This window comes from Gossypium hirsutum, chromosome A02, assembly GCF_007990345.1.
Source record: "Gossypium hirsutum isolate 1008001.06 chromosome A02, Gossypium_hirsutum_v2.1, whole genome shotgun sequence".
In the NCBI taxonomy this organism is placed as follows: domain Eukaryota; kingdom Viridiplantae; phylum Streptophyta; class Magnoliopsida; order Malvales; family Malvaceae; genus Gossypium; species Gossypium hirsutum.
Window position 1 is genome coordinate 95,150,741 of NC_053425.1, and position 65,504 is coordinate 95,216,244.

The following is a 65,504-nucleotide window of genomic DNA, read 5'->3' on the forward strand; positions in this document are numbered from 1 at the left end:
GATTCATGTATTTTGGCTTAAGTCAAAGGCCCTTCATTTTGTAATCAAGCCTGGAATAATGGCTATTATCCATTTTGATAAATGCATATAATGTTCTTTCTATGGATGAATTAGTGCCCATTGTGATGGGATTTATATATTGAAATAATTTTGTATAGATTGTGCAAAATGGGTGACAAAAGGGCTTGGGAAATAGCCTAGATCGTCCACACGGGTAAGACACACGGGCGTGTGTTTAGGCCGTGTATGACGCACGGTTCATACCTATGGACTTGTGTTATGGCCGTGCGTCCCCTCAGTTAAATTTTTAATGTCATCTTAGCACACGAGTAGGCCACACGGGCTTGTACCCAGGCCGTGTCATAAAGTCAGTATGCATGCTTGTAGCACACGGACAAGAGACAGGACCGTATGTATCGACCATGTAAAGGAAACGGCTATAGGGCACGGGTGTGTTCGTGGGCCATGTGGTTTTGGTAGAATGCTTATGATTTTAGACACGGGTTCCGGACGCGGGCGTGTCTCTGGCACACGACCGTGCGATCTATACCCACACGGGCATGTGGAGTCTTGATGCACAAAAATTTTCTAAGTTTTCATGAGGTCTCGGTTGGATTGCAAATGACCCTGGATTTATGATTGGGCCTCGTAAGCCCATATACGAGATAGTTGCTTGTGAAAAGGGAAGTTTTTAAATTGTTTGAAATTTCACAGCCCAGTTTTATACAGTTGGTTGAGTCTGAGTCAGGTAGCACCACGAACCCTATCCTAGCGTCGGGTACGGGTGAAGGGTGTTACATTCGGTGGTATCAGAGTATGGTTTAGTCAATTCTAGGACTAAACTAGTCAGAGCACGAGTCTAGCTATACATGCCACGTATATGCATATTGATAGTGTGACGATTCCTGACGATTATAAATTGATTTTATTATAGTAATGGATCCTGATAGAATCACAGTAGATGATGTGGAAAGTAATGCACCGACTCCCGTAGAAGGGACCATGCCGATTGAAATTGAGCCCGTTAGTATGGGCCAATGTGGAAGTACTAGGGAAGCCTACCTTCGAATGATGGATGCTTGGTATATGGAGTTTGTTCGTGCGAACCCGAACACTCCACCTCCCCCACCTTCTCCGATTCCTCAATATACCCCGATGGCTCTACAAGGTGCGGATGTGTTCAGACGAGAGAAGCCTCCCGTAGACAAGATTCGGAAGCAAGGAGCTGAAGAATTTCGGGCTAGTGTAGATGATGACCTAGAGAGAGCGGAGTTTTGGCTAGAGAATACCATGAAGGTATTCGATGAACTGTCATGCACACCTAAAGAGTGCGTGAAATGTGCCGTGTCACTTCTACAAGACTCGACTTATCAGTGGTGGAACACTCTCGTGTCTGTAATACCAAAAGAAAGAGTAACTTGGGAATTCTTCCAAGGAGAGTTCCAAAAGAAGTACATTAGCCAAAGGTTTATAGACCAGAAAAGAAAGGAATTTCTAGAGTTGAAGCAATGTAATAAGACTGTGACAGAGTATGAGCGGGAGCTTGTGAAACTCAGCAAGTATGCGCGGGAGTGCGTATCCACTGAAGCTACCATGTGTAAGAGGTTTGAGGATGGCCTCAATGAAGACATTTGAGTATTTGTGGGCATCCTGGAGTTAAGAGAATTTGTAGTGCTCGTTGAGAGAGCGTGCAAAGAAGAAGAGCTGGTGAAAGAGAGGAGGAAAGTGGCCAGCAAGTCTCAAGATTTAAAGAAAAGGCAAATGGGGAGAGCATATCAGTCCTCCTCCAAGAGGTCAAAAGAAATTACTACCCGATCAAGTACTTCAGTGGGGTATTCGAAGAGAAATAAGAATCAACAAAACATGGTGTCTAAAGCCCAAACTACTTCAGTTGCAAGTGTTGGTAGTGCTCGGCCAAATAGGCTAGAGTATTCGCAATGTAGAAGACGTCACTTGGGCGAATACCGAGTAAACGAGAGGGGCTGTTTTAAGTGTGGGTCACTTAACCACTTTATCTGTGAGTGTCGTGAGATGGACGAGAGAGAGAGGAAACAAGATGTGAAAGCAAGCAGTGCTCCCTTTAGGGGTAGGCCTCAAAGGAACCCCGAGAGTGGGACTGGTAGTAGAGGTGCACTGAGAGATACTGTGATGAGGTCCGAAGGCAAAGCACCAGCGAGGACCTATGCTATACGAGCCCGGGAAGAGGCAGAGTCTCCAGACGTGATCACGGGTACCTTTTCTATTCACGACATAACTGTTGTCAATTTAGTTGACCCGGGATCTACCCACTCTTACATATGTATAGATTTGATACCTCGTATAGACTTGCTTATAGAGTCCACTAATTTTGTTATGAAAGTGTCTAACCCGTTAGGCAAGCAGGTATTAGTGGACCAAGTATGTAAAAATTAACCTTTGGCGATTAGAGGCTATTATTTTCCGGCCAACTTGATGTTGTTGTCGTTTAACGAATTCGATGTAATTCTTGGGATGGATTGGCTGACCTCCCATGGCGTTATAGTAGACTGTGGGAGAAAAGTAATTCAGTTAAGATGTGAGAATGGTAATATTCTTCGAGTTAGGCCGGATAAGTCAGATAACCTGCCTATGGTAATATCTTCTTTGATCGCTGAAAAATATTTGAAAAAGGGTTATGAAGCTTATTTAGCTTTTGTGCTGAATACCCAAGTGTCTGAATCGAAGATTGAGTCAGTACCAGTGGTTTGTGAGTTTATAGATGTCTTTCCGGAGGAGTTACCAGGGTTACCCCCAGAGAGAGAGGTTGAGTTTGGTATCGAGTTGGCTCCTGGTACGATGCCAATCTCAATTGCACCTTATAGGTTGGCTCCTACTGAATTACAAGAGTTGAAAGTACAGTTGCAAGACTTAACAGATAAAGGTTTTGCTAGACCGAGTTTTTCACCATGGGGTGCTCTAGTACTTTTTGTGAAAAAGAAAGACGGAACGATGAGGTTATGTATCGACTACAGACAGCTTAATAAGATGACAGTGAAGAGCAAGTATCCCTTGCCAAGGATCTATGATCTCTTCGATCAATTGAGAAGGGCCACTGTATTCTCCAAGATAGACCTGAGATCGGGTTACTACCAGTTAAGGGTCAAGGAGCAAGACGTGTCGAAGACTGATTTTTGGACGAGATATGGGCATTACGAGTTTCTTGTTATGCCTTTTGGATTAACAAATGCCCTGGCAGTTTTTATGGATTTGATGAACCGCATCTTCCTGTCGTACTTGGATAAGTTTGTTGTCATTTTTATCGATGACATTTTGATTTATTCGCGTGATGAGAATGAACATGCGGAACATTTGAGAACTGTGTTATGGACTTTAAGGGATAAACAACTCTATGCTAATTTTAGTAAAAGTGAGTTTTGGCTTAAGGAAGTTGGATTTCTAGGACACATTGTGTTAGGAGACGAGATCAGAGTTGATCCGAATAAGATCTCAGCTATTGTAGAATGGAAACCGCCAAGGAATGTGACAGAGGTCTGCAGTTTTCTGGGGCTAGCAGGATACTATAGACGATTTGTAAACGGATTCTCCATGATAGCTACACCAATAACGAGGCTACTACAGAAAGATCTCAAGTTCAAATGGACAGAAGAGTGCCAACAGAGCTTCGAGAGATTAAAGGCTTTGTTGATCGAAGCCCCAATTTTAGTACAACATGAGTCGGGCAAGGAATTTGTAGTTTTTAGTGACGCTTCCCTAAATGGTTTAGGGTGTGTGCTAATGCAGGAAGGCAAGGTTATAGCCTATGCCTCAAGGCAGCTAAAACTTCATGAGAAGAATTATCCGACCCATGATTTAGAGCTAGCAGCTGTGGTGTTCGCACTAAAGATTTGGCGACATCATTTATATGGTGAGAGATGCCGAGTATTTACTGATCACAAGAGTTTAAAGTATCTAATGACTCAGAAAGAATTGAATTTGAGACAGTGATGATGGTTAGAGCTAATAAAAGACTATGAGTTGATTATCAACTATCATCCGGGAAAGGCGAATGTAGTCGCCGACATTTTGAGCAGAAAGTCGTTGGTTGCTTTGAGAGCTTTGAACGCTCAGTTGATCGTATCTAATGATGGTTCGATCCTAGCAGAGTTGAGAGCCAGACTGACTTTTCTTCATGAAATCTGAGAAGCTCAGAAAAATTATGAGAAGTTACAAGCCCGAAAAAATCAGTGTGAGTCAGATGTTGAATCAGATTTTCAAATTGGTACCGACGGATGTTTAATGTTCAAAAATAGAATTTGTGTGCCTAAAGATGGTGAGCTCATTCAGAAGATTTTACGAGAAGCACATAGTGGTAGTTTGTCCGTCCACCTGGGTAGCGTAAAAATGTATAACGACCTGAAGAAAATGTATTGGTGGTCGAGAATGAAAAGGGATATTTTGGAGTTTGTTTCCAAGTGTGTTGTATGTCAGCAAGTAAAAACTGAACACCAAGTACCTTTTGGACTACTTCAGCCTATTATTGTTCCAGAGTGGAAATGGGATCGTATCACTATGGATTTCGTAACTAGTTTGCCTTTAACCCCAAAAAAGAAAAATATTGTTTGGATTATTGTCGATAGATTAACTAAGTCAGCCCACTTCATACCAGTGTGTACCGACTACTCTCTTGAGAAATTAGCTGACTTGTATGTTTTCGATATTGTGAGGCTGCATGGTGTACCATTGTCTATTGTTTCAGATCGCGACCCAAGATTCACCTCAAGATTTTGGAAAAAGTTTCAAGAGGCTCTAGGAACCAAGTTAAGTTTCAGTACGGCTTTTCATCCACAGACTGACGAACAATAGGAAAGGGTAATACAGATCTTAGAGGACATGCTAAGATCTTACATCCTTGAATTTCAAGGAAGTTGGGAAAAATACTTACCATTGGTTGAATTCGCCTACAACAACAGCTATCAGTCGAGTCTGAAAACGGCACCTTATGAGGCCTTGTACGGGCGAAAGTGCCGAACGCCCTTATATTGGACAGAGTTGAGAGAGAGTCAGATTCACGGGGTTGATTTGGTCAAAGAGGCCGAGGAAAAACTTAAAGTGATTTGGAAATGCCAAAGAGCCACTTCGGATAGGCAGAAATCCTACGCGAATTTGAAACGAAAGGAGATCAAGTTTGAGGTCGGTGATAAAGTATTCTTGAAAGTTTCCCCTTGGAGGAAAATCCTCAGATTTGGTAGAAAAGGCAAGTTAAGCCCTCGTTTCATAGGACCTTATGAAATTACCGAGAGAGTAGGGCATGTGGCCTACAGATTGAAATTGCCACCAGAGTTAGAAAAGATTCACAACGTGTTTCACGTGTCTATGTTACGCTGATACAGATCTGACCTTTCACATGTAATTGTGCCTACTGAAGTTGAAATTCTTCCAAATATGACTTATGGTGAAGAACCGATCAAGATCTTAGCTCGAGAGGTTAAACTGTTAAGAAATAAGGATATACCACTTGTGAAAGTTTTGTGGCATAGACATGGAGTCGAGGAAGCCACATGGGAACTCGAGAAGTCTCTGAGAGAACAGTATCCAAATTTATTCACTGGTAAGATTTTCGGGGACGAAAATCCCTAAGGGGGAGAAATGTAACAGCCCGATTTAGAGCCTAGTCAGAATAGTGGTCTCGGGACCACAAATCCGAAGTTAGAAAAAAATTATTTTATTATTTTTATGAGGTTATAGTATGATTTTTTTAGTGCATGAAAAATTTGGTGAGATAATTTTAAAGTTTTCTAGCCCAATTTTGAAAAATGACTAAATCGCATAAAAGGCAAAAGTTGCATTTTAGTATCCAAATGAGTTAAATAGCTAAAGAACTTAAATTGAGGGCTTTTAAAGGGCAATTACACCCTTTTTATTACTGTTGGCCAGCCATGTGATGGGTTTTAAGCAAATAGTCAAAGGGTTAGGTGGATGATGTCAGGATTTAGTGATAAAATAATGCCTAAAAGCCTAGCTATCATTTCTTTCTTCTCCATCTCTCTTCTCCACCAAAAATATCAGAAAAAATTGAGTTTTGAAGGCTGAAAATTTTAAGCAACTAAAAGCCCTCACAAGTAAGTGATTCCCACACCATTTGTTGATGATTTTTGCATTTTTGAGACCCTTGAAGCATGAGTTTTCAAATAAGGGTGATGTCTTGCAAAATGGTCAAGAGTTTAGAGTGTTATCATGAAAGGATTTGTGATGTTTATTGAGTTTTTATGGAGGAATATGAGTCCTAGTTGTGTTATAAACAACTTTTGTAAAAGGTGTTAGCATGAAAACACCTAAAGGGGCTATTTTGCATAAGTTGTAAAATAGTTAATAAGTATGTGAAATAGTGATTATTTGAATTTGATATAATAGCAAAAATAGTTTGTTTAGGCCTAAGATACAATGAAATTCGATGAAAATTGATTTTCAGGCATAGGGGTAAAATGGTTATTTTGCCAAAGTCTAAGGGCAAAATGGTCATTTTACCAAAGATATAAATTTATGATTGCTTAATCCTAATTAGCGACTAAATGAGTGCATATTGTCATTATAGATCAAGAATTACCAAATCCGAACCTAGATCGGGGGAAGACTAAGCAAACCGACTAAACTTAATAGTCGAGTACTTTTTGTAAACCGAGGTAAGTTGTATGTAAATGATACAACTACACTGTTAATACTTGTATTCATATCACCATTGAATTGATATTGTATGAGTTGTCAAGTTATGAATTGAGAATGCCTAGTAATAATTGAAATAATAGAAATATCTCGTTGAAACATTAGAATACAATCTGGATATTCGTGCCAAGGCATTGGGTGATTTGTGCGCCAGTGTAAGACATGTCTGGGACATGCTTCGGCCACATTACGAGAGCTAGTGTAAGACCATGTCCAGGACATGGCACCGGCATCCAGACGAGGGCTAGTGTAAGACATGTCTGGGACATGTATCAGCCGTACTTTGATAGCAAGTGTAAGACCATGTCTGTGACATGGCATCGGTACAGAGATGAGTGCCAGTATAAGACATGTCTGGGACATGCATTGGCCTCGACAGAGATAGCCAGTGTAAGACGTGTCTGGGACACGCATCGGCTAAGAGTTGTGCTAGTGTAAGACATGTCTGGGATATGCATCAGCATGCGTATATGAGAGCCAGCGTAAGACCATGTCTGGGACATGGCATCGGCAATATATCCCACGTTGAAGGTTCATAGATTATCCAGTAGTATTCCAAATGTTTCAATGATGAGAGTTATAGATCAATTTTGATAAAGAAAGAATAATCATGTTGTGAGTGGTACAGGTACCTATAAGCATGTGTAACAAGCTTAATTTATAGAATGTGACTCGAGTAGATGATAATGAGTAAGTTAAATTATGTTTACCTTTGAGCTATAAGTATGATGACTAATGGTGAGATTATTGTTGCACATTTATTTATATGCAACTTACTAAGCTTTATGCTTACCCTCTTTCCTTTCCCTCTTCTTTCAGTGTTATCAAGCTAACTTAAAGATTCCTTAAAGTCAGAGATATTGATCACACTATCGTCCGTAATAACCGGTATAGTTGGATTTATATTTTTTGATGGTGGCATGTATAGGGCTAGACTAGGATGTTGTAGTAAGAGAATGATTCATGTATTTTGGCTTAAGTCAAAGGCTCTTCATTTTGTAATCAAGCCTGGAATAATGGCTATTATCCATTTTGATGAATGCATATAATGTTCTTTCTATGGATGAATTAGTGCCCATTGTGATGGGATTTATATATTCAAATAATCTTGTGTAGGTTGTGCAAAATAGGTGACAAAAGGGCTTGGGAAATAGCCTAGATCGTCCACACGGGTAAGACACATGGGCGTGTGTCTAGGCCGTGTGTGACACACGGTTCATACCCATGGGCGTGTGTTATGGTCGTGCGTCCCCTACACTTAAATTTTTAAAGTCATTTTAGCACACGGGCGTGTGCCCAGGCCGTGTCATAAAGTCAGTATGCATGCTTGTAGCACGCAGACAAGAGACACGGCCGTGTGTATCGGTCGTGTAAAGGACACGGTTATAGGGCACGGGTGTGTTCGTGGGCCGTGTGGTTTTGGCAGAATGCTCATGATTTCAGACACGGGTTTCAGACACGGGCGTGTCCCTGGCACACGGCTGTGCTATCTATACCCACACGGGCATGTGGAGTTTTGATGCACAAAAATTTTCTAAGTTTTCATGAGGTCTCGGTTAGATTGCAAACGACCCTGGATTTTTGATTGGGCCTCGTAAGCCCATATACGAGATGGTTGCTTGTGAAAAGGGAAGTTTTTAAATTTTTTGAATTTTCACATCCCAGTTTTATACAGTTGGTTGAGTTTAAGTCAGGTAGCACCACGAACCCTATCCTAGCGTCGGGTACGGGTGAGGGGTGTTACATTCTTTTTAAAATACACCATACTTTGAAAGCAACAAACACAAGCTGAGATTTTACTCAAGGTTTTTATCTTAAAGAAGGGTTTTCAATGAAAACAAGGTTTTCGAAAAACACTTCAATGTGACACGTCGGATTCGGCCATAATGTCTATGCCTGGTTTGGGGTGTTACAGGGGACACACGGTCTAACCACACGCCTCTAGGGCAGACTGGGTGTCACATACAGCCTAGACACACACCCGTATGTCTACCCGTGTGGACAAATTTGAGGCTATTTTCTAGGCCATTTGTCACCCTTAAATGCTCATTTACTCATACATCTAAGATGGCATGCAACCTAGTACATTTAGTCACTTAAAGACTCACAAATGTGGTTATTCCATACCTTTGTAATAACAACATGTCGCTTATCCAAAACATCATACTTTCATATGGCATTCCACACCAGTTTCATATTCATTCATTATGTTAAACCTACTTTTAATTTACCTAATTATACCATAGATTGAGCATACTTATTAACCAGTATTTATTCACTTAGCACATGTGTCATTCATCACACATCTCATCCACAAACAAACACATCAAACATAAAAACATTGTATGCATGTATAATTTATTAGGTTACAACCCAAATGATCAACATGGACCATATCACATGTCCATATACAAAATAAATCAAATATTTCTATAAGCCAACACATTTGAGTAGATCAATATGACATATAACAAAAAGACCAAGTCCCTATACATGTCATACTCAAAATATTAAGACTAACTATACCCTGAATGTCCAGTTGGTAGTGTGATCGAGCCTCTGACTTTCTTCGATCCCCGAGTTGGCTTAGCGATACTATAAGAAAATAGGAAAATAGATGGGAGTAAGCATAAAGCTTAGTAAGTTCAAATGCAAATAAATAGCAATAATAATCATAGATATGTGTATATATATATAAACATTAGTGACATAGCATAGATTTACTTATGTGTTATTCTGAACTCATAGATATAACTCAAAATTGTAAACATAACTTACACATTTTCAATCTTACCAAAAATTCATCACATATTGAGCTCATACATATGAGTTTATCGTACATACCTGTACCAACTCAAATCACAATGTCATATTCCCTTTTCATTGGTTTACTTATCGATTGACTCACAAGTTTACCCGTTGAACACTCGGAATATTATTGGATACACGAAAGACTTGCACATAGTGCTTCAACCATAGCCACATGCTACCTCATATCACAATCACATATTGCTTGCTTACGAGCTAATCACTGGCCTGCTCATACAAGTTGACAGTTAAGACGTAACTACTCGGGCTGCTCATACAAACTGACAAGTACCCACAACACATGTTGGGCTACCCAGCCTCCGATAGGACATACAAGACCAGCACCCGGATTCACATATCACATTTATACATATGTTCATGAGCTCATATCCTCATAGCTCCTAGTGACATGTCACATTGTATCCTAAATTATTCCTAAGGTTCAAACGGGGTTTTATCGATATCCCATGTTCATCGAATTCATTCACAATCTCGTGCTCATAGATTACAACATCATCCACACTTGACATAATAAGTAATCATATAAACTCATACATTAACAAAATATTAAAAACATGATATATCATTGCAACATTTACACATGAACTTTACCTCGGTACAAAATGATGGTAATCGAGCCTAATCGTCATATACTTTATTCTTCCCTCGATCAAGACTCGTATCACATTTTTCTTGATCTATAATGCCAAATTTAATTTGTTTATTAATCTCATTATTCAAATCAATCCACAATTCATGCTTTGGTAAAATTACCTTTTTACCCCTAACTTTTCACTTATTTACAATTTATTCCCTAGTCTCGTAAAATGAAATGCATGTATTTTTTTTGTTACCCAAGCCTAGCCGAACCTATACCATGCTCATTTCATCCCACATTTTTCTTTATTTCACATTTTTACTACCCATTTTTCACTTCTACAAATAAGTCCCCTTTTTAGGTGTTTTCACTAAAAATCACCTAGTAAAAGATGTTTATCATGCATCAAACATTCATATTCCTCCATTAATCAACAAAATACATGCATGTTACACATGGGTCAAATTTCATACATGAACCCTAGCTCAAAATATAGCTAGAAATGGGTAGATCATGCTTCAAAGACTTTGAAAATACAAAGAACATTAAAAACGGGGCTAGGGAGCACTTATAATCAAGCTTGGAAATGTTGAACAAAACCCTAGATATGGCTATTGAGAAATTCGTCTAGCATTGGAGAAGATGGACACATTTTTGCTTTGATTTTTCCTTTATATTCTTTTAATTACCAAATGACCAAAATGCCCTTAGGGTCTTTTTTTTTAAATTTTTCCTATGCATGTCCATTTTTGTCCAAAATTATAGAAATTGGTCAAATTGATAACTAGGACCCTCTAATTCATAATCTAAAGTAATTTCATGCTTAAATATTTTAGAATGCAAGTTTTACATCTTATTCAATTTGGTCCCTAAAATTCAATTGGACATTTTATGCATAGAATTTCTTCATGAAACTTTCACACAAGCATGCAATCATATAATAGACCTCATAAGAATCATAAAATAATTATTTCTATTTCAGATTTTTCGTTTCGAAACCACTATTCTGACTAGGCACTAATTCGGGATGTTACAAAGTTATTTTGTACAAGTGGACACAAGTATGTACATCGAACTCATGAGAATGCCATGAGATATGATGAACTTGTGGTAAAAATGTATATGAGAAAGTTATGCTTATGGGATTTGATGACATTTATGAAACTTTACTTTATGTTAACTGTATGATTTATGTTGCCTATTATTTGCATTGAACTTACTAAGCTTTAAAGCTTACCCCCTTCCTTTCCTTTTCTTATAGTGTCGCCAAACTAGCTCGAGAATCGGAGGACGTTGGAGTTTTCAATCACACTATCAATTGAATATTTGGGTATAGTTAGTCTCAACATTTTGAGTATGGCATGTATAGGCACTTGGTCTTTTTGTTATGTGTCATATTGATTAGCCAAATGTGTTGGCTCATGAAGGTATTATGGTTATTTTGTATATGGCCATAAGAGGTGGCTCATATTGATTATTTGAGTTGTAACCTTAATTGTTTATGCATGCATGCAATGTGTTTATGCTTTGTGATGTGGTTGGTGGCTGCTTGTTGGTAGGGATGTGATAAATGGCATATATGCTTAATGAATGAATTGGAACTAATAAGTAGGACCATAACTATGGTAAAATTTAGTAAAATTGAACGTAGGTTTATAATAATGAATAAATATGAAATTGGTGTGGAATGTCACATGAAAGCATGATGGATTGAATATGTGCTATGTGACATTATAGACATAATTTAACCATGAATATCTATGCTTTGAGTAATCAAATGTGCCATGTTGCATGTCATGAAGTGGGTCTAAGTATGTGAGTGCTTAAGGGTGGCAAATGGATTGGAAAATAGCCTAGGATTTGTCCACACGGTTAGACACACGGGCATGTTTCTAGGTCGTGTGTGACACACGGTCTGCCCCATGGGCATGTGATCCAGCCGTGTGTCCCCTACACCCTAATTATGCAAAATAGAATGCCCAGCAATAAACACACGGGCAGAGACATGGCCGTGTGTCTCAGCCGTATGGAGGACACAGCCTCAAGACATGGGCGTGTGCCCTGGCCGTAAAATTCTGCACTTGATTTTTGGAATTTAATTCACCACGCGGCCTAAGCACACGAGCGAGTGACTTGGTCGTGTGACCTTATTTTGTTGATGACATCATAAATAGAGAATTACATGGGCTGAGGAAACAGGCGTGTCCCAAGTCACACAGGCGTGTGCGACCACACGGCCTACCCATATGGTCATGTGACTCTCCAAAACAAGAAAATTTTCTAAGTGTCAAAAAGGTCTAAAAATTCTCGATTTAGTCCTGAACCGTTCCTAATGTATCTTTAAGGCCTTGTAGGCCTATATAAAGGATGATATGCATGTGAATGAAAGTTTTAAATTTGGATTGAAATCCATGTCTCGGTTTTGTACGAATGCTTCTATTTATGTCCGATAATGCCTCGTACCTTGTCCTGGCGTCGGATAATGGTAAGGGGTGTTACACTGGAGGTCGTGTTCAACCCCGTGTAACTCTCTAACTTGTGCACATAGCCATGCCACAAGCCCGTGTGCTAGGCTGTGTGGTTAATTAATTTAATTCGAAATTAGATGCAGGTTTCACACGGCTAAGACACACACTCGTGTTCTAGGCCGTGTAGCACACACAGCTGAGACATAGGCCTGTGTCTCTGCCCGTCTGCTCAATTCTGAGCATTTTTTTCTCAAAATTAAGGCGCAGGGGACATACGGCCTAACCACATGCCCATGTTACCAGGCTGTGTGTCACACACAGTCTAGACACACACCCGTGTGTCTGCTTATGTGCACAAAATAAAGCCATTTCTAGCTTCATTTCTCACCAAAAATTTCACCCAAGACCTGCACTTGAAACATACATCCAATACCAACCAATCCAAGCATTCAAAGTAAACAATTTCAACATTCATCATGGCATACCATTACATGCATATGTGATTATAAACTTACCTTAGATAAACTTAGGCATTAACATCATTTGATCACATATACTTAACATATCGCATATGAATATATCATAATAACCCACTTAATCATACCAGCTTAAGCCATTACTAGCCATTCCAATGGCTAGGTTACAAAACATCATTTTCATGCCACTAATGGCCAATTTGTTCTATACACGCCATTATACCAAAATGATTTTACTAAGTATACCCAAAATAAGCTAGATGATAGTGTGACGATGCTCCAATTATCTCAAATCTTTGTGAGTTTCCGAGCACTATAAAATAGGGGAAAAATAAAACAGAGTAAGCATTACATGCTTAGTTAGTTCGTATAATGGAAACTAAATTTACCAATCTCGTTTATTAAATCTAAGCATACAATATCATGTTTTCCATCCATTTGGCTAAATTTCCTAAACACATACATTCAATCAAACATGTTAGTCACAAGGTTTACATATACATCAAGTAAGGATAGATGAGCTCATCATGCAATACACTTTCAAGACATTATCATTTCATCTCATAATTCCCATGCCATGTCAAGAGTTTTATGTCCGTTGAATCATTAAAATTTTGATGGATACTCAAGCAGTACACTTGAGGTGTAAGGTTCCATAATCCATCAATTCTTATCCGAGGGTACCCATTAAGGCACTTAATCAAGGAATACACTCACGAGCTACATATCGTATAACAGGATTACCAGTCCAGGCTAAATCCTTTATATAATGTATGCTTGAGAGGTATTATATCTCAATTACCCATTCAGGCTAAATCTTTTCTATAACAAGGTCAATAGGATTACTCGTCCGAGCTAAATCCCGTCCGCAACAAATGTAGGACCTTATTCGTTTCAGGAAAGCGCATGAATTTATCGGAATTCAATATTCAATCGGGACTTAACCCTTTTTCACCATATCAAGCATATATTAAATTTCTCATTATAGCATTCAAGTAATGTACATCAATATAAGTCACATTCCATACAACACAATATTCAATTAAACATATTTACATGCCTGATTAAGTTATACAAACTTACCTCGACACTTGTTTGCATATAAAATCTACTAATTCGAAACCTTTTTTTTCCTCAGTCTAACCTTGAATTTGTGTTGTCCAGATCTATATAAATAGCTTTAATCATCAAAATTATCATTTTGCCCCTAACTTTTCCACAAATTCAAATTTCGTCCCTAGGCCCAAAAAATGAAACTTGTGCAATTTACTCACTATTCCAAGCCTAACTAAAATCCCATTACAAAATTTACAGCATATGTATTCATAAAAATTCAAAATTTTTCTTCAATTTCACAAGTTTACATTTTAGTCCCTAAATCATGTTTTCATCAAAAATCACTTTGTAAAAGTTGTTTATCTATCAACAACCTTTCATTTTCTACCATAAATTTCTAATTTTCAGCGTATCCATCCATGACCCATTTTTCATACTTTGATAACTTTTCAAATTAATCCCCCAAATAGATAGTTTAAGCTATCTCGATTTCAAAAATATCAAAATTACTAAAAATGGGACAAGGAAACTTACCCAATTAAGCCTTGAAAGTTTCTTCTCTCTCTCCTAGGGTTTCCATATAATTTTGGGTTGAAGATGAAAAAATAAAATGATGTTTTCTTTTTATCATCTTTTAATTATTTATTTATTTCATTTTCCAGTTTAGTCCCTACTCTTTTCTGATTTTTCCATGGATGAGTCACCAAAAATCTACATATTTTTCTTTAATGGTCTAATTACCATATAGGGACCTCTAGTTTTGAATACCATAGCTATTTAATCCTTATAGCTACTAGAATTCAACTTTCGCATTTTATGCGATTTAGTCCTTCTCGTAATTAAACACTTAATCGATAAAATTTTCGTATTAAAATTTTTACACGACATGTCTATCATAATACGAACCGTTTAGTAAAATAAAAATAAATCTTATTTTTGGGTTGAATTTGTGGTCTGAAACCACTATTCTGATTTCACTAAAAAATAGGTTGTTCCAACTCTCCCCTTAAGGATTTTTGTCTTCGAAAATCTTACCAGTGATTGCTTCTTCATAGTATCCTTCGGTTCCCAGGTAGCCTCTTCTATACCGTGTCGTTGCCAAGGAACTTTTACTAATGCTACATTTTTATTTCTTAACTATTTTGTTTCCCGGCTAAGATTTTGATTGGTTCTTCACTGTATGTCATATCAGGCTAAATCTCTACCTCCGTCGAAGGGATAACATGTGAAGGATTGGATCGATACCGCTGTAGCATAGACACATGAAAAATATTATCTATCCGATCAAGTTCTGGTGGTAAAGCTAACTGATATGCAGCCGGTCCGATTCTTTCTGTAATCTCATATGGTCCAATAAATCGTGGACTCAATTTTCCTTTATGACCAAACCGGAGAAATTTCTTCCAAGGTGATTCTTTCAAGAGTACTTTTTAATCTACTTGAAATTCTATTTCTTTTCGTTTCAGATCAGCATAAGACTTTTGACGATCAGAGAATGCTTTCAAACTATCCCGAATTACTTTCACTTTTTCCTTAGTTTCACGGACTAAGTCAACTCCATGTAACTTTTTCTCACTGAGTTCTACCCAATACAATGGAGTTTTACATTTGCGACCATACGAAGCTTCATACGGTGCCATTTTAATACAAGACTGATAACTATTATTATAAGGAAATTCAACCAAAGGCAAATATCTTTCCCAGATAGCTTCAAACTCAAGTATACAACATCGAAGCATATCTTCCAAGATCTATACTACCTGTCCAGATTGATAATATGCCTGGGGATGAAATGTAGTTCTAAAATGTAAATGAGTACCCAGAGCTTCTTGCAATTTGCTCTAAAATCAAGATGTAAACTAAGGGTCTCTATCTGAAATAATGGAAATAGGTACTCCATGCAATCTGACAATCTCAGTAATATATAATTCAGCCAATCTATCCAAGGAAAAATCCATACATACTGGAATAAAGTGTGCAGACTTTGTCAATCAATCAACAATTACCCAAATGGCATCTTTCTTCTTTAGAGACGGGGGTAACCCCGATAAAAAGTCCATAGTAATTCTTTCCCATTTCCATTTTGGTATCGTAACTGGCTGTAATAATCCCGAAGGCAACTGATGTTCAGCTTTTACTTACTGACATATCAAACATTTGGATACAAACTCAGAAATATCTCGTTTCATTCCTGGCCACCAGTACATCTTTTTCAGATCATTATTCACTTTATTACTACCAGGATGAATAAATATGTTACCATTATGAGCTTCATTCAAAATCTTTTGTACTAGTTCTGAACTTTTCGGTATACTCTGCCTCTAAATAACAAACAACCATCGGTCTCGGTCTAAAATTCTAAGTCAGGAGCTGATTCACTTTGTATCCGTTTTTCTTGCAACTTACTATCATTTTTCTAAGCTTCAGATATCTGCTGCAAGAATGTTGGTCTAGCTTTTAACTCAACTACAATTGAACCATCATTAGATAATGACAATCGGGAATTCATTGCTCGCAAGATATACAGAGATTTTATGCTCAGAGCATCTTCCACTATATTAGCTTTTCCCGGATGATAGTCAATGACAAGGTCATAATCTTTCAGTAATTCAAGCCATCTGTTCTGTCTCAAGTTCAAAATCTTTCTGTGACGTCAAATATTTCAGACTTTTATGATCAGTGAATATGTGACATTTTTCACCAAATAAGTAATGTCGCTAGATTTCCAATGCGAACACAATGGCTACCACTTCAAGATCATGTGTCGGGTAGTTCTTTTCATGTGGCTTTAGCTGTCGTGAAGCATAGGCTACTACTTTATAATCTTACATCAAAACACAGACTAAACCATGCAATGACGCATTACTATAAACTATAAATTCCTTACCCGATTCTAGCTGAACTAACACTGGTGTTTCTGTCAATAAATCTTTTAATCTATCAAAACTCTACTGGCATTTATCATTCCACTCAAACTTTACATCTTTCTGTAGTAAACGAGTCATCAGAGAAGCTATCATTGAAATTTTTTTTACCCAAAAAACTTCAGACTTCTCACACATTCCTCGGTGGCTTCCAATTAACAATGGCTGAAATTTTATTTGGGTCCACCCTAATACCTTCAGCAGATAAAATATGCCTAAGAAAACTAAAGTCCCATAGCCAAAATTCACATTTACTGAATTTGGCGTACAATTGTTTCTCTCGCAGGGTTTGCAACACTATTCTCAAATGCTCAGCATGTTCATTTTCGTCTCGGGAGTAAACCAAAATATCATCTATAAATACCACCACAAACTTGTCTAAATATGGGCTGAAAATTCTGTTCATCAGATCCATAAACACTGCAGGTCCATTTGTTAAGCTGAATGGTATCACAAGAAACTCATAGTGTCCATACTTAGTTCTAAAAGTTGTCTTTGGCACATCTGAATCTTTTACCTGTAGTTGATAGTAACCAGAATGGATATCAATTTTTGAAAATATAGTGGCACATTTTAACTGGTCAAACAGGTTATCAATACGAGGCAATGGATACTTGTTCTTTATTGTAACTTTGTTGAGCTGTCTGTAATCAATGCACAGCCTCAACGATCCATCTTTCTTCTTTACAAATAAAACCAACGCACCCCAAGGTGAGAAACTAGGTCGAGCAAAACCTATGTCAATCAACTCTTGAAAATGTACTTTCAGCTCTTTCAATTCAATAGGAGTCATTCTGTAAGGTGCTATGGATATAGATGTTGTTCTCGGAACAAGATCTATAGAGAATTCCATTTCTCTATCCGGTGGTAAACTAGGTAATTCTCGTAGGAATAGGTCAGGAAATTCACATACAATCGGCACTATTTGAATCTTTGACTTGGATACTTTAGTCCCCAGTACATACGTAAGGTAAGCATCATAACCCTTTCAGACAAATTTCTATGTTGATATTGTTGAAATCACATTAGGTAATCCATCTAGTTTATCAGATTCAACACGAAGTAATTCACCACTCTCACATTTCAATACAATATATTTCTATTTACAATTCACCACTGCATCATATTAGGTTAACCTATCCTTTTCCAAGATCACATCAAATTCATCAAATGGCAATAACATTAAGTTAGCCAAAAAGCAATAACCTTTTACCATCAATGGATAGTTCTTACAAACTTTATCCACCATAACACACCAGCCCAGGGGGTTTGAAACTTTAACCACAAATTCAGTGAATTCGATAGGTAAATTTTTAACAGTCACTAAGTTCGTACATATGTATGAATATGTGGATCCAGGATCAATCAATGCAGTAATATCAGTATCAAGTAGAGAAAATGTACCAGTAATGACATCTAGTGCAAAGGCATCCTCTCTAGCATGAATAGCATATGTTCTCGCAAGTGCTCGTGCCTTAGATCTAACTGCTGTATCCCTAGTAGTACCTCGACTAGCACTAACATTGCCAGGATGATGGGGTAGTCTGCCTCTTGAAACAGGATTACTAGGCTTTGAAGCTGCTTCTATCTCTTTTTCAACTCTTTTAGGATAATCTCTGAGAAAATGGTCAAATGAACCACATCCAAAACAACCTCCACTTCTAGACCGACATTTCCCATGATGAAATTTGCTACAATGTTTACATTTCAGTTTGAGATTACCGACACTACCCACACTGGTCAGAGATGGAGATGAAGACCTCAGGTTAGATCGTTGAGAGCCCCGCTCTCTACCAGAATATCCCGTAGAGGTGGTCACACGATCATAATACTTCTTTAATTTCTTAGAAGCAAATGATTGTGACTTACTCATAGTTCTTTTTCCAGAGACCTAAGCCTCTCTTTCACCAGAGACCTAAGCCTCTCTTTCAACTTGTTTCTTTTCTTTACTTAATTCCTTAGCTTTGTGTGCCCGATCGACTAACACCGCAAATTCCCTTATTTTGAGAATCCTAATCAATAACTTGATATCTTCATTTAGACCCTCTTCAAAGTGTTTACACATCTCAGCCTCAGTTAGAACTCATTCTATGGCATATTTACTCAGCCGAACAAATTCTCGTTCATATTCGGATACAGTCATGTTTCCCTGCTTGAGTTCTAAAAATTCTTTCTTTTTCTAATCCATGAATCTCTGACTAACATATTTCTTTTTGAATTCAGCCTAGAATAATTCCCATGTAATGTTCTCTCTCGGTACAACTGAAGTTATGGTATTTCGCCAGTGATAAACTGTATCTTTCAGTAAGGATATTGCATATTTCAGACATTCAGTAGGTGTACAGGATAATTCATCAAAAACCCGGATAGTATTTTCTAGCCAAAATTCAACCTTTTTCAGATCATTATCTGCGGTAGCTCTAAATTCTTCAGCCCCATGCTTGCAAATCTTATCTACAATTTTAAAAGATTTAGCACCCTGTGGTACCTCAAGAACCAGTTGAGGAATAGGTAGGGGAGGTCGTTGTACAGTAGGGTTTGTTCTCAGATACTGTGTAAACCATTCATTCATCATTTGAAAGAAGGCTTGTTTTGCCTTCTCACTTCGACCCTCAGACACGGGCCTTTCACTACCAAATGCAGACGCAACTCTTTGAACTAAAGCTGAAGCATTGCTCTCAGCTTCCTCAGATTCAGCTCTAACTCGGTTGGATGATATTACTATATGAAATACACATCTAAAATTATCAGGAGTCATCACACTATCATAATTTATATAATGGCATTTATATCTAAACTCATGTTTGCTACGTCAAATTTGAGAATCTACTAAACTGTAGCTCTGATACCATTAAATGTAACACCTTTAACCCGTATCCGTCTTCAAAATAGGGTCTTAGAGCATTACCAAAACTTTCAAAACATTATACAAATAATTTATGCAAATTACTATTCATTAACCAAGATCATTCAAAAAATCCCTTAATTGGACCCTCGATGCCTAATATGAGCATTAGAATCGAGTCGAGACTTAATCGGGAACTCTAAGAATTTTTCGCAATTTTTCAAAAATTTGCCAATGTGCAGGGCTCACACGCCCGTATGGTCCAAGGGACATGCCCATGTGACCCTAGGACATGCCCATGCTGGAGGCTGTGTTCGACCTCGTGTAACTCTCTGACTTGTGCACACGGCCATGCCACACGCCCGTGTGCTAGGCCATGTGGTTAATTAATTTAATTCAAAATTAGGTGCAGGTTTCACACCGCCAAGACACATGCCCTTATTCTATGCCGTGTAGCACACACGACTGAGACACACGCCTATGTCCCTGCCTGTGTGCTCAATTTTGAGTATTCTGTTTCTCAAAATTAAGGTGCAGGGGACACATGGTCTAACCACATGCCCATATTACCAGGCCGTGTGTCACACACAGTCTAGACACACGCCCCTGTGTCTACCTGTATGGACAAAATGAAGCCATTTCTAGCTTCATTTCTCACCCAAAATTTAACCCAAGACCTGCATTTGAAACACACATTCAATACCAACCAATTCAAGCATTCAAATTAAACAATTCCATCATTCATCATGGCATACCATTACACGCATATGTGATTATAAAATTATCTTAGATTAACTTAGGCATTAACATCATTTGATCACATATACTAAACATATTACATATGAATATATCATAATAACCCACTTAATCATACCAACATAAGCCATTACTAGCCATTCCAATGGCTAGGTTACAAAACATCATTTTTATGCCACTAATGGCCAAGTTGTTCTATACATGTCATTATACCAAAATGATTTTACTCAGTATACCTAAAATAAGCTAGATGATAGTGTGATGATACTCAAATTATCTCCAACCTTCATGAGCTTCAGAGCACTATAAAACAGGGAAAAAATAAAATGGAGTAAGCATTACATGCTTAGTAAGTTGTATAACGGAAACTATAATTACCAATCTCGTTTATTAAATCTAAGCATACAATATCATGTTTTCCATCCATTTTGCTAAATTGCCTAAACACATACATTCAATTAAACATGTTAGTCACAAGGCTTACATATACATCAAGTAAGGAAAGATGAGCTCATCATGCAATACACTTTCAAGAGATTATCATTTCATCTCATAATTCTCATGCCATGTCAAGAGTTTTATGTCTGTTGAATCATTAAAATTTCGATGGATACTCAAGTAGTACTCTCGGGGTGTACAGTTCCATAATCTGTCAATTCTTATCCGACGGCACCCATTAGGGTACTTAATCAAAGAATACACTCACAAGCCACATATCGTATAACAATATTACCAGTCGAGGCTAAATCCTTTATATAACGTATGCTCGAGAGGTATTATATCCGGATTACCCATCCGGGATAAATCCTTTCTATAACAAGGTTAATAGGATTACTCGTCTGAGCTAAATCCTGTCCGTAACAAATGCAGGACCTTATTCGTTTCGGGAAAGCACATGTATTCATCGGAATTCAATATTCAATCGGGACTTAACCCTTTTTCACCATATCAAGCATATATTAAATTTCTCATTATAACATTCAAGTAATGTACATAAATATAATTCACATTCCATACAACACAACATTCAATTAAACATATTTACATGCCTGATTAAGTTATACAAACTTACCTCGACACTTGTTCGCGTATAAAACCTACTAATTCAAAACATTTTCTTTTCTTCAGTCTAACCTCGAATTTGTGTTGTCCAGATCTATATAAATAGCTTTAATCATCAATTTCACATATTTCATATTTATTTAGACTCAATTTACGTCCTAGGAAAAATTACAATTTTGGCCCTAACTTTTCCATAAATCCTAATTTCGTCCCTAGGCTCGAAAAATGAAACTTGTGCAATTTACTCCCTATTCCAAGCCTAACCAAAATCCCATTACAAAATTTACAGCATATGTATTCATAAAAATTCAAAATTTTTCTTTAATTTCACAAGTTTACATTTTAGTCCCTAAACCATGTTTTCATCAAAAATCACTTTGTAAAAGTTGTTTATCTATCAACAACCTTTCATTTTCTACTACAAATTTCTAATTTTCAGCATATACATCCATGACCCATTTTCCATACTTTGATAACTTTTCTAATTAATCCCCCAAATAGATAGTTTAAGCTATCCCGATTTCAAAAATATCAAAATTACTAAAAACGGGACAAGGAAACTTACCCAATTAAGCCTTGAAAGTTTTTTCTCTCTCTCCTAGAGTTTCCATATAATTTTGGGGTTGAAGATGGCAAAGTAAGATGATAATTCTTTTATCATCTTTTAAATATTTATTTATTTCAATTTCCAATTTAGTCCCTACTTTTTTCAAATTTTTCCATAGATGAGTCACCAAAAATCTCCATACTTTTCTTTAATGGTCTAATTACCATATAAGGACCTGTAGTTTTGAATTCCATAGCTATTTAATCCTTATAGCTACTAGAATTTAACTTTTGCATTTTATACGATTTAGTCCTCATAATTAAACACTTAATTGATAAAATTTTCGTAGCAAAATTTTCACAAGACATGTCTATCATAATACGGACCATCTAGTAAAATAAAAATAAATTTTATTTTTGGGTCAGATTTGTGATCCCGAAACCACTGTTCCGATTTCACTAAAAAATGGGTTGTTACAAGATGCGCATGGTTGAAATATGGTTTGTATACATGTTGATTGTTGGAACTATCTAGGTATGGTTAGATTTGTGTCATTTAGATGGCCTTGATGGTTGGAATTGATATGGTCATTTGAAGTGGTGTTCTGAATAATCAAACTAGTATGTTTGAATGTAATTTTGGCATGTGGCCAATTATGGTATAACTTGGTATGGAATTAAACTATATATATATGGATGAGTTATGGTTAATTATGTTTAAGTTAGATATGTATATTTGAGGTGCATAATAACTATATGATGGAAGTTTAAATGGTAAATAAAAATGCATATTATAAATTGTCTTTTGATATGTTTGAATGAGGTGAATTGGTATAATTGTTATAAATGACATGTATGGCTATTGGTGCTAGATGTAAAATGGCATGTTTGGTACTTTTAGTGTGAAATTTGATAGGTAAACAAAATGGTAAGTTATGACATAAGTTTAGTCATATGTTAGTTGAACTTTTGGTCAATTTGATTGAGGCTTTTTTTGGATACATTGGTTGTATGCTTATTTACCTTAATTGGATAGCTTATTATAGCATGGTTTGGTGCACTTCAGAATGTTTGATTATATATGGTAAATTGGTTATAGGTGTGTGCATGAATGGGTGAGAAAATGGCTTAGAAATGGCCTATTTTTTGTTCACACGGTCAGAGACATGAGCATGTGTCTTAGCCGTGACACACGATCGTGTGCCCCCTGTAGTTTTTTAAAGATTGCATTTCAAGAGTTACACGGCCTGACACATAGGTTTGTGGCTTGGCCGTGTGACCCAAGTCAAAGAGTTACACGGGCTGGGACACGGTCGTGTGTCCCTATTTCAAATGTCCACATGGCCTGAGAAATGGGCGTGTCTCTCAGCCGTGTGACCCCTGCATTTTGAAAATTCTAATATTTTCCTTAAAATTTCTATATGTTTCTGATTTAGTCTCGATTTGTTTCTAATGTGTTTTTAAGACCTCGAGGGCTTGTATAAGGGACAATATGTAAGTTATTGATTGACTTTGCTATGATTGATGTTACGTTATTCAATGATTAAAATTTTTGATAGTTTTGAAATGTAAACTCCAGCAACTCTCTATAACCCTATTCCGACGAAGGATACGGGTTAGGGGTGTTACAATTTTGCATCCTACGAATTCCTAAGGTTCGACCAGGACTTGATAACCGTCATGATATTGGTTTACTTATATATTGATCAATTCACATAATAAATAACATACTAACATACTATTTGAAATAGCATTAAAACGATAACTATTCATACGAACTTACCTCAACGACTAGAGCATAGAAACAAACTCGAACTAATTCGAGGCTTTAGCTTTTCCCTGATCTAAATCCGTACGTGGTCTATCTTGGTCTAAATAGTCAATTCAATCCATTTAATACCCCTAGTATTCAATTTAGTCCAAATTTCATATTTATGCAAAATTACTATTTTGCCCCTAACATTTTAATTTTTCACTATTTAGTCCTTAAGTTCACAAATTAAAATCTAAACATTTTAATCATCCTTTCAAGCTAACCAATTTCTCTAGGGACTTAAACCAGCCCAGAAAAATCATCATTTCATAAATTTAACATGAAATTTTACTATTTTTACAAACAAGTCCTTAAATGCAACTTTCATCAAAAATCACTTCAGAAAACTTATTTATTTATCAACAAGGACTCATAATCTATCCTTAAAAATCAAGAATCATAAAAAATTATTCATGGTATAGCCCTCAATCTTTGACATTTTTTCAAATTTATCCCCAAGATAGCTAATTAAGCTAAAATAACCTCAAAAACATAAAAATAATTAAAAAGGGCCGAAATTACATACAATGCAAGTGAGACTAAGCTTCGCCGAACCCTAGCTACCTCCAATGGCGATTTTTGATTGAGGAGAAAACAAATGGGAAGAAGATGATGATTTTTACTTATTTCATTTTATCTTTATTTACCATTTTACCATTTTGCCCTATAAAAACATTAAAATTTTCAATAAAACCTTGCCATAAATATTCACTAACTATAGAAATAGTCTAATTACCATCTAAGTCCACTCACTTCAAAATTCCATAGCCATTTGATCCTTTTAACTAATGGAACCCTACCTTTACACTTTTTATAATTCAGTCCTTTTCATTTAATAAATCATGCAAACATCAAAATTTCTTAATGAAATTTTGATACGATCTCACTGACATCCCATTGAAATTAAATTAATAATAAAATAATAATTTTCTTATCGAATTTGTGGTCCCAAATCCATTATTCTGCTTTCATTGAAAACGGGTTGTTACAACATTTGTGTTGGCAATCTAACCAACATTTTTTCATGTGAAAGCTCGATGAAGCAAACTGAAAATGGCAAGAGGGGGCGAATTGGCCTTTTAAAAAATTTGGTGAAAGCAAAGGCAAGAAAGAAATAAAGAACACAAAGAATTTAGAGAGGTTCGACCCCAATTGCCTAATTCACTACCTTAGCTTTCCACCACTAAGGATTTTTCCCAAATTCACTAATTTGTTCAACCTTTGAGGACAAGGTTTAACCTTACAACTCCTTAAGATTTCTACCCAAAATCATAAGTTTCAAAACCTCTCAAAGAGATACAAATGAGAAAATAAAGAAACAATCCTTACAAGATAAATTTGTTTGCAAATTGAAGTAAAAATACAATGAAATACACTTGAGCAAAAGGAATGAGATAAAGCTCACAAGTGTATGCAAGAAGAATATGAAAATTTAAGCTCTAAAATTGTTTGATTAATGATTTTTTCCTAAATTACTTTTTCTCAGATGTAGTAGGACTTTAAAAGATGGTATTTATACCCCCTAATAGACTTCCAGCCGTTGAGGAAGTTAGGGAAGTAAATATGGCCGTTAGGGATGTAAAACCAGAAAATTTATTTCACATGCAACTTCGAGTATCAATACCTTTAAAACAGGTATCGATAATTTTTTTCATAAATGCTGATTCAATGACCGTTGGAATGAAAAAATTGATACTTCAAAAACATTTTATCGAAACTTCCTTCAGAAGGTATCGATACTGAAACGATACCTTTTAGGGTTTTTTAGAAACAGAATACAAGTTTGGTATCATTTTTAAATAAGGTACCGATTCTTTTTGAAAAATATCGATACTAGAATCATGGTATTGATAATTTTTAAGTTTTTGATAGAATACCTTTTTGGTCTTGATTTTGCTAAGGGTATTGATTATTTTCAAAAAATTATCAATACCGGGCCGAATGGTATCGATGCCTTTTTGCCTGGAGCAATTCTCACTTGTTAAAAAATCATTTTGATGTGTTAAAATGATTTTAACTTAATTGGGATCATTTTGACTAGGTTAAAAATAATTTCACTTTATTTTAAAATTGTTTCAAAATTTTTCTAAGATTTTATCGTAAGTATTAACAATTTTATTTCTTAGAATTCAAATTTAAAAATTTTGTCAAATTCAGCTTATATTCAAAAACACTTTTAATTTGTTATATAAAAATCTTTTATCAAATAAAGCTTAATTTAACAATCTCCCCCTTTTTGATATAACAAAACATTTGGTAAATTTGTTTTTGAATAATTGTTCCCCCTTAATAAAAGACGTTTTAAATTTGAGGCCAAAATAAGATTTGTCAAACAAGTTGGCATTCATTTGTACTTAAATAAAATTTTGGCCACAAAATTTGCATTTAGTTATCAACAAAGAGTAATCTCGATCATCAATTTACATTTTTCTTCTCCCCATTTTTGTTATATCGAAAGAAAAATAAAGCTTAAAGAGAGAAGTTAGCTCATCAAAATATAAAAGAAGTGAAATAAGCATAAAAATAGATAAGGATAAAAATAAAGCAATAATATGCAAGAACAAGTTTTAGGCATAAAAAGAACAAATGTGCAAATGTTATGAAATGAAAATGAAATGTATGGTCTAGAGTTAATCTAATCGTCATGATGAGGAAAGAAAGGAGGCATCGAAGGGAAAAGGCTAATAGAGATGCCATTTGTGTCTCCAAGGTCGAGAGACGAGAGTTGACATCTTCCCAAAGACCTCGAATTTCATTGCTTAAAGAATGTATAGCATCGAGGATAACACTATTAACCTCAGAGGAGGGTTGAACAGCGTGGAGGAATGTGGTATGGAGTCGGAATATCATAAATGGCAGTGTCGACATCATCATCTCGATTTTCCCTCGGTTGATCATATTTCATCCAAATGTTGGAGGCAGCACCGAAATGGTATCCTGCATGATGTAGACCCCCATAACTAATAGGTTGATTAGAAGAAACGGGGGTGTCTCCATGAGTGCTTATACCTAATCGCCTAAAAACATATGACAAATACGTACCATGAGGAAGAGCGATATTTATGTTCATCCCTCTTCCAATAGCTTTTGTAATGTCATTAAACAAAATGAGTGCAAGATTAGGGCGCCTATTGGATTTAAAATAATCGAGCCACCAACAATTGGTGTTTCAAAGCTTGGCATGCTTTTTGATAGGTCTTAGATTCCAAGTAAGAATTAAATGGAGGATACGATCATGGATATTTAGTTCGGATGGCGATCCAGACTGGATAAAAAGAGAGGGATCAAAATACCTTTTTTCATCAGAGGAACCTCTAGAAGGTAAGTGAAGATAATCACCAAACTCTTCGAGAGTGAGGTGAATATGAGTTCCCATTAAAAACGAGGTGATGACAGTAACAAAGTCACCGGGCTCATCGTGTTTGAGTTTGGCATTAGAAAAGAAAGCTCGAACAAGATTTAAATAAGTTGGCGAGGAAATATTTAAGAAATCCATCCACCCCTAATTTTGCAAAATAAGGAGATAAGCAAAGCTAATGGCTTCTAACATGGCTATATCAATTTTCCTAGCCTCTCATACACATTTTGATGCAAAATATGAGTTAAAAATATACCGAGAGTGTGTGTCTTGAAAAAAAGTGCTAAACAACAACTCCAACTCACTAGATGAATTAGAAGATGATGCACTAGTCCTAGAACGCTTCTTTGGTGCCATAATAGATAGAAACAACTTAGAGAAACACTAAAACCAAAAAAAGAAAAATCTTTAAGGAATTTTATCAAACACTTGGTGGGTTAGGGTTTCAAAAAGATTTTAGCAAATATCTTTAAGAATAAGAGACCTCCTACAAAGAAACATGATATACATATGTTCAAAAACATCCTAATAACCAGCAATAAACAAGATTTCAACCTACATATGCCAAAATCAACAAGTTGAAATTTTTAGAAATTGATGAAAGAGGAGAAACCTTTAAGCAAGAAGGATAAAATCTTGTGATAAAGAGGTTTGAAGAAGGAAAAGAACCAAGATTTGTGAAAAAGATGAAGAAATTTGAAAAACTTTTGAGAGGAGAAGAGAGGATTTTTTGGTGGAGGGAAAAACAACTTAGGGTTGTTTATGTTTAAAAAAAAATAGCTGCAGCATCTTTAAAAGCCACGTAGTATCGATATATTTACACAAGTGTCGATATTTTTACAAAAGTATCGATATTTTTTAGTTGGTATCGATACCAAATTAACATTTTGTTTTCTAAGTGTAGTAAAACTGCAAAAGCAAGATTATTAGGTTGTGTTGTTTCTCAAGTGTCCTAAAATGACTTCAAAATAGTTCCTAAACATTTCATATGCATAAAGATATGTAATGTGAGTGAAATGCATGAAATGCATGAGGCAAGAATATATAAAAAATGACTAAGTTAATACCATTACTTTAAAATGTAGAACAAAGGAAACTCCCCTTACCTTTTCGCATATAAAAGCCATGAAATCCATGCTTAACAAGCTTGTAGCAATAAAATAATCAAATATGCTACAATAAGATTGTAACACAAAGTTAAGGCAAGGTTGTTAAACCCAGTTCTCCCCTAAGTGTCTAAAATCTTTCTTTGTCTAATGGTTTTATGAAAATGTCAGCTAATTGGTTTAAGGTGTCAATATACTCTAGAACTATTTCACCCTTTTGGATATGATCTATAATGAAATGATGTCTAATTTCAATGTGTGTAGTTCTAGAATGTTGGATGAGATTTTTAGTGAGACAAATAGCACTAGTATTGTCACACTTGATAGGAATGGTATCTATATCAATTCCATATTCCTTAAGTTGTTGTTTCATCCATAAAATTTGAGCACAACAACTACCGGCAGAAATATATTCCGCTTCAGTAGTGGACAATGCAACACTATTTTGTTTCTTTGAAAACCATAAATTTAGCATGTTTCCTAGAAATTGGTAAGTAATGAAGGTGCTTTTCCTATCTGACTTGTAACCTCCAAAATTCGAATCCGAGTAAGCATGCAAGCTAAAGGATGAGCCTCTAGAGTACCAAAGACGTAAATTTTGAGTATCTTTAAGGCATCTAAAGATTATCTTAATGGCTTTTAAATTTGATTCCTTAGGACAAGATTGATATCTAGCACACAAGCATACACTAAACATAATATTGGGTCTACTTGCGGTAAGATAAAGCAAAAAACCAATCATTGACCTATATAATTTTAAATCAACACATTTACCTTCATCATCTTTATCAAACTTTGTAGATGAGCTCATTAGAGTAGCTTGTGGTTTGAGAGTGTCTATCCCAAAGTTATTGAGCATATCCCTTGTGTATTTAGTTTGATTGATGAAGATGCCATCCTTTCTTTGCTTGATTTGGAGACCCAAGAAGAAATTTAGTTCTCCCATCATGCTCATCTCAAACTCACCCTGCAATAGCTTAGAAAATTCTTGACAAAGAATATCATTAGAACCAAAAATAATATCATCAACATAGATTTGAACTACTAATAAATCTTTGTTTTTTCTTTTAATAAAAAGTGTTGTATCAACCTTCCCTTTACAAAAATATTTTTCAATAACAAAATTGATAATCTTTCATACCAAGCTCTAGGAGCTTGTTTCAAACCATACAAAGCTTTTGAAAGTTTGAAAACATGGTTTGGAAATTTTGGATCTTCAAAACTGGGTGGTTGTTAAACATACACTTCTTCATTTATAAAACCATTTAGAAAAGTGCTTTTTACATCCATTTGATATAATATAAAATTGTTAAAGTATGCAAAAGTTAAAAGCATTCTAGTGGCTTTCGTCCTAGCTACGGGAGCATATGCTTCATCATAATCTATTCCTTCCTCTTTAGTGTAACCTTGAGCAACAAGTCTAGCCTTGTTTCTCACTATTTTACCATTCTCATCTAGTTTATTCCTAAAAACCCATTTAGTACCTATAGTAGATTTATTACTAGGTCTATCAACTAGGGCCCAAACTTCACTTCTCTTAAATTGATTTAACTCTTCTTGCATAGCCAATATCCAATATTCATCATTTAATGTTTCTTTGATATTTTTAGGCTCATTGCATGAAATAAATGAAACATACTTACAAGTATTTCTAAGAGAAGATCTAGTGATTACCCCTTAGGAAGGATCTCCCAAAGTCATACCATCCTTCACATAGTTGAACTCTCTTGGATGAATGATTTCTCTTTCCTCAATTGAAAGTTCTTCTAGAATATATTGTATTTTTTTAAAATTTTTTCATTTGATGATTGATCATATTTATTAAAAAAATTCTACATCATCATCATCAACACAAAAATCCTTTCATTTGATGATGATTTGGGCATAGGGCTTTAAGGGTCTTTAACCGACGATTTCTTTTGGTGATTAGTGTCTTCTAGAGGTTTGATCGAAGGCTTGGATCTTTGGAACAACTAGACCTACATCTAGACATTGGTTTTGGGCAAAAAGGTAAGATTCTAAAGGCTTTAGGGGCATGGTTCGAATATGGGTTGATGAATATTGGGATTGGTTGTTGTGGGTTGAAATCTAAGAATTATGGTAATCAATTGTACGACATCCTAAGGGATCTCAGTAGCAGTCGTCGCGAAACAGGTGTGTATCGAACACCCTCTCATAGTTCATTTCGGCAAAAGCCGAAATACCAAAATTCTGGCATTTCGTGGGCTTGTGAGTGTGCGAGTGCTCACAAGACGTTTAGAAATCATTAGTTCTGAAATCGAAAAGTGGTAAGTTAGTCGTGTGTGAAATTTCGTGCGCTTCAGTAATTGGGCCTCGATAGGCTAAAACTGAGCCCAATGGGTTTACGGGCCCATACGGGTAATAATAATAATAATAATATTTATAATATAAAAAAATAGGCAATAAGTATGTTCTGTTAGACTGTAGAATCGAAACTGCTTAAACCGGTAAACTGGTCATAAAACTTGAATTAAATGGGCTTAAATTGCTAATGGACATGTAAGGCCCATTTGGGGTTTTAGGGTCCAATGGCTAAAATTGTGAAATTGAGATAAATAAATTATTGCGATGAAAAATGGGCTAGTAAGGACCATATCATTCATGAGAACCCTTGAAACTGATAAAACTATTGAAATACCTTTATAGGTGGAAAATTTATAGATTTACCCCTAGGAGCAAAATTACTGATATACCCCTAGGGTTAAGGTTGACCTGAATGCATGTTTGACTGTTACTATTTACTGCATGCCATGTTATTATCATCTGATGCATGGGACTGGGTTATTGATGGAGGAAGTACTGAAAGTGGCTTGTACACGTACTGGAGGCTTTGCCTCAACTTACTGATATCTGAGCAGCAATGCTGCAACTGTGGAGTGTAGGGCTGAGTGGGTTGAGCTATTCCCCACATGGAGTGTAGGGCTGGTACGAGTGGAGTGTAGCAGTTGGTTATAGGCTGGGTTGGGCTTGCATACACGAATATGTATGTTCTATTCTGGAATGGGCCTATGGGCCATACTATTATCTGAAAATGGGCTAAGGCCCAGTTTACTGTATTCTGAAAAGGGCTTCGGACCAGTACCCGTTGTTATCTGAATAGGGCTTAGGCCCAATGGGCTTAAGCTGACTTAGGCTTTGGATGGGTTTTCCATACACACTGAGTTTTCCAAACTCACCCCCTTTCTCTTCCATCCTTGCAGGTGAGCCCTAGTTGGTGGACTTAGAGCTGGGCGGGATTTAGAGTGGCCACGAAGATTAAATTTCTGGTTTTTAAATAAGTTTCAATTAGCTTCCTTTTAAATTTCGCATTTATTTTTGATCTTTTCTATTTTGGTTAAAGTTGTAATAAGGCCGCTCTATTATTTTTATTTTGGGTTACTTAAATCGTTTTCAACTTGAGATTCATATCACCTAAATTGATTCCTTAAAATTGGTTAGCTCTAGGGCGCATTTTATAAAAGTGACTTATTTTCAAAATATCACGATAACCGAGAAAAGCTTTCGCAACGTAAATGTTTTCAAAGGAAATAAATATTTTAAATAGACTTAAACTTAATTTGTTGTTCATGGACAAGTAATAAGCTTAAAGTGTGGCAATGGATGTGTGCATGTCTAGGATTGGATCATGGAAGAGCTAGGTACTTAAGCAGTCTAATTGACTCACCTCCTCTTTTCTTGAATCCTACCTGGTGCGCAGCTTCCATTCACTTTAATTTAAAACGAAAATATTCTTTAAACACTAAGAAAGATTTTAGATAAAACATGACTTCTCTAATAATGCTTCAATGTGACACGTCAGATTCCGTCGTAACGTCTAGGTCGGGTTTGGGGTGTTACATTTAGTGGTATCAGAGCCAAGTTGCAACAACTCGGCTGTGGATCGGGTCCAAAAAGGTTTTCAAAACTTTAAGCCCAAAGAGGGTATCTCTGGAAAAATCTGACTTTTGAAAACAAATTTTCTGGTTAAAGGAGATAAATTTTCAAACTTGGTTTCTTTAATTCAAATGTTTGAGAAATGGATTTTAAAAAGGCCTAAATCTTTTGTGTTTGTCTGAAATCTAATAAGGTGGCACACTGAATCCCTGAGACCAAGTCTGTAAGTATCTTTCTGCTCTATATATATACTGTACTGTACTAAAAATAATACTACAGATAGAACTGAGACCATATCATGACATTATAGCTAGGGTAATACTAAAAACCCAAAAAGATTGAGACTGTAGCTAGGCTATGATTCTGTAAAGAACAAAAACTCTAAAATACTATCTCTGCATAAGACATACGAATAAATAGTAAAATTTTTTGAGATCTTTGTAGTTATTTGATATGTGTACTAGTAATGTAGAGTATTGATATGGATTCTAAGGGTAAGCAAAGTCTGCCAACTTCGGGTAGCGGTAACTCAGAGCTTGGTACTGAGGCACTGGCCGAGTTAGTAAGGAAAGTGGTAGAGGAAGTATTGGATACCAAAATTAAGGAAATTAGGGAAACGCTTCAAGTAGGGTGCTTGGAGTGTAAGAAAAGGAAGGATCCTAGTTCTCTGAGAACAGAGCCTCGTTTTGTGAAACATGTTAAGACACGACCAAACTTTCCAACCTGCAAGAACTGCAACGGGCATCATCTGGGTGAATGCCATAGGAAGTCAAGAGCATGCTTTAGATGTGGGTCCAATGAGCATCGAGCTCAGGATTGCCAAGCTTATTTTATTTAAGTGTGTGTTACGAGTTGTATGCGTACTTAATAGATGTTTCTTTACTTTGGTAATTAGACGTTCTGGGCCGCACTAAGAATTATTTTTAATAAGAGTGCGCAGCAGAAGCATAGTGGTTTGACTTGAGTAATACAGTTAGTTGATAGTTTGAAAATTTCGAGGACAAAATTTCTTTAAGGGGAGTAGAGTTGTAACGCCCTGATTTTTGGGCCTGGTAATATTGGGCCTTGAGTCTGGGTTTGGGTAGAAAATGGCCCGAATAATTTGGATGTTATTATTATTTCGTATGTTTAGTTTAGTAATTAAATAAATTACGAAGGGTTTATGGTGTGGGAAAAAAGGCCCAAAAGTAAATTTAATTCGAGTCAATTCCTGAATTTTAATTTTGGGAGAGAGGGTTCTGGCGATATAGGCTTTTAAAATTGAGGTGGTAAAATAGGACACAAAAAGATCTGTGGTAAAGTGGCATGTGGTGCCATCTAGGTGTTTGGGGAGTGACGTGTGGAAGTTTAGGGGGAGCTAGAGTTCAAGTCACAAGGTAAGCATATTGTTACTTTTTTTTTGTGCATGTGCCGGGCATGTGATAGAGCTTAAGTGGAAATTTGGCTAGGGCTTTAGGGAGGTTGGGCTGTGGGTCTAAATGGACATTAGGGCAACCTTTATTTTCTTTTTGTTTTTCCAAATTAGGGCTAGCCACCTAGAGCCTTCCCTTTCATTCTATTCTCTCCTTAGTATCTCAAAAAATAGAAAAACGCAAAGTTAGATCTCCTGAGTGTCGAATTCTTTCTTCTCTTCTCCTCTCTTCTTCTATTTTCTTTTTCTCCTACTTTTCTTCTCTAGCCAAAACATTCCTACCATTCTACTCACCTCCTCTATCTATCCCATCCTCCACAAAACCTCCATAGCCGATTGCCATAAAAGCCGAAATCCTGAAAACTCACTTCTTGTGCTAATTTCTCCAAGCCAAAATCCTTCAGTTATTTTTGTTCTTTTTGATCAAATTTCATCTTCTCTAAACCCTTAGTATCTGTCGGCAACATTACTTCAAAGTTATAGCCTCAAATTGTCATCTTCTTCATCACTTAAAAAGCCGAAATACCATAGATTTAGGGACTTATAGTCGAAACTTCAAATCTCCTGGATTCGAGTTCTACTATCGTTTAGAGGATAGATCTGCATCAGATTTGCATAGAAATCAAAGAGGAATAAGTGGTAAGTGCTCATCACATCAGATCTAGTCTTATTTTACAATTTAGAAAAGCCGAAGTCCCTAAAATCTAGGGAGGCTGTCGATTTGGGCATAGGTCTTTAAGGGTCTTTAACCGACGATTTCTTTTGGTGATTAGTGTCTTCTAGAGGTTTGATTGAAGGCTTGGATCTTTGGAACAACTAGACCTAGATCTAGTCATCGGTTTTCCGCAAAAAGGTAAGATTCTAAAGGCTTTAGGGGCATGGTTCGAATATGGGTTGCTGAATATTGGGATTGGTTGTTGTGGGTTGAAATATAAGAATTTTGGTAATCAATTGTACGACATCGTAAGGGATCTCAGTAGTAGTCGTCGCGAAACAGGTGTGTATCGAACACCCTCTTATAATTCATTTCAGTAAAAGCCGAAATGCTGAAATTTCGGCATTTCGTGGGCTTGTGAGTGTGCGAGTGCTCACAAGACGTTTAGAAATCATTAGATCTGAAATCGCAAAGTGGTAAGTTAGTCGTGTGTGAAATTTCGTGCACTTCAGTAATTGGGCCTCGATAGGCTAAAACTGGGCCCAATGGGCTTACGGGCCGATACGGGTAATAATAATAACAAAAATATTTATAATATAAAAAAATAGGTAATAAGTATGTTCTATTAGACTGTAGAATCGAAACTGCTTAAAACGGTAAACTGGTCATAAAACTTGAATTAAATGGGCTTAAATTGCTAATGGACACTGTAGGGCCCATTAGGGGTTTTAGGGCCCAATGGCTAAAATTGTGAAATTGAGATAAATAAATTATTGCGATGAAAAATGGGCTGGTAAAGATCGTAACATTCATGAGAACCCTTGAAACTGATAAAACTACTGAAATACCTTTATAGGTGGAAAATTTACAAATTTACCCCTAGGAGCAAAATTACTGATATACCCCTAGGGTTAAGGTTGACCTGAATGCATGTTTGACTGTTACTATTTACTGCATGCCATGTTATTATCATCTGATGCATGGGACTAGGTTATTGATGGAGGAAGTACTGAAAGTGGCTTGTCCACGTACTGGAGGCTTTGCCTCAACTTACTGATATCTGAGCAGCAATGCTGCAACTGTGGAGCGGAGGGCTGGGTGGGTTGAGCTATTCCCCACATGGAGTGTGGGGCTGGTACCGGTGGAGTGTAGCGGTTGGTTATAGGCTGGGTTGGGCTTGCATACACGAATATGTCTGTTCTATTCTGGAATGGGCCTATAGGCCATACTGTTATCTGAAAAGGGGCTAAGGCCCAGTTTACTGTATTCTGAAAAGGGCTTCGGACCAGTACCCGCTGTTATCTGAATAGGGCTTAGGCCCAATGGGCTTGAGCTGACTTGGGCTTTGGATGGGTTTTCCATACACACTGAGTTTTCCAAACTCACCCTCTTTCTCTTCCATCCTTGCAGGTGAGCCCTAGTTGGTGGACTTAGAGCTGGGCGGGATTTAGAGTGGCCACGAAGATTAAATTTCTGGTTTTTAAATAAGTTTCAATTAGCTTCCTTTTAAATTTCGCATTTATTTTTCATCTTTTCTATTTTGGTTAAAGTTGTAATAAGGCCGCTCTATTATTTTTATTTTGGGTTACTTAAATCATTTTCAACTTGAGATTCACATCACTTAAATTGATTCCTTAAAATTGATTAGCTCTAGGGCGCGTTTTATAAAAGTTACTTATTTTCAAAATATCACGATAACCGAGAAAAGCTTCCGCAACGTAAATGTTTTCAAAGGAAATAAATATTTTAAATAGACTTAAACTTAATTTGTTGTTCGTGGACAAGTAATAAGCTTAAAGTGTGGCAATGGATGTGTGCATGTCTAGGATTGGATCATGGAAGAGCTAGGTACTTAAGCAGTCTAATTGACTCACCTCCTCTTTTCTTGAATCCTACCTGGTGCGCAGCTTCCATTCACTTTAATTTAAAACGAAAATATTCTTTAAACACTAAGAAAGATTTTAGATAAAACATGACTTCTCTAATAACGTTTCAATATGACACGCCAGATTCCGTCGTAACGTCTAGGCCGGGTTTGGGGTGTTACATTTACCCTTAATACAAGCATTACAAACATTATTCACATCAAAGTCAATTTTGGGTAATCTTCTTACTAAGTCATTTTTAACTAATTTATACAATATGTTCATGCTAGCATGTCCTAGTTTTTTATTCCTTAACAAAGAGCTATTTTTATTTTTAGTAATAAGACATAAGCTAGAGTTATGCATATCATCTAGATGCACCATATATATATATTCTATCCTATGTCCTACAAGCATAATCTTATTAGAAGCAATGTTAATAACTTTACAACCTTTAGATTCAAATATGACATTGAAACATTTATCTCATCATTGACTAATACTTAAAAGATTATGCTTAAAACCACAGACATACAAGATATTTTCAATAATAATAGAAGAGTTTTTACCAATAGAGCCTATTCCTTCAATTTGTTTTGTAGAGTTGTCACCAAATGTAACTTCTCTTCCACTTTTTGGCTTCAAATTGATAAAATGACTCTTGTCACTAGTCATGTGTCTTGAGCATAGACTGTCGAGGTACCATAAGTTTTTCTTTGAGTAACCTACCTCAAGGCAATGCTCCTTTTCCTACAAACATGGAATTAAGATTTGATTTTTGGTACCCAAATTCTTTTGGGTCCATAAGCATTAGTTCCTATAATTTTAATCCCTTTGGGTATCCATTTTGAAATCAAGCTCCTATCTTGAGAAGTTATGAGTCCTTTAGCGACCCATACACTTTTAATGACTTTTCTTTTGTAAAAATTTTGGGAACCTCTATGTTTATAGAAATTAAAGTTATTTTTAACAAAATTTTGTTTTGAATTTTCTCCTTTTTCTAAAACTTTGATAGAGTGGGTTTTTTTCACTCTTAAGCAACTCAAATAGCTTTTAACGATCCTCATGAGCTTTCGAAAGTAAATTATGCAAGTCTAAATTTTTCTTTTCAAAGTCATTAATAATTTCTTGCATTTTATTTACTTTCTCCTCAAGTTCATGATTGGTTTTAAAAAGTAAGTCATTTTCAATTTTCATTTTTGAAACATTTTTCTTATGTTTTGACATCATGACTTTAAATTCTAAACCTAATTCATCATAGGCATCTTGCAACTAATCAAAAGAATAGTCATTTAAAGTAGATGAGTTAGAAGTTATCTTAATATCATCGATAGCCATAAGGCGAAGATTGGCTACTTCTTGATCTTTATTGTCTGATGAATCCTCATCACTCCAAGTAGCAATATGAGCCTTAAGCTTTTGTTTACTTGACCCTCTTTTCTTCCATTGAGGACACTCAAATTTTATGTCCCGGCTTCTTACACTCATAGCATATTATAGGGTCTTTCTCTTTAGTAGATTCATTATTGAGTCCTTCTTTCTTTTGGAATTGTCTTCCTTTGTTGGATCTCATGAACCTCTTAAATCTTTTTGCAAACATTGCCATTTCTTCATCATCATCATTGTTAGATTCTTCATTCTTCTCACAAGTTGTTGATTTCAGAGCAACTCCCACCTTCTTTAGAACTTATTGGATTTCCTTTGCATTGTAGTTGATCTTCATTTCATATGTCAACAAAGAACCAATAAGCTCATCAAGGGAGAGTGAGTTGAGGTCCTTTGACTCTTCTATTGCCATCACTTTAGGTTCCCAAGATGTTGGAAGACTATTCAACATCTTCTTTACCATCTCCTTATTGGGATATGTCTTTCCAAGAGCTTTGAGACCATTGATGATATGAGTAAAGCGATCGGACATTTCATTGATTCCTTCTTCCAGTTTTGCTTTAAACAATTCATAATCAAGGGTAAGAAGACTTATCTTAGACTTCTTGACTCTACTTCTCCCTTCATGGGTGACTTCAAACTTCTCCCATATTTCTTTTTCATTGTCACACAAGGAGACTATATTGTACTCATTGCGACCAAGAGCACAAAATAGAGTGTGCATAGCCTTTGTATTTAATTGCACCTTCTTGATGTCATTTTCGTCCCATTCATTCTCTTCATTTGGGACAACAACACCTTCGACTCTCTTTGTTGGGATGGATGGCCCATTAGTAACTATCCTCCAAAATTCATAGTCGTTGGCTTGGATAAATAACTTCATTTTTTTTCTCCAATATGAGTAGTTGGTGCCATTGAATAGAGGAGGCCTCATGGTGGAATACCTTCTCCCAATATTCTGGAATTTTCCTCTGATGTCATATAGGAGAATTCTTGACTTGAGCTTCTGACTAGAAAACCTTGAGGATCTTCTTTCTTGGTGGTAAAATTGTCTCTAGAGATCTAAATCTGATGCCAATTGAAAGCTCGATAAAGTGAACTAAAAATGTCAAGAAGGGGGTGAATTGGCCTTTTAAAAATTCTGGTGAAAGTAAAGGCAAGAAAGAAATAAAGAACAAAAAGAATTTAGAGTGGTTTAGCCACAATTGCCTACTCCACTACCTTAGCTTTCCACCTCTAAGGATTCTTCCCAAATTCACTAATTTATTCAACCTTTGAGGACAAGGTTTAACCTTACAACTCCTTAATATTTCTACCCCAAATTTTAAGTTTCAAAACCTCTCGTTAAGATACAAATGAGAAAACAAATAAAAAATCCTTACAAGATAAATTTGTTTGCAAATTGAAGCACAAATATAATAAAATACACTTGAGCAAAATGAAGGAGATAAAGCTCACAAGTGTATGTAAGAAGAATATGAAAATTTAAGCTCTAAGATTGTTTGATTGATGATTTTTGCCTGAAGTACTTTTTCTTGGATATAGTAGGACTTTAAAAGATTGTATTTATACTCCCTAATAGAATTCTAGCCATTAAGAATGTTGGGGAAGTAAATATGGCCTTTGGGAATGTAAAATCAGAGCATTTATTTCACCTGCAACTTTGAGTATCGATACCTTTAAAAAGGATATCGATAATTTTTGTCATAAATGTTGATTCAGTGACCATTGGAATGAAAAAATCGATACTTCAAAAATATTTTATCGAAACTTCCTTCAAAAGGTATCCATACTGGATCAATACCTTATAGGGTTTTTGAGAAACAGAATACAAGTTTGGTATCGTTTTTAAATAAGGTATCGATTATTTTTGAAAAATATCAATACCAGGATCATGATATTGATAACTTTTAGGTTTTTGACAAAATGCCTTTTTGATCTCGATTTTACTAAGGGTATCGATTATTTTCAAAAAAATTATTGATACTAGGTCAAATGGTATCAATTCTTTTTTGCCTAAAGCATTTCTCACTTGTGAGAAAATCATTTTGATGTGTTAAAATGATTTTAACTTAATTGGGATCATTTTGACTAGGTTAAAAATAATTTCACTTGATTTTAAAATTGTTTCAAAATTTTTCTAAGATTTTATTGTAAGTATTAACAATTTTATTTCTTAGAATTCAAATTTAAAAATTTTGTCAAATTCAGCTTCTATTCAAAAACACTTTTAATTTGTTATATCAAAATCTTTTATCAAATAAAGCTTAATTTAACATCATGGAAATATTTCACCTCCTTCATTTTTCTACTCTTTTTCTCTTCTCTTCTTCATCCTGCACCTGATGCCAACCACAAACAACACATTTCTTCCCCAATAATAAAAGTAACAAATAATAATAGTTATAGCACAATCTAAGCTTTTTTATGTAATATTCTAAAAATATCTAAAAATAAAAACATATTTACTTAATTACAAACAATTAATTCAATCTAGAGGATTGAAGTATAACTCTTTTCAAGAGTTATCACATTAATAGAAGCTCCTAAATCTAACATAGCATGCTCAATTTTCTTATCACCAATAACACAAGGTAATGAAAACATACTTGGATCCTTGCACTTTTCTGGCATATTCTTTTACAAGATAGCTGACACATACTTACCACAACCTTCTCCTTTTCTTTCAACTTCCTTTTGTTCATGCACAATTCCTCCGGAAACTTTGCATACTTAGGTATTTGCTTGATAGCATCCAACAATGGTATATTAATCTCTATCTTCTTAAATGTATCCAAGATTTCTTTGTGCCAATTTTCTTTTGGTTTAGCTAACCTGCTAGGAAAAGGAGGTAATGGTTTATTAGATGAAAGAAATAAAGGAGGATTGAATTTTATGCTTGGTGACATGTTGGATGGAACGTTGATTTCACCCTCTCCATTTCTCATCTTCCTTAAGTGGAGTTGTTCCCGAGGGGATTTTCTTCTCGTTCCTAAGTGAGATTGCACTACAATTCTCCTTTGGATTTACCTCTAGCTATGAAGGTAATTTTTCCAGAATTTTGAGTCTCCAATTTACTAACTGACGTGGCCAATTGAGTAATTTGATTACCCAAATTTTGAAAGCTTCCCTTTGTTTCCTGTTGAAGTTGATGAGTATTGTTAACAAGGCTCTTAACAATATCTTTTAAAGACATACATGTATTTGAAACTTGTTATTATGTGGGAGCTTGAGACGACCTAACAAAATTATAAGGGGGATATCTTTGTTCTCCTCCTTGATTTTCGTAGCTCAAATTTGGGTGATCTCTCCATCCAAGGTTGTAATGATTAGAAAAAGGATCATACTTCCTTTGGGGTTGACTAGGAAATCTATCCAAAGCATTAACTTCTTGCACTTAATCATGTTGCAATGTAAGGCACATATTCATAGGATGTCCTTTAATTGAACATATTCCACAAGCTTTTTTCACTTGCAATTGCCTTACAGCCATTTGATGAACCAAAGCAGTTAAGTCTAAAATTTGATTTTCAAGAGTATTAAAACTTACCTCATTAACTCGCCTAATGGCTCCATTAGCTCTTGTTCCAAATCGCTGGGAATTTTCAACTATGTTTAAAATTAATTGTTTGGCTGCTTCAGGTGTCTTATTCACTAAAGCATCTCTACTTGCTGCATCAATCATACTTCTACCCATTAGTAACAATTCTTCTTAATGTTGGCTACTTTAAACACAGGGAAAATTTTCTCCAAGAATAGTCTCTTAATCTCATTAGAGAAGATAATTGAGCCAATCTTTTGCTTGATCCTGTAAAGAAAAGGGAAAAGCTCTAAGATTGATTTGTTCATCAGTCACACCATGTGGTTTCATTTTGAAGCATGCAACATGGAAATCTTTCAAGTGCTTATAAGGGTCTTCACTTGCACATCCACGAAAAAATGAAGTAAACCAGATCTTTGTCACATCCCAAAAACTGGATTAGTGTAACCAAGAGAGGTCACACCCTATTTTGGATTAAGGTTGTGAAAAATATGACAAGTAATTTAATATAATATAGTGGTTGTGTGTTTTGTATGTGTATGAGACATCCTAAGTTCAAATCTTATCTTTTAAAATTTTGTTAATTTTTAGCTCAATTCTTATCCCTAATCTTTTGACTCAAATTTTATTTCTATGGAAGTTATGACAAAATGAGTCTGTTGGTTCAGTGGTAAGGCTTTAGCTTACCATTTGGTCTCATGTTTGAGTCCGCATGTGTACAAAGTGGAAATTGTTTTTGTTTTGAACTATGAGGGAATCTGGTGGGTGGTTAATTAATGGGATTTAGTGGGATATGGGTAGTTATGAAATTATCCCAAATTATCTTTCCCACTTCTCACTCTCACGTTCTTCTCTCCCCCTATTCTCCATTTTTCTTCTTTCTTTTGTTTTCTTTTCTCCTTCTTCTTTGATTTTTGCTTGTTGTCATTCTATTTTCTTCTGTGTTCATGTGTGTGATATTTACACTTCGATCGTAGTTCAAGCATGGTGTAAGTTTGTTAAATTATTTTTCTATTATTTTTGCTTTAAATTACTCTTGAGAAAGAATTGAGTTATTGGTGTTTTAATGCTCATTCTACATTGTGATAAGTGTTCTCATGGGTTTATTTTTAGGAGCAGGGTGTGAGAATCAAAATTCTCCAGTAGAGTAGTCGTTGTCCCGACACTGTTCTTATGAAGTAAGTGTTCGTGTGTGCATATAGGGATTGATTTCTTTTAAGAAAATGGGGTGGATTTTAGGTTATTTTGTGTTTGTTAATTGATTTACTTTGGTGCCATATGTAGGATTTGGAGTGTGTTATTGTGTGGTAAACCTGAAATAACATCATGTATGTGCAATTAACCCGAAACCTCACTTGAAACTAGATAAAATTGTGAAACAATGGCTATTTTCAAAAATGCCGAGTGCCACACGATCGTGTGTCAGGCCGTGTGGTAGACCTTGTGCGTCACACGGTCATGTGGTAGGCCATGTGCCATAGAGCCATGTGATAGGCTGTGTGCCAAGTCGTGTGGAGCACACGACCATGTGTAATTAAGTAGCCTATGTGGTAGATTGTGTGCACCACACGGGCTAGGTTTTTGGGCTGTGTGGACCTTTTGGGCCAATTTGAGGCCCAATTAGGGGTAGATTAAAGAAGTCATAAATTGGGTCAATGGGCTTTATGTAAGCCCAGAAAAGCATAAGTTTCAGTAAACAAACATGGGTAAGTGTTAGAGGTATGTTAAATAAGTTCCTATAAGTATAATGATGCATTATGTTTTGCTATAAGTAGGTACGTGAGTTAGGCATAACTATTTTGTAAACCATGTGTGTTACACTTACTCTTCTATATGTTTTGATAAGCTATTCGATTTGACTATGAAATATGAACATATGGTATTATGATTCTACATGTGCATTGGGGTGGGTTTTGGTGTTGAAAGAAGTGTTTTCAGACAGTATTAATGCATTTTCAATGGTTAAACCTCAATATATGTTTGGCAGCTCAGTTACACCATTATGGGTGGCATACAACCACAACTCGATGTGATTGGATGGATGGACTCTTGTAGTCTTAACTGGTGTGATTGGTTGGACAGAGTTGATGTGTAATGGATGGGGTAAAGATCTATGTCTGCATTTATTCTGGTCTGATATGACATTCTGATATGATATATATGTTTCTAAAACTTGAAAATATGGTCTGAAATATGTTTATGAAAATATGATATTCCAATCTGAAATATGTTTTGGAAATATGACAAAATGATATGATATATGTTTTTGGTAGTACAACATTCTAATATGATATTTGTACATTATAAGTAAAATTTTGTGATGACATTTACATATGTGCTTGTTAAAGAAAATTCTATTTGTGCGCTGAGTCACACACTGGGCTTCTAGCTTTGAATGTATATACATAAATAATGGCATGTACCTAGGTTGAGTCAAGTAAATGCTATGTTTGGCCATTTTGTTACACGTCTACATCTTGGTACTTGTTGGACCTTTAGGTGTCCCAAGGTTGAATTTGATCATCTAAGTTTGTTGTTTATATGCATGGTTTTGCTTGATTGATAATTGTCCAATTATACTACGCAATTATATATGGAATGGTGTGCTTCTAACTTGTTTGCATGTGTTATCATGTGATAATTATGAGTGCATTAATTTGGTATGTTAATAGTATAGGTTATTTGACGTTTTGAACTCATTTTCATGCTTGAAACATTGTTTTTTGAACCATTTGGAATGGTAATCTCGAGACTCTATGAAGAAAAATGACCATTTCAGGTATTTCGAGGTAATGGTCTCAAGACACATTGAACGTGTCTTGAGACATCAATTGTCAAGTCTCGAAACAAGTACTACTTGGTCTCAAGATAGGTAAACTGTAACACCCCTAACCCGTGTCCATCGTCGAAACAAGGTTACGAAGCATTACTAGAATTTTCAGAACATTTACAGATAATTCATGTCAATTACTATTCATTTTCCGAGATTATTCATAGTCCCTTAAATGGACCCTCGAGGCTTAATATAAGTATTAGAATCGAGTCGAGACTAAATCGGGAACTCAGAGAATTTTTCGTAAAATTTCAAAAATTTTCCTAGATGTAGGGCACACACGCCCATGTGGTCTAGGGACACGCCCGTGCTGCAGGCCATGTTCGACCCCTTGTAACTCTCTGACTTGTACCGCACGGCCAGCAACACGCCCGTGTGAGTAAGCCATGTGATCAATTTAATTTTCAAAAATTAGGTGTAGGGTTCACACATCCAAGACACATGCCCGTGTTCTAGGCTGTGTAGCACACACTGCTGAGACACACGCCCATGTCTCTGCCCATGTGCTCAATTTTGAGCATTCTGTTTCTCAAATTTAAGATGCAGGGGACACACGGTCAAACCACACGCCCATGTGTCTACACGTATGGACAAAATAAAACCATTTCCTAACTTTATTTCTCACCCAAATTTGCCAATAACCTATACTAACACTTACAAGTATATACCAACCAATCCAAGCATTAAAACTAAGCCAATTCTAACATCTAATATGATATTTTATCATATGCAATCATGATTATAATCTTACCTTTGTTTAACTTATATGTTAAGCATAACTTGATCAACCATATTTAACAAACTTAACACATAGGTATTTGTCTTAATATAACCTTATAATTATACCAAAACAAACCATTATTAGCGATTCCAATAGCTAGTTTACAAACCACATTCATATGCCATCATAGGCCAAGTTACCTATACATGCCATTATATCAAAATAAGTTTACTATTTATACCAAAACAAGTTAGTGGATAGTGTGATGATGCTCCAACTGATCTCCAACCTTCACGAGCTTTCGAGCACTATAAAATAGAGAAAATAAAACCTAGTAAGTATTATATGCTTAGTAAGTTCGTATAACAGGAATTAAAACTTACCATTCATATTTAATTATATTAAGCATACAACTAACATGCTTTCATCATTTTGACAAGTTTACCTAAACACATACACTCAATCAAACAAGTTAGCCAAATAATACATTTATACATCAAATAAACATAGATGAGCTCATCATATAATCCTCCATCAAATAATTCAGAATTATTCAGGACATATTTCTATTTATTTCATCATTTTCTCATGTCAAATGTTTTTTCCGTTGAATTACTGAAATATTGATGAATACTTAAATAGTACACTCAAGGTGTACCTATCTATAAATCGTCAATTCTTATTCAAGGAGCATACTCTCAAGCCACATATCAGGATGCTCAAACGAGCCATGTAATCATATAACAGAACACTTATCTGAGCTAATCAAGAAACTCATAAGAGTTTTTACTCTGGAAGCTCATAGAGCCTTTCAGATATCTCCAAAGAGATAATATCAGGGAGCTTTGGATAAGGTAACAGAGACTCTGGAAGCTCATAGAGCCTTTCAAGTATCTCCAAAGAGATAATATCAGGGAGCTTTGGATGAGGTAATAGAGAGTTCAAGCGAGCTTAACAGGACGCTCATGAAGAGTTACGTTTGTGTCCGCATTATATGCAGGATCACAACCGATCGTATGTCAGGACACTCACAAAGAGCTGCGGTAGTGCGCAACACATTCTAAATCACTACCGGTTAGGATGCTCGCAGGAACAACATATCAGGATGCTCGAGAGGCTATATCGGGATTACTCGTCCAAGCTAAATCCCTTTTGCAACATATGTAGAATCACATTCATATATGGGAAATCACATGTATCCATCGATTTTCATTATTCAAACGGAACTTAACATTTTAATGACCTTTCCTATCAAGTAATCATTCATATATTTATAACATTCATATGGTCACATAAACATTTACTTTATTCAAATTAAATATAACATTCAATTTAAACATGTTAATATACATAAAAAAGTTACACGAACTTACCTCGATAATAATTCGTACAAGAAAACCTCCTAATTCGAAACTTTCTCTTTTCCTCGATCTAGCTTTGAATTTGTGTTATCCGGATCTATATAAATGAATTTAATCATCAATTTCTCACATTTCATATTCTATTGAACTCAATTTACATCCTAGCCAAAATTACCATTTTGTCTCTAAACTTTCCATAAATTCTAATTTCGTCCCTAGGCTCGAAAAATGAAATTCATGCAATTTACTCCTTATTCCAAGCCTAACCGAAATTTCAATATAAAATTTACAGCACATGTGTTCTATAAAATTCAGAATTTTTCTTAAATTTTCAGAACTTTATAATTTAGTCCCTAAATCATAATTTCATCAAAATTCACTCTGTAAAAGTTGTTTATCTATCAACAACCTTTCATTTTCTACCATAAATTTCAAATTTTTAGCATATTCATCCATGACAAAATTTCTATACTTTGATAACTTTTCAAATTAATCCCCCAAATAGATAGATTAAACTATCCCGGTTTCAAAAATATAAAAATTACTAAAAACGGGACATGAATACTTACCCAATTAAGCTTGATTAATTTCTTCTCTCTCTCCTAAGGTTTCCATGCAAATTTTGGGGAAGATGATATAAAATAAGATGATATTTCTATTATCATCTTTTAATTATTTTGATTTCCAATTTAGTCCTTACCCTTTTTCTAAATTTCCATGGATAATTCATCAAAAATATCTACTAACTTTTCTTTAATGGTCTAATTACCATATAAGGACCTCAAGTTTTGAATTCCATAGTTATTTGATCCTTCTAGCTTCTAGAATCCAACTTTTACATTTTATGTAAATTGGTCCTTTCCGTAATTAAGCACATAATCGGTAAAATTTTCTTATCAAAATTTTCATATAAAATTCCTATCGTAATACGGGCCATGCAATAGTATTAAAATAAATTTTCTTTTCAACTCAGATTTGTGGTCCCTAAACTACTGTTCCTATTTCACTAAAAATAGGTTTACATAAACTTGAATGTAGGGTTCAAAACAAGGAAAGCATGTCTTGAGACATGACTCACAATGTCTTGAGAGACTTAGTTAAATTTTGATAGTTGAGTTTGGATTCGAGTCTTGACTTCGTCTTTGACCCTGAGTAACACCGAGACGTGACTAATAAGGCTGTTAGACATTTATAATGCATGATTATATACTTGTAATAGAAAAATGTTTTGAATTACACCATGATTACATGCTTAAATTATTTATTAATTTAATCAAGATAATCTAAATTGCATCAATAACGTAACGTGATGTCACACATTTAGATTCGATAATTAAATAGAGTATGAGGTGACACAATAAGACATCCAATTTCGAAAAAGTAGATAGGATGGAACTTTAAAATTCAAATGATTAGGATGGCAAGGAGTTTTATCGAGACTAATAAATTGGTTATTTAATTGATAAAACATTACCAACTTGAAGAGAGAAAAATTAAGTGAATTACACTTTATTTGTTGGAGAGAACTATGTTATTAAGTGTATAGTCATTGTACCTATTAAGTGATTAAATGAGTGGATAATAACGTTTATTTATATTTAAAAGGTTTAATAAAAAATATTTTTTTGTATTTTTTTGTGTTTATTACATAGAAAATAGTTTAGTTAACAGAAAATTACTTACATGTCAATGTAAAATAAGCCATTTTTCTTGTAAAATTACTTACCCTTTAAAAAAGCGCAAGTCATTTTCTAGAAAGAGTTGGTAATTTTATTTTTATATAAAAATTAACTTAAATCAAGCTTAATATTATTATATTATAAATAATTTTTATTTTTACTTTTATTTTTAAAAATATTAATATATTAATATAAAATATTATATTTTTCAATATTATTAAATATACATATTTAATTATTTATATTTCGATATATAACAAATTATTAATATAATTAATATAATTTATTATTTTAATAAATTAATATTTCAATTTTATTTTAACAATAAATTTTAAAAATAATAATTTTAAATAATATTCTTCACATATTATTGAAAATATTCAATATTAATATTTTAATAATAAATGTTTTGTAGTATAAAGGTTAAAATATGTCATAAGTCTATGTACTATTCACAAATTTGCAATTTATTCTCTATACTTTTATTTTTAAGAATTTAGTCCCTCTACTTTTTAGATTTGAAAATCAAATCCAATTATTGACATTATTAAAAAAAATTGTCAATTTTGTTGATGTCACATTTTTAAATAAAAAATACTCACTTAGTAGTCATGTAACTAAAAAATGACATTGTAATCAATCTGAATTTCACAAAATATTCTTAATATATGCAAAAATAATGTAAAATATAAATTTATAGATATAAAATAAACTCGATTAAACAATGAGAAAATAAAAAATAAAAAAACTCAAATGTATGTTTGTTTCATTAAAAACAACTTTTATAAAATAATTTCAAGAAATATGTCAAACAAAATAAAATATTTTACACAGATTTATCCAAACACCAGAAAATATTAATTTTTCCAAAAAAACAAATTATTTTCCAGAAATCATTTTTCGAAAACCATTTTTAATAAAACAAACAGTGCAAAGGTGAAGTTGCAACTTAAAGAAAAAGGGCTTGAGCTTAAATCATTGTTCTTTGTACCTTAGTGAATTAGTCTTTTGAGTAAGGTTTTTGTAGACGTAGATTAAATTCGAATCATGTTAACAAAATTAATGTGCAAAATTTCCTTCTGTGTTGTTTCAATTATTGTGACCACAGCTCTTATCACAACATAATTAGATATAATTTTAGATATATAAGTAAAAAATATGTACTAAATATAATTATTTTATTTGATTATGGTAATTCTAATTTTTTTTAACATTTTATTTATTTTATAATTTTTAGTCTTATTAACATAATAGTTCATATTATTTTTATATACTCGGATAAAAGTTGAATATAATTATTTTGAGTATTTCATCCTTTTAATAAAAAACAAAATATAATTTTAAAAAATAAATAAATTAATATTTTTAAATATCTTCTTATTATATTCAACATTCTTTTTGAAAATTTAGTCTTAAAGGTTCATCTGTTTCACATAAAATTATGTATGGAAAATGTTTTCTTAATTTTCTCGTATTTATTTTATAAAAAATAATTTGATCAATTGAAAATAACTTGATAAATAGAAAATAATTTGTATTCAACAAAAAATAAACCTCTTTTTAAAAAATTGATTTACGCTTTTAAAAAACAAAAGACATTTTTTTGAAAATGAGTTCTTTTATGAATATTTTTTTTTATAATTTACCTTAAAACAATCCTAAGACTATTATATTATTATTTATTTATTTTAATTTTTTAAAATTTTAAAAATATTAATATATCAATATCAAATATTATAATGTTCATATTAAATATTAATGTAATTTATTATTTTATTAAAGTATTTAATATTGTAAGTTTATTTTAATAATAATTTAAAAAATATTCTTATTGAAATATTTATATTAATATTTTAATAATAAATATATATTAAAATTTATAAATATTTAATAATAAATATTTTATAGTATGAAATGTGAATATTAATTATATAAAAATGAGTATTTGTTTAATTTATACTTAGCTTCAATTATTTCATCTAACTTTAACTTGTCACATTGATTCTCATATATGTAATATATATAATTTAAATTAAGTTTTAATTAGATATTATTTATTATTAAGTTTATATAAGATATTAATTATTTAAATATATTATCTTATTATAAAATAAATTCCGATTCTACTATAATATTTTGTAGCAAATATATTTATGATAGGTTTGTTTCACTAAAAAATAACTTTTAAGAAAATAATTTTAAAAAAAATATTTTAGACAAAATCATCTAAATATAAAAAAAATATTAATTTTTACAAAAATATCATTTCATTTTCCTGGATTGATTTTTTAAAAGCTATTTTTAATAATCTAAATTAAAATTAAAAATTTGAAAATTATTATTTCAATAAAAATAAAAATTTTCAATACTTTAGAGATCCAAAATTCCATGTGAAGTGTAAAAAATTATGGAGAAATTACTCTTAAATTAAACATTATTTTTTCCATTAGAAAATAGTTCTATTCATCCTTCTTCCTTAATTTGGTTTTTCAAAAATAATCCAAAAATCCTCAAAATTTCTTCACCTACCTCTCTAGATTTGAGGTTCCTGTCTTTGGTCGACGCGTGCACTGCACGTACCATATTCCCAATATTTTTGTTTCAGGCTACAAGCATTCAGATAAGTCCCAGTTCCATATTCGAACTTGTGGCATCCGAATAACCTCTCCTTAAAAAAAATCTCTCCAAAAAAATATTCCTAATTCCCTTTCTTTTTCTAGCATTGAAAATTCTGATAAAATTATTATGAGGCTTCAGCTTAGCAATCTCATTATATTTGCAGATGGAAGGCAATGATAATTCCACTTCTAAGGTATTCTTTGTTTTTTCTTTTTCTTTTCCAAGTTTTAGTTTTGATGAAATCTTTTGACTTCCAAAATATGTATTTGACTTAGTGGCATAGCTTTTTATCATCCAAATAAAACCCTTTGACTTCATCTTCTTTACTGCTTAATTTTTCTTTTTATTTGTGCACAACTGAACTCTATTACTGGGTTTGGTTTTTATGTGACTGTTAAAATTTGTGATATTTTAAATGTTAGAAGTTAAGATAGAACTGTTATGGTTGGTTTTGGAAATTATGTTTAAAATAAAACTCTTTAATGGAGTTGGAGAGCAAAGTTAAATGCTTAAAGGAAAAAGTGAAAAATTAGAAGGGGGAAAAATTATGATGGGTTTGTTTACTTTATGGAAGAAGAAAATGCTAATGGATTGGTCGAATTCATTATAGTATCATTTCCAATTTTTATTTTTTTTTAGGAATTGTCAATTTACATTTTGTCATAGATTGAGTCTAAGTTAGCAATTTCTTTTTCTTGGAAATTAAGGTGTGGAAAAGCATTACACCATTTCTAATTTTGTTTGATTATCATGAATGAGATTCACTTTCTTATGTAAAATGATAGCAAGTAACAAATTCTACCTTTTTATGGTATTACGTGGATTTGAAATTCCTAATTATTTGGTCAGTGCATTGTGTAAAAAATTAAGTCTGTGAAAGTTGTTTTTGCAATGCATTTATAGACTATGTTGCTCAAACTCTTCATTCTTCTTGAAGTACCCATGTCTAACACTCGTGTCCGACCCATGGAAGTGGGATATAACCTCTAAGATCCGTCAAATAGATGGAGAACCTTAGAAAGGTCTTACCATAACCGCGTCACACACTCACACTCTATTCCAAGTAACATAGTTTATAGATTACTTTTTTGAGGGAAACTATTGAGTTTTTTCAGTGACTTAAATCTAGAAAAAGTGGTGCTATATAGTTTTCTGCAATCTTTTACTGGACTCATTTCTGAATAGACAGTGCTATCGTATTGCAACAGCATGTGGTGGTAAACATGTTTTCATTTACCTCAAAAGTAAACTTTGTACACTATATTTGTGTCTGTTCTTTATTGCTTTATTGGTTTAGAGAATGTCTTGAGGCAGTAGCCATTAAAATTTGTCGGTGTATATTCATTTTAGTATAAATGCATTGCATTGGATCTTCTGATGATAATATTTGCATTGATTATGTCTTTTCTTATCCTTCACATTGATTGTTTCCTGTGATGTAAAGCTGCAGTAGAAATTCCTTTCATCAATTGAAATACTTTAATGCTTTTCTAGACTTGGCAATTTTGGATACGAAACAACCACAAAACATGGGAGAAATATATGAAACATGGCACAACATGAAAAAAAATACAAACACCACACAAATGCATGAATGTGTCATTCTATTAACCGCAAATCGTTAAAGTGTCAATTTTATATGAATATATAACACCTTAAGCACAATTACGAGTTATGACATGGGAAAATAGTACAAACGTGACATGAATACATGGATTGCCAGGTGGCACCTGGTTTTATTAGTTCATTTATACATATATTTTCATAGTAGCTCTTCCTCCCCTCCCCCCCCCCTCCTACTTTTCCTTCCCCTTTGTTTATGGGAATGGGGATGACTGTTAAAGTAATTTTTTTTTTATAGATTAGTGTTAATGCTGTATTGCGTGGTAATTTCTTTAATAGTAACAATTACTAATTTGTGTCCCCTTATCTAGTTATTTCAAACAAGGGGTTGTTGTGCAACAATCTGTGTTAGTTTTGGACATTTTAACCAGCATGTTTTCCATATGCTAATTGTCCCTTTTTTCCTGGATGTAGTGAGTATTTGTTTCATTTTATGCTATAGTTATGTCAGCATGCATCTGATAAATACTTCTGATTTCTATTCAAGGATTACTACAAAATTTTGGAAGTAGATTATGATGCAACTGATGAGAACATCAGGTTAAGTTACCGGAAGCTTGCACTGGTCAGTGGTCTCTTTCTCTCTCTTCTCTCCCCCTTTCCGTAACCATATCTTTTATTTCTTGCCATTGCTTCATGCATAGGCTTTTACATTTTTGTTTTATTTAAAACTTCCTTTATTTATTACAATTGAATTGACTAGAGAACATTTTTATTATGTTGTTGCAGAAGTGGCATCCAGATAAGCACAAGGGTGATAGTGCTGTTACTGCAAAATTCCAAGAGATAAACGAAGCTTACAACGGTAATGCTTCTGCTTGGCTGGAATAAAAACTCTCTCTCTTTTCCATATGATTCCTTTATATTTGACTGCAACTCAATCATCCCACAATCATGCTTTCTCACCCAACTGTATAAAGAAATGTTATGCTGATATATTATGATCTTATCATTATATCCTTTTGCAGTGTTAATCGATCCTGATAAGCGCTTTGAGTATGATTTAACTGGAATATATGAAATTGATAAGTATACTTTGAGGGTAAGAATTTACATTAACCTATAGTCTAGAATTATCAGCATAGTTTTCTTTAGGTTAATCAGTTGATTCCACATTATAATGGTCTGGGTAACTGTAATTGTGATGCAGGAATATCTTGCCAGATTTAAGGGAATGATTCTTACCTGCAATGGGCTTGGTATTAGTCATACATCAACATGGTAATTCTTTTAGCTGTCTTAAATTTTGTTTCCCCTTTTTTTTTTTTTTTGGATTGGGTGGGGGGGGGGGAGGGGTGCATGTAGGGGATATTCTGTAGAATAACTCTTTTATGTAAAACCTCAGACAAAAGGACCATTCTAGTATCTTCTTTTTACTCGATTTTCACCTAATCATTGTGAGGAGCCCTTTTCTTAATATGTTTTAATCTTTCCAATACTTAAGATATTGACTTAGCAAATTTGAGTTTGACAGAATTATTGCTTTTACACCTGGATCAAAATTTTGAGGACCTTGTATATGACACTTAGGATAGGTTCCAACGCTTTCCTATTGATGCTTATAAATACAGTCAACTCTCTTTATAACAACTCCATTTGTTTGCCAAAATTTTGAATGTTGTAAACAATATTTGAGATTCAAATCATATTTAAATATTTTTGTAGATTTTCAAATTATAATCTATAATATATTAATAATATTAATTAATGAGATTTAGATCATGTATTTAATAGAACTGAAAAATATAATTCCATTTATTAAAGATTGTTTTCATTTAATAAAATATTATTAATATATTTTTATATAAAATTTAAACATTTTATGGAAATAATATCTTAACTAAAGTATTTTTTTTTTTACCTAGGAATAGAACTATTTTTTACTAAAATTTGAGACAAGAGGCTGTTATAGAGTACTTTAGTAAAGAGTATACTTTATGGTTGTTATAGATGAAAAGCTGTTATAGAGGGTAAGAATAAAACTGAAAAAATCAGTTCTGCTACAAACTTGTCTGTTATAATGAGACCCTGTTATAGAGGGTGACTGTTATAGTGAGGCTGATAGTCTAAGTGTATGATAGAAAATAATGGTGGTTGATGACAATATGAATGCCATGCGGAGAAGCAGGAGCACCTGTATGACTATAAAGCTTAGAGCTGGTGTTTGAAGACTTGCAAACATATTGGCCTAACTCTAGAGTCAAGGACTTTTTAGTTCCAATTTTACCATACGGTTCATAATCAGTGGAAGTGCTTGAAGTTAAAATTGTTTCAATGCTTGTTCTTCCTGTTCCTCTCCCTTTCAAATTCCCCCAAGGTTTCTGCTCTTGTAGTCGAGTCTATTAATTCAGTGGTTTCCGTCTTCTTCTTCACTATTTCTGAATTCAGTGGCAGTAATCTTATCACTGCCAGAAATTAGACCTGCTGTGCAGCTTTTAAAAGGCTTTTGGTGATCAATACATTAGCATCTTTGGTCAGCGACGTGATTAGGTGCTGTTGTCTCACATTTATTAAGTTTTGGGTTTTCTGTGGTTGGGCCTCTCAACTATTTTCAATTGATTTTAGGTTAGACGTTAAGTTGATTCTGGAGACCCATATATTAGCATCTCTTTTTGTTTCTGCCTTACCCAGGTGAGATTGTCTATGGTGTAGGCCCTTGTTGAGCTATACGTCAGGGATGGTGTTATCCCTAGTCTATCGAGTATTGAGTTTCTTATGGTCTTATTTTCCAAGTTGGGTTTAGGGTTTAGGGTTTAGGTTAGACATGTTAATATCCTTGGCTGTGGTGTACTAATATCCTTATATGTTAATGCAGGACAGAACAACTAACAGACAGAAATGAATTTGCTGAAGAAGGTTAGCTCTTGTTTACAATTTACAAAGACTGCCATGCTTATTTCTGAGCGACTCAGGCCCTGCGAGTGACAGGGCCACTGTATGAGTAACGATATGGATCTTTTTTTCTACTTGTCGAACCTGAAAATGTATCTCATCTTCTCAGTATTATTACATCTGTAATCGAAATGAGTATTCCTCAAGTAAGGAGATATGTAATGGTGATGGTGATGTTGAGATGTGTTCCAATGAGGCATCATTTATAGCTTGTATGAGTTTGATAGCGTAACCAAATGTATAATTGATATAATATAGACATGAGAGCTGTAATTATAGAGAATATCATTCATAATTTATTAGGTCCGCAAGCGAAGTATACTATCTATACAATATAATAATGCTGTCGATGAAAGCTACTATTTTCCCTTTCAAATATTCATTGTTCTGTCTGTTATTATGTTTGTTGGATGTTTGCTTTCGAAATAGAGTAATGCTTTTGTGTATGAACAACAGAGGCATGAAAGAGATGAGAGACAAAAGAGAAACAATGGGTGCATGGCGATGGCAGTTATGTGGTTGAATAAATAGAAAGAAGGGATAGACATGAGAGAGAGGAGAGGGAAAATAAAATGATTAAAAAATAAATTGGGCAATAGTTATTCAATAATATTAATTTATACAAATTAAATAATTTATTATAGAATTTATATATTTAAAAATTTTGTAAACATATTTTTATAGTTTTAAAAAATAATATACTTCATTAGTTTTAAAAAATTATAGAGATTATTATTGTTTCATTCCAGGGTTAAAAAAAAAGAAAGAATATTTTACATTTATTACTCAACTATTCTACAATACTTCTTATCAACCAAATAATAGTTTATTAATCTTAATCTGATGCCTACCAAACATTTAATACTTATTTTTATTTTTATTTCATTCCCACAAAATAATTATTACATTCTTTTTTATTTGAACCAAACATACTATTAATTTAATAAGTGGTTGCTGCTTTTTTCTTTTTATAAAATACGGTTGCATCTCACCCAATGTATCTATTTGATGGACCCTATTGAAAAATAAAATTAATTTTGCTTAGTGCAAACTTGTGAATCTGGAAGGGCATGAAATCTCATATTTAAAATATAATATTCTTACCCTAACACTAAAAAGTTATAAATCTTATAGTAAAAACTATACAAGTGGGTTATAAAACAAAGTATAATAAATCAAATAGAATGAATTATTTAGGGAAATGTTATTATCAAAGCATGCTTTTTAAAAATAAATAATGCAACAAAGAAGAAAGGTGCCCTTTGGAGAACAAGAAAACTAAACTTCATTTGAGTTGAGGGTTGGTATCAAAAGGGTAGTGTTACAGTTTTATATATTATACGCAAAGTAAATTATAATTAAAGCATTATTTTTTAAATTTAATAAAAATAAGTGTAAGTTGGTTTTTAAGAATTAATTCTCGATTGGTCAAATTATTTATTATTTTTTATAAGTTTAAGGGAATCATTTAAAGGTAAAAAGATTTCTCTAGCCTCTCTTAGTTTCGATATTGAGCAAGTTAATCTCTCTTCTAACTACTACAACAATTTAGTCTCTGACAATTTTGAAAGTGAGCAACTAAGAATAATTAATCACAACGTTTATTTTTTCTATCAATTTATCAAACATTTAATTGGTATAATAACAAATTTAACCTTAAACATTTATAAATTCTGTCATTTTGGTACTAAATCTAGAAAGTCAACAAAATTTAGCCTTCATTGGATATCAAAAATTTTAAATTCAGTACCAGATTGACAAATTATAAAAATGTTAAAAGTTAATTTTTTAAATTTTTTTAATTAAGATAAAATTCAGAAATGTGTTAACTTAGGGGTTATTATACAAATTAAAAATAGAATAAATTGATGAAGGAAGTGAACACTCCTTAATTGTTTATTTTCAAAATTGAAAGAGATTAAACCTCTGTCTTTTAAGAAGAATTAATTTATTAAAAGAGATAAAAAAATTTATGGTTATAAATTTATTATTCATTACTTTCATGTTACTTGCAAATAAATTAATCATATTGTGGAATAAAAAAGCATTAGCCAATGTAGTAATAGCTTTGACACTTTCAAGGTCTAAGCATGCTTCCCTATTATTAAAGTATAAAGATCAGTACCAAAAGTTAATATGCACTTTGAAAGGTTCAAACAACATTAAGCATAGTTAAATAATTAAATGATATAAAAAAATCATTTAACCTTAAATCCTACATCTTTATTCTTAAGGTATACATCAATATGTTTGAAAACTCTTTGGGAATTCCTTTTAAATTCCTTTTAAAAAACACTAACTCATAAAAAATTATAAATATGGATTAAAAATTCTATCCTTTCTATAATAAAAAAATAATATTTATATTTTTAATTAATTCATTCTACAAAAATTTCTCTCAAAAAGCAAACAAACAATTAATAAATAACAAGCACATGCATTCATAAGTATCATAGAAATAAAAAATATATATTAGGGTGAAATTATGTTATTAATTTTTGTATCTTTACATAAGTACTTATATTTTAATCTAGTTAATTTTAGTTTCTACATGTTTTGAATTAGTCAAATTTAATTTTTGTAGTTTTTAAAATTTGAAATTTCAATCTTGACCCAAATGGTAGCAATTAAATATGTTTGGTTAAATTTTACTATTAGTCTCACACTATGCTTAAAGTTGCAGATTTAATTTACATTCTCAAATAGGATCATTTTCAGTCATTATATTTTGGAATTTCAAAATTTTAATCTTGACATAAACGGTAACCTTTAAACCATTAATCGATTTTTTTTTGTGAGTAATATGTTAGCTAGCTCTCTCTCTCCAATAACCACTTTTGATTACAACATTTTATTATAATAGTTAAGTTAATTATAAAATTGATATTTTATATTTTATTTTTACCATTTATAACAATTTTTCATATAAATCAACAACAGCTATAAACTATGAACTCTTTATTAAATTAATTTTCTATAATAATCTTTTGCTTAAAATTTTAGTAAAATCACTTCTATTTTTAAGCGAAATAAAAATCATAAAAAATTAATTAAGATATTACTTTTATAAAATATTCAAATTTTACATTGAAAAATCTATTAATCATATTTTATTTAATAAAATTAATCTTTAATTAAAAATTTTAAATTTTACATTAAAAATGTAAATAATTATAATGTGAAAAAATAATAATTTCAAGATTTCAATACTAAACTTAAAAAAAAAAAAAAACCTTCAATCACTACTAAGGAGGCATTAGCATACAATTTTCTTATTACCTATTGTTGAGAGTTGAATCACAAAAAATAAATATATTATTTAACAATTATATTATAGATGGAGTTAAAAAAATAAATTTTAAAAGATAATTTTTTTTGAAGTTAAAGATAAATAACTTTTAAATTTCCACATTTAGTTCATACATTTTACAATTTTTTACCTTTTATCATTTTAATTTAGAATTATATACTTTTATATATTAGAATGAAAAATAATATTTATACTATTATTTAAATTTCTTATTGAATTTGATGTCATAGGTAATCGGGTATAACTCAACTAGAAAAATATTAAAATACATTTTCTATTAAATTATTATTATTATCATTATTATCATTATTATTGTCTTGATAGTGTTTTTATCTTTTTTATACTTTTATATAATCTTTAAATAAAAGAATTGAATATTTAATAAATTTATAAATAAGTCTTTCACTATTACTCCAATAATAATTATTAAGTAAATTTTAAAAGATTAATTTTTTTACATAAATTGTTTTCTTTCACCTACATTGTGTATATATAAATAATGGCATTGATTGAGTTGGTGCCACAAATTAAATGGATACCAACTCAAAGAAAAATTTAATGGTAAACGAAGTAATGAGTTAGAGAAAATTTGTAATTATGGAATTTGAAAGTGTAAATTTTGTTTAATGGAAAGTAAATCTCAAACATTCTAATAAATTTATATTCTATAATTTAAGAGTATAAATTTCATTTCTTATATTTATTTCTTCGATGTCTCGACCCTTTATTGCACATCATTAACATAGGTAGAAAATTGCTTTATGATGTCTCACTTCTTAGTATGGCTTGTTTCGTATGTTGGTTGCAAGTGTTGGTTGTTCTTTCAAGGACAATCGATAAAATGGGGCAAATATCATTTTTTTTTGTACCAACTGGAAATATTTTTGGCTTTAGTTGGGGTCTTAAGTGTAACACCCCCTAACTCGAGTCAACAACAACCTCGATTAGATGTGCTACATTTGACACTTAGAGGTGTCTCCGGTAATACTATTGGTGAACTATATCTGTCTATCGATCAGATGATATTAATGGCACTATATAGGTGAATTATGACTCTATCAATAATTTTGGGCTCAATTATTTGGTTTATCTATGTTTAGAAAGTAAGCTATGAAGTATCAGTACCTCTAAGGGAAGTAATGATATAAGTCTACATGTGGGTATCGATACCCACCCATTGGGTACCGATACCTAGATCCTCTAATTTTCTAATTTTGATTCGATGTTTACCAATATTGATACCTAATCTAGGGGTATTGATACTTGAGTCCCAAGTAGCGAGATTTCAAGGGCAAGTCTCATTACCATATTGCTTTAAAAATGAATTTTAGCTACTGAATTAGATGTATTGATACCATTACCCTGGTATTGATACTTAAGTGCAACAATGCACAAGAAAGGTTATTGTAATGTTTATTTGCTTGCAAGAAAAGTCTCTATTGACTTGAAAAACACTTCAACTTTATAGGAAATTACTTTAATGGCCTACATAATGCTTCCAATTCTCACCTAGACGAGTTCATCTATAAAGTCAAATAAGAACATAACAAATTATCCAACCTGAGGTATAATAAAAACCTATTTCATGGTCCATACTACTAGATAATCATCAATACTTTAAAACACTAATATGGCATACAAAAATTCCACCAAAATGACCGCGCTTAACGGCAAGACAACACCCATCCTAAGATTCAAACATTGTAATGCTCCAAAAAAATTGGCATCAAATTTTGTGTTGATCCAGGATAAGCTTGGTAAAGTTCTTAAATAATTTATATCATATCAATTTTTTTCAACATTTCTTCAATTTCTTCCATCAAAATCATTGAATCGAGATTAATAAATGTTATTTTGTTGAGAACTTACGTATTAAAGGAGAATTTTTTGATTGGATGGGTGAAAACTCAAATTCTTTTCTTTCTCATTATCGTCAAATTCTTGTTAGAGAAGAAGAGGAGAAGGAGAGCTTGGTTTTTGGTGCCTTCTCAATAAGTTCTGGGTAAGGATAAGAGTATTTAAAAGGAATGAAAATCAATATAGAATCTATGAGAGAATAGTTTTGTGATCTTTGGGTAAAAACTATTTGGGTTTTTCAATGTGGTAGTGAAGAGCAAAGTTGGCTACATCATTTGCAGTATTTATATTTAATTATATCGTTTAGAGTATTTCTATGATTGGTTTTGTTAGTAATTTGCGTATTGAATTTTGATTTGAAGCAAAAGAAGTGGGAAATTTGTCAAAAGCTAAGGGCAAAGTGATTGCTCGAGAGATTTAACTAATAGATTGTTGGAATATCAATTTGTGTCATTTAAATTTTGATTTGTACATGTAGTGTGTGGTAATATGCTTGCTTAGGACATTAGAATTTATTAAAACTAGATAATTTGGTTATTGAATAATATGATAGAGTTTTGAATTACTACCAACATGAAATTGCATGTTCTTAATTGTATCTATTGATTCTCGTATTAAAATAATGAGACAATTATTTGTCAATAAATTGATAGTCCTTATAACATTATAGAAAGCTTATCAGGTATAGTTAGCATGACATAGCGTATATAGAGCTCTTTAATTATGTGTTTATGCGGGTTGCTTATGCGTTTAGGAGTATTTGTTACGCTTTACGCACTCACAAGGTAAGGTTGGCTAAGATGTGCTTTGCATAGATCAGAGTAACATAAACATTATATTGTGTCATTGCACCTTGCCTATTGCTGGGGTTTGATTTGATAATTGTGTATCCAATATGACTTCCATAAATGTTTATATGGGCTAAATAATAAAAACTATAATATATAATGGAAACTTTTTTAATAATTTAAATTTGATTTTCATTTATGCAAGTATGTTTTCTTTATGAATTGATTGTAGAATGCATGTGAGTTAGCCTCTCTCTATGACATTTTAGAATTTGGATGGACACCACTAAGCGTTTCACTCGACATATCAAACTGTTTGTTCCTTGTCCAAATTTAGATAAGCCGAGAAGTTCATGATTGTGTGTTATCGCCTTATAGTCTCCACACTTCCTTTTCATAAAGACTTTCTTAGTTTTGCTTAGTTATGACATGTACCTAGGACATTCAGTACTTTGAGTCTTTTTATTTCGTTTATAATGGTTTGCCTAATGGACATATTGGTACACATTAGCTTGGACATTTTAGTTTATTAGTACAATGTTTCTTTAATTTTTTGATTGAGAGTTTTGAATTGTTTTAATATTTTATAAGCTAGAAATTTTACTTAGGATACCAAAATGTGTATTTGTATTGTTTAATTAGCATGTTTTGAACTTATTTTGGGATGTCAAATGTGATGAAATGGTTTTGGTTGCATGTATTACACGTATCAAGACAAGATATATACATCCAAAGTGGTGACGACTTCCTAATTTGATGCAGCTTGTAACATGCTTCCTCTTTCTTAAGAATAGACTACCTACACACGAAGAAAAAACAAGTGCACATGTTGAGCATTCTTTGAAGCTCAATGGTGCTCATACAGGTGTTGTTCCAATAGGGTCAGAAGCGTGTAAATTATTGTACTAAAAAATCACACAAAGTTCAATTCCCAGGGAAGAGAGGTGGATCACATGGATCTCTTAAATACCAAGTCTTTCCTTAGACAGAATATCCCTTCTATAGTAATTTAATAGCACAATTAAATACTACTATTATACCCTCAAATATTGAAAGAAAAATAGGACAAGAAAGAACACAAGAGATTTAACGAGGTTCGGTAAATTATACCTACGTCCTCGGGCATTAACACCAGGTGATAACTTTACTATCTCCAAAGTATTACAAACAAATAGAATTCCTTAAGAATTCTCAAATGGGAGAAGAGAGAAAACTAAGAGAGAAAGATTGGTTGGGATTAATTGAAATGAGAAATGAGAAGGCCTATTTATAGTTGAGGTTTAAGGACCAAACAATAAATAGCCCATTATCTCAAGGACCAAAAAAAAATTATCCCATGCCACTTTTTCAAAGTCAACTTTAGGGTGCTAAACTTGCACCACTTTGTATTGTTTGCCATTAATGTTGTCTCCCATTAATGTTAACAATCTCCACCTTGAAGATTTGATTAGGATAATCACATCTTCACACACTTCCTTCAACTCCCCAAATTCGATAAAGCTATCTTTTGTAGTGCCTACAAATGCACTCTCGAGCGCCATACACCTGAAGGTGCTCAAATTCTCAGGATGTTAATCAAGTTCAAACAATGATTAAACTTGATTGTTGTTACCACCTTGGTCATCATATCTGCGGGATTATCTGCTGTTGGAATCTTCTGAAGTAGAATTTTTCCTTTTTCAAAGACTTCCCGCACAAAGTGATATCTTACGTCGATATGTTTGGTTCTTGAATGATAGACTTGATTTTTCGCTAAATGAATAGCGCTCTGACTGTCACAATATAGACTAATGTGACTTTGAACAACTCCCAAGTCTTTCAACAAACCATTAAGCCAAATAGCCTCCTTAACAGCTTCTGTAACTGCCATATATTCTGCCTCTGTAGTAGACACAGCTACTGTAGACTGTAAGGTAGACTTCCAACTCACTGGGGCTTTCGCAAGAGTAAACAAATACCCCGTAGTTGCACGACGTTTATCTAAATCACCAGCAAAGTCGGAATCAACATATCCAACTACAAACTGACCAAGTGCTTCATCCTGTTCAAAAATTAAACCAACATCTACGGTTTTTCGAAGATACCGTAGAATCCATTTCACAGCTTGCCAATGTCCTTTTCCAGGATCATGCATATACCTGCTCACAACTCCAACAGCTTGTGAAATGTCAGGCCTCGTACACACCATCGCATACATCAAACTCCCAACTGCATTAGCATATGGGACTTTCGCCATATATTCTCTTTCTTCTTCAGTTTTCGGAGATAATTGAGCACTAAGTTTCAAATGAGAAGCAAGTGGGGTACTTACATGTTTTGTGTTTTCATTTACACCAAAACATTGTAATACCTTTTTCAGATATTGCTTCTGATTCAAACAAAGCTTGCCTCTCTGTCTATCTCTACTTATCTCCATGCCGAGAATCTTCTTGGCCTCACCTAGATCTTTCATCTCGAACTCTTGATTCAACTGAGCCTTCAGCTTATCTATCTCATTTTGGCTCTTCGAAGCGATTAACATATCATCAACATACAAGAGTAGATAAATGAAAGATCCGTCATGCAGCTTCTGCAAATATACATAATTGTCATATTTGCTTCTTGTGTACTTTTGCCTTCTCATAAAGCTATCAAATCGCTTGTACCACTGCCTCGGGGATTGCTTCAATCCATATAGATCTGTGTATCCTTCTGGCTGAGTCATATAGATCTCCTCTTCTAACTCACCATGCAAGAAAGCCGTCTTAACATCAAGTTGAGCTAGCTCCAAATTCAACTGTGCTACCAAGGCCAACAAAATTCTAATGGAGGAATGCTTCACAACAGGGGAAAATACATCATTGTGGTCAATTCCCTCCTTCTGAGCGTAGCCTTTAGCTACCAATCTTGCCTTGTAGCGAATATCCTTCTTGCTAGGAGATCCATCTTTCTTTGCGAATACCCACTTGCATCCGATTGCCCTTTTACCTTTCGGTAATTGCGCCAACTCCCAAGTATTGTTCTTCCGGAGAGACTGCATTTCTTCATCCATGGCGCTTTTCCATTTATCACTTTCTAAGCTTTGCATTGCTTCTTGATAAGTGATAGGAATATCATCAACAACGGGAAGGGCGTAGGCTACCATATCAGTAAATCGAGCAGGTTTACGAATTTCTCTCCGTGGCCTTGCAACTGCAACTGGTTCTGGTGTACTTAGTGGTTCTTGGGTCAGAAACTCTTCAACCTCTAATTCCTCCATTGTGGCTGGAGAATTAGACTTATTAACTGGGCAAATCCCCATCTGCTCAAACTCCACCTGTTTTGGAGTACACTCCACCTGCTGTGGAGTATTGCTCGTCTGAATATCTTTATCTGCTACCTTTTTCAATGTGGCAGATTCATCAAAGGTAACATCTCTGCTACAGATCATTTTCTTTGTGTTTAAGCACCAAAGACGAAATCCCTTCACTCCAGAAGTGATTCCCATAAAGAGAGCTTTCTTTGCCCTCGGATCTAACTTTGACTCCTTCACATGGTAATATGCAGTGGTTCCAAACACATGTAAGGAATCATAATCTGTAGCCGGTTTTCCAGACCATACCTCCATAGGAGTTTTTCTTTCTAATGCAGATGATGGCAAATGATTAACAAGATGGCCAGCGTATGTCACAGCCTCAGCCCAAAATTGCTTGCCCAACCCAGCATTGGACAACATACATCGAACTTTCTCCAGCAATGTTCGATTCATACGCTCTGCCACTCCATTCTGTTGTGGTGTATCCCTAACTGTGAAGTGTCGAACAATACCATACTCTTGGCACACATCGAAGAACGGATCACTTTTATATTCCCCTCCATTGTCCGTCCTAAGCCGCTTGATTTTCTTGTCAGTCTGGTTTTCGATCATAGTTTTCCATTTAAGAAAAACTCCAAGCACTTCATCTTTAGTTTTCATGGTATACACCCAAACTCTTCTGGAAAAGTCATCAACAAAAGTAACAAAGTAGTGTTTTCCTCCCAACGAAGGTGTTTTGGAAGGCCCCCACACATCTGAGTGAATATATTCCAAAATACCTTTTGTATTATGGATAGCAGTGCCGAATTTCACTCTCTTTTGCTTTCCCAGAACACAATGCTCACAAAATTTTAATTTGCAAGCCTTTGCACCTTTCAACAATCCTTGTTTTGCCAGAATTTGCAAGGATTTTTCGCTGGCATGTCCCAACTTCATATGCCACAACTGCATTGAGTCCAAGTCTTTGTTACCGGAAGCTGCAGCGACTGCTCCAATAACTGTACTACCTTGGTAGTAATACAAGTTATTTTTCCTGATGCCCTTTAATATCACAAGTGCGCCAGATGTCATTTTCAAAACCCCATCTCTCATAGTAACAACTGAACCATTGGATTCCAAGGCTCCCAATGAGATGAGATTTTTCTTCAAACTGGGCACGTACCGAACATCAGTTAGAACTCTGGTTGATTCATCTTTATTCTTTAATTGGATTGAACCTATCCCAACAGTTTTACAGGCATTGTCATTGCCCATATAAACAACTCCTCCATTTAGTTCTACTAAATCAGAGAACCACTCCC

The 65,504-nt window shown here is 33.9% G+C and overlaps 2 protein-coding genes across 4 annotated transcripts; one reads left to right on the forward strand and one right to left on the reverse strand.

The window, feature by feature from the left end:
• Positions 1 to 38,006: 38,006 nt before the first annotated feature.
• On the reverse strand, positions 38,007 to 38,588 carry LOC107952347 (uncharacterized). Its single transcript, XM_016887608.1, has one exon. The coding sequence runs from the start codon at positions 38,586 to 38,588 to the stop codon at positions 38,007 to 38,009; it is 582 nt and encodes a 193-aa protein (XP_016743097.1).
• Positions 38,589 to 50,305: 11,717 nt separating this feature from the next.
• LOC121213055 (dnAJ-like protein slr0093) lies at positions 50,306 to 55,350 on the forward strand. 3 transcript variants are annotated; one of them, XM_041086220.1, is made up of 6 exons: positions 50,306 to 50,652; positions 52,570 to 52,647; positions 52,812 to 52,887; positions 53,051 to 53,124; positions 53,233 to 53,303; positions 54,903 to 55,350. In XM_041086220.1, coding segments are annotated over exons 1-6 (330 nt in total). In that variant the 5' UTR covers positions 50,306 to 50,622; the 3' UTR covers positions 54,904 to 55,350. The 3 variants fall into 3 exon arrangements, with proteins under 3 accessions (XP_040942154.1, XP_040942152.1, XP_040942153.1); XM_041086218.1 differs by having other exon boundaries at positions 50,310 to 50,652; positions 54,898 to 55,350; XM_041086219.1 differs by lacking the exon at positions 50,306 to 50,652 and adding an exon at positions 51,222 to 51,703 and having other exon boundaries at positions 54,898 to 55,350.
• Positions 55,351 to 65,504: the final 10,154 nt, after the last annotated feature.

What these genes read in the sequence shown, in the direction of transcription:
- LOC107952347 (XM_016887608.1), bottom strand. Translation starts at nt 38,588, where the DNA reads ATGAAGTTATTTATCCAAGCCAACGACTATGAATTTTGGAGGATAGTT.
- LOC121213055 (XM_041086218.1), top strand. Translation starts at nt 50,623, where the DNA reads ATGGAAGGCAATGATAATTCCACTTCTAAG. An exon ending in ATGATAATTCCACTTCTAAG is followed by an intron (nt 50,653 to 52,569) that starts GTATTCTTTGTT and finishes TTTCTATTCAAG; the next exon opens with GATTACTACAAAATTTTGGA. An exon ending in GTTACCGGAAGCTTGCACTG is followed by an intron (nt 52,648 to 52,811) that starts GTCAGTGGTCTC and finishes ATGTTGTTGCAG; the next exon opens with AAGTGGCATCCAGATAAGCA.